Source organism: Oncorhynchus kisutch, linkage group LG3, assembly GCF_002021735.2.
Source record: "Oncorhynchus kisutch isolate 150728-3 linkage group LG3, Okis_V2, whole genome shotgun sequence".
NCBI classification, from domain to species: Eukaryota; Metazoa; Chordata; class Actinopteri; order Salmoniformes; family Salmonidae; genus Oncorhynchus; species Oncorhynchus kisutch.
The window spans coordinates 22423078-22476398 of NC_034176.2; the positions used below are offsets into that span (position 1 = coordinate 22423078).

At 44.1% G+C, this 53321-nt stretch overlaps 1 protein-coding gene across 1 annotated transcript; it reads left to right on the forward strand.

The window, feature by feature from the left end:
• The first annotated feature begins 1033 nt into the window (after positions 1-1033).
• On the forward strand, positions 1034-19478 carry LOC109877847 (olfactomedin-like protein 2A). Its single transcript, XM_020470079.2, has 8 exons — positions 1034-1347; positions 11381-11644; positions 12579-12686; positions 13133-13309; positions 13451-13706; positions 15619-15933; positions 16188-16373; positions 17717-19478. Exons 1-8 carry the CDS (start codon positions 1279-1281, stop codon positions 18319-18321), a joined length of 1980 nt encoding a protein of 659 aa, XP_020325668.1. The 5' UTR covers positions 1034-1278; the 3' UTR covers positions 18322-19478.
• The last annotated feature ends 33843 nt before the right edge of the window (positions 19479-53321 follow it).

Sequence of the window (53321 nt, forward strand, 5' to 3'; positions counted from 1 at the left end):
TCAGAGTTTAAAGGGCAATTCCGACACTTTTCAACCTCATATTCCTTATCTTCAGCACCAAACCACTTTCTACACATGTGAAAACGACATATTTCTACTTTTTGTAGAAAACACATATAACATGAAACATTTATAACGATGACTTCATCAAAAGTTTAAAAACGGTGATTTTCAAACACTAGGAGATTCGTGGTGATATGGGGAGCAAGAAAAAGACCTCCCTCTGGCTAGAAACTCATTGCAGGTTTTGAAATGTTTCTTTATCTTTTTAACCACAGAACAAAGAAACGTGCTGTTTCCTCCGGCTTGTCGCTGGAGATAATGAATATGAGATTGAAAAGTGGCGGAGTTGCCCTTTAAATGGTTTGTGCCTTGTCATCTAACTCTAAACCTAAAGCTACTAATGGAGCCAAAAAAATAAAAACGTTTTCGGTTTTCTTTTGTGAACTCTCAGGCTTATAGTATCCTTTATACCCAAACCCGTGTGCTTTGATCATAGAGAGAAAAAATCGAACATTCGTCTGTAATGGGGGTTTGATTGAATTGAGCCCCCTGGTACAAGACGACCCCAAGGAACACTACTGTGACTGTAAACTTTACAAATAACCAGGAGATGGTGCTGCAACCCTTTGACATTCCACTGTACGTGTCCTATCTCCCCTGATCATGTCTTGTCGCGAGCAGGCGGAGCAGCAGTCTGACAACTCTGAACCTTGGGCACAGGCCTACATTTAATATGTGCCAATAAAATATCAAATGGAATGCTAAAATGTTATAGAATAAATGTAGCTTTTACGCGTAATTCATATCAACTGTGCGCCATGCGTAAATGATAATTGTCAGATTTGTCGCAATAAAGGTTTAAAAAGTGTTATTGAATATTAGAAAACTATTGAAACATGTCTCACGTCTGAAATGACTCTAATGCTAAGATTATATTTATTATCCAATGTTAAAGTTGATGTCAAATGTGTGTGTAAATTGCCCCTCCCATGTGTGGAGAAGAGAAGATGGGTGGATGATGTTTACTTTTACCGCTGATGCGCGGAGCCAAGGACTAGAGTGCAGACAGCGCCTGATCAACTTGTAAAACTGCTTCCTGCGCATATTACGGCAACAATTTACACGACGTGGGTCTATGACAATGGAGCCCTAATATCTCGTGCGAATGTCTTACCTCATGGATTGAATAATACAGTAACCGATATTCTTGTCATTCCGACATAAAAGGTTGTTATTGGAGGGATCATTTATCTGTCACCAGGCACCTGGGAGAAAATGTGGAGATTTACGCATTTATTAGCTTGCCTACTGGTGGTGTGTAAAGATGTCACTGCGCAGAGTAAGGTAAGTTATAGGCATGACTTAGTAATGGACTGATAACACCTGTTTGATGCTGCAATGGCAAAGGTAAGGAACTCCACCATGCGTTATGGTACTGGGATTCATTGTGATAAAATCTGAATAAAAATGTGTAAATCCTGTCCTACAGTTCTGCTACTGTAGGAGATATTGATTATTGCTGTTCAGATTATATCTGAAAGGCAATGATTTATGCATTCTTAAAATAAAATAAAAACATATTATCTCACTGAAAAATCAACATACATTATTTCCATTAAAGTATTGCACAATTTGCATTGTTCAATTCAAAATAGTTATTTCGTTCACGTGGGTGTGAAGGCCCAATGGTCTTGTAGCATGAGGTTGTTGAAAGGGAGGAGCAGTTTGCATGAGGAACAGTAGGCCTACACATCCATGTTATCCCAATAATCCATATGATTTCTAAATTAGAATGCCCATTCCCAATATCAACCATTGCTTCATATGGCCAGGTGTCCAGTCAGAGATTAATCATTTTGCCTCTTCATGGACACCAATGAGAAATGGCAGTCCTGACTCTCTCTCTCTCTACTTTCAATCTTGTGGGGACTGGGCATCATGCTTCAACACACCAGCCTTCTAATGTAATTCCGCACATTTGTTGCTATGATGAATAGATGTTATTAATGTAAAATTACATCAGCCAGCTTGGTTTGTAAATCTAGGCTTTGAATCACCTTATTGCATGTCATCAAACTAAGTAACCATTACATTAGGTTTTCCCCGTGAGCCTTCATGTGTAGGGCCTGATGCCAGATTAAATGTAGGAAGAGATGGCAGTGGCACCCAGTCGGGTAACAGTAATATCTGCCCTGCCTTGTTTGAACAGCTGCTGGACTTCCATAACCCCTCTCATAGAACTGCAATGCTTTGAGGATAGTCTAATCCCTACTCCCCCATGGTTCTGTGTGGATGACTACTTCCCCCTTGGTCTAGAAAACAACATGGGTACAAGACAAGAGGCACACAAGCCCATGAAGGCTGTCTAGCAGATTTTCTTCTACTTTGTAAGTGAGAGGAACAGTGTGTGTGGAACAGTTAGAACAATGAGCACAGGTGTCATGTGTTCACATCATGGTATTAGTCATGTGTTCACATCATGTATTAGTCATGTGTTCACATCATGGTATTAGTCATGTGTTCACATCATGGTATTAGTTTTCTCTCAAGAACAGTGGAATGTAGTGTAAAATTGCATTAGCAGGACTCTGAAAAGGATAATCCCTTATTATTACCCTGATCATCAAATTTATTGATGGTGACCTGGAGGAAAGCCCAGTAGGATCACAAACTTGTGATTGATTTTAATATGGTTCTCTCTGTTCTCTGTGAGATGTCTCATGTGCCTGTCTTGTCTGCAGCCTGGCTGCCCTCTTCCTCATTCCGTCCCATTGGACACATCCTGCCCAGCCTACAGTTTCATGGCCCACTGGTGGCACTGAGATGATTGCGAGACAAAGCCAGCTCAGAGGAGGACACAGAGGGTACGGTGCAATGGCATGGGAACAGGCGTGTGCACCTGCCCCTTGTTTTGGTTGTAAACAAGGCCAGGAATACTGCCGAGAGGTCAATGAGAGGGCGGAGAGAGAGAGACGGAGAGAGATAAATGTAGGGAGGAGACAGGACGCCCCCCTGTCACAGTAATGAACTAACAAGCCTCAGTGTGTCCCTGGGACTTAATGAATAAATGAGACTCAATGTGTTAGACGGTCTGTCTGAAGGTCTCAGGGGCCGTGGCCTCACTGCAGCTGGAAGAGGGCTTTGATTCTGAACAGCAGGAAATGAAGGAGGCAGTGACACAGACCGTAACAGCAAACAAAAAGCAATCTTCCTTTTCCTCTGAGCGATGTGATGTAAGAGAAAACTAACACACATTTATAGCTGAAAGCTTAATTATTAGTTATATTTGTCTGAGCCCTTTATCTAAGGATGCTCCATATAGAAAATGGCTGCCAAAGGACCACATAGTCAAAGGGAAGTATGTTTCACCCATCCTCTACACCACCTGCCTTCCACCTGCTTTTCCAGTGTGCATTACTGTATGTCTCCTTGTGCCTGACTGCTATGATGTGAATCTGTGCCCAGTGTGGAGCCAGCAGGGTCTTGCTGTTAGTTCCACAACGGAGAGAGAGGATGTCTCTTTCAGCTGGCAATTTCTCCCAAGCAGCATCCATCACACCATCACTATGGTGGGAAAAAAACGTCCAAATTAATTAATGGAAGGTTTGATGCAATTGTACAATCATGTGGAATATTAGACAATGATCTATGGTTTTTCCTAAAAGCAATCAGTTCCATCTATATATCTATCCAGTAGGTAGTCATCTGTATACGTATCCCTTTCAAACACCTGGCTCCCAAAACAACAGCATCTGGGGAGGAAAGCAATGACAACCAGCTAATTCCATTCATGACTTTGGTTCCAGACTTGCCCTGATAATACAAAGATAACTGTTTCTCTCTTTCTCCTCTCATCTGGATCATTCAGTAGTAGCCACTGAATATAACCAAAAGGTTCATGGTGTGCTTGGTCGTACACATAAACAGCTCTGATGGAATGTGGATGTGTAACCCCAAAAAAAACAAGTGCTCAGTAATCTTGTGTCCAGCTAATTAGCGTGCTAGTGCTAATGCCAGTTTCTGTTCAGGTTAGGGACAGCAATCTCATGGTTCATCTCCAGGCTGACGGCTTACGTTTCCCCCTGTAGCCCAGGTTCAGATTTACAGTGGCACAGTAAGACTGTTTATCATAGTCACCACTAATTAGATTAGGAATCCGGTGGACTTTCTGGACAAGAATTTGGACTCCAGTTTGGTCTGTAATGTTTAGACTGGAGAACAAGGTGATAAGTCAAATCATTTAAAGGGACAGTTCAAGGGTCTTCATGGGTGAAAAATGATCTTAAAGTAAAGCTGAGTCAATATTCTACTAGCTGTTGTAAAGACCCTAATGGATGCATTAGGGTAATACAATTCCATCTTATTAGATGGTGATTTTGGGGTGAACTTCTTTTTAACCTTTTTCCTAACCTGAAATATCATCGCTTTGATTTAGTAAACAGAAAAACCCTATCCAGACATGTAAATACTGTGTGGAAGCATTTCGCTACACCCGCAATAACATCTGCTAAATATGTGCATGTGACCAATAACATTTGAGTTGACATGGATTGGATTCAGCCCTGTCACTCTAACAGTCCTACATCTACTAATGGAGGAGTTTTATCTATCAGCTTACCTCAGAAACAGCTTACTGAGTTGAGAGTCTTTGAGATGGACAACTGACCTGCATCAGCGACTGTTCTTGATCTATTTACAGTCAGGTCCAGAATTATTGTCACCCTTGATAAATAAGAGCAAAATACAGTGTATAAATAATCATTTGAGATCATTTTTAAAAACTTGCTAAACAAAATCTCTAAATCTGAGCAATTGTATTAGTATAAAATAATATAATTTCCCCTTTTTTTGCAAACAATATAGCTCAGTATTTCTATTATTTATTTTCTACAGTCTTTTTTTCTCATCTTAATCAAGGGTGACAAACATTCTGGACCTGACTGTATATTAATACAAGTTTATGGAAAGTAGCCTACATAAATGATCTTGTGTGTTAAAGCTACAGAGCCCTTGTTAAGTCCACAAGCCGTAGGCCTAGTAACAACATGCAGCTGGCCTGAACAATTAGACAAAATCTACGGTCTGAAACGGACATCCTTGTTTATACGGACCAAGGTTAGTGTTACAGTAACAGTGTCAAGGCCATCATAGAATAACATTGGTTTTCTGTGTTTAAAGATAAGACTAACAAGCTCCTGGAATGTGCCAGCCATTGTGTGTAATGAATCTTGTTTTTTAACAATTGTGGACACAATTGAGGTTTCACTTAGTCATTGTCACTGTAAGAGTGGCCGTAGCCTTCAGTGAGTTAGTGATCTAGTCATGTACTGTGGTCTATGGAATGTGTGTGAATGTGAAGCCATGCAGTTGGGTCCCTTCCCCCTATTGTACAGACAAGAGTTTGTCTTTGGGTCCTATTCTTTTGACCTGAAACTTGACTGCTCTCAGAGGTCAAAGGCTCCAAACTCAAAGCATGCGTTGAGCTTTTAGCAGTCTTAATTATGAATTATCTGAGGTCTGTTGTCTGCTTTCATGCTGGAAGTTCTCTTGGCATGGGATGCTAAATGAACAGAGCGAGCACAATAATGGTTCGCATGGACAATATAATTTAGCTTTCTTTATAATTAGGATAGTGGACGCCCATCTTGCTCCAGTCTGTGTGTACAGTTGGCAGGGTTGAGAGGGAGGAGCCTATAAATGAATGTTCTAACTCTTCCCTCTTAATCAATACACAAAATAACAAACACAGGGGCCTTGGAGGCAACCCAGTCAAGCTGGAAGAAATTTCACCAGGTTTGTCATAGTACTTAGTACTTGAAGCATCTTAAGCTCATGTTTCTAAGAAGCAGCCTGGGTTTGGCTCACCTGCGTCTTGGGTGGAACAATAAGGCTCAGTGGGGCTGTGGGCACAACCCCTCCAAGGGAACTTGAATCTGCTAATCCACTCTGTTTTCATGTGGTTGTATCATTTGTCAACCCAACCCACTGCCTTTTTCACTTGACATGGGTCAGGAATGGCCGGCCACTACGCACACAGGGGTCTTGCCCAATAATCAAAGACCCCTCTGAGTGTAAGTCTGGAGTAATGGAGGGTACTGCCCCCCAACCCACTCATGTCACTCAGGCTGCATTCCTCCACTAATGAGCCCACCCCCTCCTCTCCCTACCCTCACCAGCCTGCAGGGTCTGGCCTCCATAAACATTATCACTCTCAGAGAACCCTCAGTAACTGGACATGTACGCACTGTTACTTAGGGTTGATGCTCTAAGCTAGGGTTTAGGTTGCTCTTTACTGACATAGACAAGCAGACTTGCTCTCCACAGATATCTGCCCAGATCTACAGTTGACTTGCCCAGTGCAGGTTTGGTGTAGGAGGAAGCAGACAATTCTCCCCTAAATACCTTGTTTGAGTGCACAGTTGAGACGTTTATCCTGTCTCGATACAACGTGGCAGAGTAAGGGCACAGACAGACAGAATAACTGTAATGCTGCATTCTTGTGCTGCTGTAAGTGGTACCACATGTGGGTCTGCCTGCCCCAGGGTTTATAGAGATTCATGTGGGTCTGCCTTCCCCAGGGTTTATAGAGATTCACGTGGGTCTGCCTGCCCCAGGATTTATAGAGATTCATGTGGGTCTGCCTTCCCCAGGGTTTATAGAGATTCATGTGGGTCTTCCTGCCCCAGGGTTTATAGAGATTCATGTGGGTCTGCCTTCCCCAGGGTTTATAGAGATTCATGTGGGTCTTCCTGCCCCAGGGTTAATAGAGATTCATGTGGGTCTGCCTGCCCCAGGGTTAATAGAGATTCATGTGGGTCTGCCTGCCCCAGGATTTATAGAGATTCATGTGGGTCTACCTGCCCCAGGGTTAATAGAGATTCATGTGGGTCTGCCTGCCCCAGGGTTAATAGAGATTCATGTGGGTCTGCCTGCCCCAGGGTTAATAGAGATTCATGTGGGTCTGCCTGCCCCAGGATTTATAGAGATTCATGTGGGTCTGCCTGCCCCAGGGTTAATATAGATTCATGTGGGTCTGCCTGCCCCAGGGTTAATAGAGATTCATGTGGGTCTGCCTGCCCCAGGGTTAATAGAGATTCATGTGGGTCTGCCTGCCCCAGGATTTATAGAGATTCATGTGGGTCTGCCTGCCCCAGGGTTTATAGCGATTCATGTGGGTCTGCCTGCCCAGGGTTTATAGAGATTCATGTGGGTCTGCCTGCCCAGGGTTTATAGTTTCATGTGGGTCTGCCTGCCCAGGGTTAATAGAGATTCATGTGGGTCTGCCTGCCCCAGGGTTAATAGAGATTCATGTGGGTCTGCCTGCCCCAGGGTTAATAGAGATTCATGTGGGTCTGCCTGCCCCAGGATTTATAGAGATTCATGTGGGTCTGCCTGCCCCAGGGTTTATAGCGATTCATGTGGGTCTGCCTGCCCAGGGTTTATAGAGAGTCATGTGGGTCTGCCTGCCCAGGGTTTATAGTTTCATGTGGGTCTGCCTGCCCAGGGTTAATAGAGATTCATGTGGGTCTGCCTGCCCCAGGGTTAATAGAGATTCATGTGGGTCTGCCTGCCCCAGGATTTATAGAGATTCATGTGGGTCTGCCTGCCCCAGGGTTAATAGAGATTCATGTGGGTCTGCCTGCCCCAGGGTTAATAGAGATTCATGTGGGTCTGCCGGCCCCAGGATTTATAGAGATTCATGTGGGTCTGCCTGCCCCAGGGTTAATAGAGATTCATGTGGGTCTGCCTGCCCCAGGGTTAATAGAGATTCATGTGGGTCTGCCTGCCCCAGGGTTAATAGAGATTCATGTGGGTCTGCCTGCCCAGGGTTTATAGTTTCATGTGGGTCTGCCTGCCCAGGGTTTATAGAGATTCATGTGGGTCTGCCTGCCCCAGGGTTTATAGAGATTCATGTGGGTCTGCCTGCCCCAGGGTTTATAGAGATGCATGTGGGTCAGCCTGCCCCAGGGTTTATAGAGATGCATGTGGGTCTGCCTGCCCCAGGGTTTATAGAGATGCATGTGGGTCTGCCTGCCCCAGGGTTAATAGAGATTCATGTGGGTCTGCCTGCCCCAGGGTTTATACAGATTCATGTGGGTCTGCCTGCCCCAGGATTTATAGAGATTCATGTGGGTCTGCCTGCCCCAGGGTTTATAGAGATTCATGTGGGTCAGCCTGCCCCAGGGTTTATAGAGATGCATGTGGGTCTGCCTGCCCCAGGGTTTATAGAGATGCATGTGGGTCTGCCTGCCCCAGGGTTAATAGAGATTCATGTGGGTCTGCCTGCCCCAGGGTTTATACAGATTCATGTGGGTCTGCCTGCCCCAGGATTTATAGAGATTCATGTGGGTCTGCCTGCCCCAGGGTTTATAGAGATTCATGTGGGTCTGCCTTCCCAGGGTTTATAGAGATGAATGTGGGTCTGCCTTCCAAGGGTTTATAGAGATGCATGCGGGTCTGCCTTCCCGGGGTTTATAGAGATGCATGTGGGTCTGCCTGCCCCAGGATTTATAGAGATGCATGTGGGTCTGCCTGCCCCAGGGTTTATAGAGATTCATGTGGGTCTGCCTTCCCAGGGTTTATAGAGATGAATGTGGGTCTGCCTTCCCAGGGTTTATAGAGATGCATGCGGGTCTGCCTTCCCAGGGTTTATAGAGATGCATGTGGGTCTGCCTTCCCCAGGGTTTATAGAGGTGCATGTTGGTCTGCCTGCCCCAGGGTTTATAGAGATGCATGCGGGTCTGCCTTCCCAGGGTTTATAGAGATGCATGTGGGTCTGCCTTCCCCAGGGTTTATAGAGGTGCATGTGGGTCTGCCTGCCCAGGGTTTATAGAGATGCATGTGGGTCTGCTTGACCAGGGTTTATAGAGATTCATGTGGGTCTGCCTTCCCAGGGTTTATAGAGATCAAATCAAATCAAATCAAATGTATTTATATAGCCCTTCGTACATCAGCTGATATCTCAAAGTGCTGTACAGAAACCCAGCCTAAAACCCCAAACAGCAAGCAATGCAGGTGTAGAAGCACGGTGGCTAGGAAAAACTCCCTAGAAAGGCCAAAACCTAGGAAGAAACCTAGAGAGGAACCAGGCTATGAGGGGTGGCCAGTGCCGGGTGGAGATTATAACAGAACATGGCCAAGATGTTCAAATGTTCATAAATGACCAGCATGGTCGAATAATAATAAGGCAGAACAGTTGAAACTGGAGCAGCAGCACAGTCAGGTGGAAGTTGAAACTGGAGCAGCAGCATAGCCAGGTGGACTGGGGACAGCATGGAGTCATCATGTCAGGTAGTCCTGGGGCATGGTCCTAGGGCTCAGGTCAGTTAAAACTGGAACAGCAGCATGGCCAGGTGGACTGGGGACAGCAAGGAGTCATCATGTCAGGTAGTCCTGGGGCATGGTCCTAGGGCTCAGGTCCTCCGAGAGAGAGAAAAAAAGAGAGAAGGAGAGAATTAGAGAACGCACACTTAGATTCACACAGGACACCGAATAGGACAGGAGAAGTACTCCAGATATAACAAACTGACCCCAGCCCCCCGACACATAAACTACTGCAGCATAAATACTGGAGGCTGAGACAGGAGGGGTCAGGAGACACTGTGGCCCCATCCGAGGACACCCCCGGACAGGGCCAAACAGGAAGGATATAACCCCACCCACTTTGCCAAAGCACAGCCCCCACACCACATCACACCACACCAGATGCATGTGGGTCTGCCTGCCCAGGGTTTATAGAGATGCATATGGGTCTGCCTGCCCAGGTTTAATAGAGATTCATGTGGGTCTGCCTGACCAGGGTTTATAGAGATTCATGTGGGTCTGCCTGCCCCAGGTTTTATAGAGATGCATGTGGGTCTGCCTTCCCAGGGTTTATAGAGATTCATGTGGGTCTGCCTGCCCCAGGGTTTATAGAGATGCATGTGGGTCTGCCTGCCCCAGGGTTTATAGAGATGCATGTGGGTCTGCCTGCCCCAGGGTTTATAGAGATGCATGTGGGTCTGCCTGCCCCAGGGTTTATAGAGATGCATGTGGGTCTGCCTGCCCCAGGGTTTATAGAGATGCATGTGGGTCTGCCTGCCCAGGGTTTATAGAGATGCATGTGGGTCTGTCTGCCCCAGGGGTTATAGAGATGCATGTGGGTCTGTCTGCCCCAGGGTTTATAGAGATGCATGTGGGTCTGCCTTCCCAGGGTTTATAGAGATGCATGTGGGTCTGCCTGCCCAAGGGTTTATAGAGATGCATGTGGGTCTGCCTTCCCCAGGGTTTATAGAGATGCATGTGGGTCTGCCTCCCCAGGGTTTATAGAGATTCATGTGGATCTGGGAGCTGGGCCCCAGAAGGTGCTGGAAGATGAGATTAGCATCAATACAGTGCAGCAACCCCCTGGCCTCTACATGGGGAGATGACCAGAGAGAGCACTGCCAGTCACAGACACCGGCAGAGAGACAGACAGAGAGAAAGACACTTGAGAACTACTATGACATCTTAAGTTCTCTGTGAAATGAAGGTTTTGCTCGTCATCGACCTGTCAACAACAAACAAACGTTAAATCAGATTTGCAATAAATGTATGGTATACAAATGTCAAATTTATGACTGAGCCTAAATATGAAACCCATAAACACTTCACTTTGATGACTGTCTATAATAAAATATGTATTGTTTATTCAATGTTTGTTTTTTGTTATTTATCTGGAGTGATTCTGAGGATGATGTCAGTAAGCATGAGCTTGCACATGGTCGGCCAGAGTTCTCTCATTTTACACCATGTGTAGGGAGTGCTAGCGTCTGACACAGCTGGGGATAAGAGTTGATATTAATGGCATTGCGTTGGTCTCAATGGCTTTCATGTGCTTCATGACGGCTAGTGTTCAAAGAAGAGGAAGCATGTGGTTAATGTCCCAAGATCAATTTCATTCCCATGCTTTTTTTTCCCTCCTAAGAAAATGTATGTTTTATTCATAGAATGTCCACCTGGGAGGGAGTCATTCAGAACATTGGAACAGCTCTCCATAGACTGCTGTGAGAAGAAAACCCAAGCTCAGCGTATATTTGAATGAATCATAATGTTCACGGGGTGAATTGATATAAAGTTCAACCCTGACCATTGATCACTATGAGTTGCATTCTCAGAATGTCTGTCAGGATTTGTGACAACTGATCAGGCTCCAGACTCGCCCTTTTACATTCAACCCCGCGCTGTGACATCATCCCAGGCTGTGACATCATCCCAGGCTGTGATTGACTCCTGTCGCTGAAGGACAGGAACCATGTCCAGCTCATTACACGTCAAGAATGCTTTTTTTCAATCAGTGCTAAACAATATTTCAAATCAGTCCATTTCATCCACTCTCTTCAACTCTGCCTCCTGTCAGATCTTCGGGGAGACGGAGCCGGTGCGGATGACGTCCGAGGGCTCAGACTGTCGCTGTAAGTGCATCATGAGGCCACTGAGCAAGGATGCATGCCAGCGTCTGCGGAGTGGCAGCGTGCGTGTGGAGGACTTTTACACGGTGGAGACCGTCAGCTCTGGATCGGACTGCAAGTGTTCCTGCACTGCCCCCCCCTCCTCCCTCAACCCCTGTGAGAACGAGTGGAAGATGGAGAAGCTGAAGAAACAGGCCCCTGAACTGCTCAAGGTGTGTTCCAGCAGTAACAGACCCAACTTAGTGGTAAAATAACATTAGAACTCTAAATGTTGGTAGTAAAATCACTTAATTGACTATGTAAAGACCGTGACAGAGACCCTGATTGCATGTGTGTGGTTTGGTCCTGAAGATATACTGTACATAATCATGGGAGAAGCAGAAATAGGATATCCTTATAATTGTTCAAATTAAAGGCGAAAGGATAGCCTAGTGGTTAGAGCATTGGACTAATAACTGGAAGGTTTCAAGTTCAAACCCCTGAGCTGACAAGGTACAAATCTGTCATTCTGCCCCTGAACATGCAGTTAACCCACTGTTCCTAGGCTGTCATTGAAAATAAGAATATGTTCTTAACTGACTTGCCTTGTTAAATAAAGAGCTTTAAAGTATACCAGGTTGTTGCACAGACAGGTTTCCATGAGCTCACTGGGTTCTCTATCTGTCGATAACATCTCAGCACCTCTCAGGATGTATGTATCTGAAGCACACATACATTTTTCACTGGGAGTGAGAGGAGAGGAGATGAGGCATGCTATGCGCCACATGAAGGGAAGAACCAGAACCAGATGTGTGATCTGACTGGGTTTAGACATAGCCATGTCTTATAAGGAATACATTGAATTGCATTACAAAGGAAAGGCTCAAAATAACTTTTGGGGAGGGCTTTTAATGCAATATGAAAGCCAAATTGCTGAAACAGTGGATTTGTAGTTGGCAGGTGTCTGATTCAGGACTGAGAGATGAGAGAAGCAGCACCCATTGTTAAGTCAATACTTTTAAATGAAAATAGGCGTGGGTGTTTTTAGGTGTTATTGAATTCACATACTCAATTAAATGTCAAATGTAAAACCTGTCAACATATTTTCCCGCTTCTTTATTATGTTTGGTGCTAATACTCTCCTCTGTGCTGTGTGTGGGTGTACAGCTGCATTCCATGGTGGACCTACTGGAGGGGACGCTGTACAGTCTGGACCTCATGAAGGTTCACTCCTACATCAACAAGGTGGTCTCCCAGATGAACACACTAGAGGAGGTAAGCCCCCAAAAAACAACGTCCTCATAGAGTACAACAAGTAGAACAATAACAAGGACATAAAACAAGAACCAGGGAATACCAGGTTTGCATGCCTTCCTATATACTGTATGTGAATGTATTTGGGTTCTTGCCGTTCTAGCTGTATATGGTCCTTATGCAGACAGAGAGCTGATGAAATGGTTTGTGATTAGATACCAGTAATTCCCCACCTAAACGGCATGGTTACAGTATCCACAGAGATTTCTTTAACCCCCACAGCTATTCACTAGTCAAACAGGAGAAGATGAACTAGAGGGCGGAGAGAGAGATTTGTGTGACTGGTTCTCCCAGGTTTTGTGTTTGTAATGTTTTCACAAAAGGGGTCTGTTTTCGTTAACAAAGTTATTTACATTTGGTTGGTACAATGGACTGGCCGGATTCTTAGAACACGTCTGTTTCCACAGACAATCAAGACCAACCTGACTCGGGACAATGAGTTTGTAAGGGACAGCATGATCACACTGACTAACCAGTTTAAGAGGTATGAGAACTACTCCAACATCATGATGAGCATCAAGAAGCAGATCTCCAGTCTGGGCCTGCAGCTACTGCAGAAAGACCAAACAGAGACCAAAGCTCAGGTAAGTGTGTCTCTCAAACACACACACACCCACCACACAAAAGCTTGCTCACAAATTACACATCAAACACACAAATCAATGTTCACATGCCTGCTGACACACCATAAATGACAGGCTTGAATTGAATGTCAATGTTTACAGAACACCAATGATGAGAAAACCAAGGACACCGTAAAAAACCCTAACAAAAAGCCCCCTTCATCCAAGCCCCCTCCCAAGCCGCCCAAGGAAAAGGTCGTAAAACCTAAGAAAGAGAGCACCAAGCCTGGGAAACCTGTCAAGCCTGACCCCACAGCCAAGGCCAAGGTGGCAGGGCACCAGCCGGGGGTAGTGAGGGGCATCACCTACTACAAAGCAGCCAAGGTGGATGGGGACGAGCACGGCACAGGTGGTAAAGGTGAGAGAACAAGGGCCGATACAAGATGGTACCGATAGACATGGTCTCCCTGTTCATTGCTCCTAAGAAACTTTGCATTTCCCTACACCCACAATAACATCTGCTAAATATGTGTATGCGGCCAATACAATATGATTTGGATTTGATAAGGGGGGGAGTTGGACCACTCTCTCTCCCAGCCCAGTATGAGCATGTGTATGGAGCCCACTAACCCCTAAAGTCAACATTGGGCTGTTACTTCAGCTGAGTTAGCAGCACTCAACCAGCCTGTATGAGATCATCTATGTGCTGTTCTAATGTTCTCAGACCTTATTGTGATTGTTCTAAACAAAACCAATTCAAATAACTAAATTGTACTCTTGGATCTACATTACATTATGCTGGATCAGCATTACACCAGACTGTATTTCAGATTCCCAACTGAAACGGATGTTGTACGTCTCCATCGCATATTTTCTTTTTTTGTGTAGAGCAAGCCCTTCAAGTTTGTGTAGAGCAAGCCCTTCAAGTTTGTGTAGAGCAAGCCTTTCAAGTTTGTGTAGAGCAAGCCCTTCAAGTTTGTGTAGAGCAAGCCCTACAAGTTTGTGTAGAGCAAGGACTTCAAATTTGAATGAAATATGTTGTTCTTACACACGTGTGATAAAGGAGTGTAAATCTTAGTACTACTCTTGGCATCTTGGAAACAGTAAAACAGTGAATCCTTCACTGTAGATCACCAGATCCACAGTACAAGATTTATCCTGCTGTTATTTCCAACCAAGCAGGGCTTGGGCCATCAGAGGATCGAATTGCATGCGTGCATTCAGCAAGCATTAAATAATACATAGAGCTAATGGAATGTCGTTTCAATGGAACATAGCCACATCCACTACACGCCTCAGCTTCACTCCTCATACACAATGTGTTGTGGGCCCTCATCACTGTGCCGATGAAAGCTGACAAAACATTTCCTGACTCCTCACAATCCTTATTGAATAGATACTGTAGGTATGCTAGGTTTGCTCAGGGCGCAAATGCACATATGTTGTCAGGTCATGTGTTCTGCTATGCCAAGCTGTTCAGCCATACTTTGGTTAGTGCAGCCACCCATGTCAACCCAGTGAATTGATTCAGCTTCATTTCCATAATCTCTCACAAAGAGTAGTTTGCCTTTATTCAAAGGTGAATGTTAACCAGAAGCCTTGCATCTATTAGATAAAGGACGATGTGGCTTTTGAAGTATCAAGCAACACTGTTTCTCTTTCACAACATACTTTAGAGACCTACAGCACATTCTCCTATCTATGCTGCCTGACTGACTCCTAAGCTGTCCCTGACTCCTTATCTTGTTAGGCCTTCAGTAGATACATGTGGTCAAGTAGTGTGCACGGCTAGCACCCTGAGGTTCAGAGTGCGCGTGTGGTGCAGATGTGCTGCTTATGTAGCAGGCAGAGACGTTTTGTCTCACGCATCTGTCTGGCAGCTAAGGAAGTGAGAGTATGAGTAACAGAGGGGATCAGCCTCAGGCTGGCCCAGTCCTCCTGACACTGTCCTCCGTTCTGCTATTCTCTCTCCATGGCCAGGGATAAGAAAATGCCATGTGAGGGCTGTGGAATTCTGAATCCAAACAGGCAGAGGTTAGCGGGACAGACTTGGTTACAGAGGAGGGGACAGAGACAGCGAGAGGAAGTTGGCATACTCTGTGTGCTATATAACTAATGCATTCCCCTTTGATGTGTCCCCTGGAAATTTGTGGTACTGTACAGTGTCTGTCTCTCCGACAGAGGTCTCAAAAGCAGCCCATACAGGGCCTTTTTGATTAATTAAGCCAACTAATTCTAATAAACTAGTGAAGACAAGGATCCTCCAGACTTTGAATTTGAGTCTAACTAAATCCCATGGCCTATTTTCCAATGCTTGTCTTTATCCTCAGACAATGCTGCCAAGACTCACACTGTCCACCACGTCAAAGAGACACACTCTGAGGACGGAGGTGCTGAAATTGTCCTGGAAACCATTGAGGGAACCACAGCTGAGCCAACAACTACCAAAGAAACTGCAACCACTACCACCACCACTACCACGAGCACGGCAACAACGACAGCAACAACAGCCAGTACTACAATGCCATCCACTACCACCACCACCATTGTACCAAGAGTTGAAAGGCTAGACAGACCAGCCCCCACCATCATGCTGTTCCTAGACAACTCTGACAACAACAGCCGGCCAATCCTACACAGAGCAGGTAGCCTGACCTACACAATTACCTAGTGTAGTGTACATTACACTACACCATATAACAACTAAGTGTGCTCATTGACAGCAATAGAGACAGTCAGTGCTATGACTCTGTCCAATTCAGTAACGGATAAACATGTAATGTTTAGCTGCCAGAATATGTGTAACTGTGAAATTGAATGATTGAAAACTCATGCAGGCCATTCTTTATCCAGTTTTCTGGTAGTTTCTGTGTTGACTGTATTGTACTGTACTTGGCAGGTAAAATCCTGGACTGTGAGGGGACTCTGGCCTCTATTGAGCTCCCAGAGAAGCAGCACAGCTATGGGCGGAACGAAGGAGCCTGGATGAAGGATCCCCTGGCCAAGGACTCAAAGATCTACGTCACCAACTATTACTATGGCAACAACCTGGTGGAGTTCCGAAACCTGGACAACTTCAAACAAGGTGGGCATGACATAGAAATTGAATACTGTTATATCATTATAATTGTTAATTATTTTCTATTATTTTCAATTTCTATGGAGCATGGGGTTTCAACTGTACATCTATGGAATGAGATCAGTGTAACAGTATTATAGTCTCTAATGATCTGTAGTTACCCATGAAATGCAGTGAGTAGAAAGTGACCCATGAAATGTAGTTAGTAGAAAGTGACCCATGAAATGCAGTGAGTAGAAAGTGACCCATGAAATGCAGTGAGTAGAAAGTGACCAAATGCAGTGAGTAGAAAGTGACCAATGAAATGTAGTGAATAGAAAGTGACCCATGAAATGCAGTGAGTAGAAAGTGACCAAATGCAGTGAGTAGAAAGTGACCCATGAAATGCAGTGAGTAGAAAGTGACCCATGAAATGTAGTTAGTAGAAAGTGACCCATGAAATGCAGTGAGTAGAAAGTGACCCATGAAATGCAGTGAGTAGAAAGTGACCCATGAAATGCAGTGAGTAGAAAGTGACCCATGAAATGCAGTGAGTAGAAAGTGACCCATGAAATGCAGTGAGTAGAAAGTGACCCATGGAATGCAGTGAGTATACACTACAGTAGCTTGAGACTCAAACATGCAGGTTTAGTTGTAATACTGTTCATATAATTTCACACACAAAGTCCCCCCCTCCCCCCTCCTTCTTGCACTAGTACTTGGCGAGAGAAATAGGATTACTCCTCTTAACTGACTGGGTAAAATGATCTATCCCACTGGACTAGCCTGGTTGATTTAGAGGTGTTTGGACAGAAGCTTTTTTTAACTCACATCTTACAAAGCGTGAAGAGATTTTGCTCTGGTATCCAGTAGGGTGGTGAGTTCACAGCAGTGTGCGGATGACTAGGTATCTCTGTGAGTGGCTGTGATCCCTGCCTAGGCTGACATGTGCCTCCCCTTTGAACTGGCCAGAGCTGAGAGGGATTACAGACGCATGGGCTGGGGCGGGGGTGGTTCTGCACTAACGGGTTGTTTTTGTCCTTCACTGCAGCTTCATTCATTATCTAAATCACACTTCCTGAGGTGGAACTGTTAGAGAGCGATGTGACCAGATATGATCATGACACTAATAACAGGACATCTGTGTGGACAGTGGGAGTGGGACAGTCAAACAGAAACTAACCAGTCTCTCATGTGAAACCAATTATATATACGTTTATGGTATAACTATTAAACACCTCAGTGGCGCCCACAATGACTTGACTGTACATGTGTATATATAAGATGGCATGATGTTAGCATACTGTATGGGGGGTAACATGATATGCAATTAGTTTCTCAGTAAACATCCCTGTATATGGTCCTGTTAGGTCGCTGGAGCAACCTCTTCAAACTGCCTTACAACTGGATCGGCACGGGCCACGTGGTGTACAACGGAGCCTTCTACTACAACCGAGCTTTCACCAAGAACATCATCAAGTATGACCTGAGGATGCGCTACGTGGCCGCCTGGACCCTCCTGCATGATGTGGTTTATGAGGACACTACCCCCTGGAAGTGGAGGGGTCACTCAGACATTGACTTTGCCGTGGACGAGAGTGGGCTGTGGGTGATCTACCCTTCCATGGACTATGACTACTCCCAGCAGGAGGTGATTGTCATCAGTAAGCTGGACCCTGGGGATCTGTCCATGAAGAAGGAGACCACCTGGAGGACGGGCCTGAAGAGGAACTCCTATGGGAACTGCTTCATCATCTGTGGGGTGCTGTACGCTGTGGACGTCTATAACCAGAAGGAAGGGGAGGTGAACTATGCCTACGACACCCACACCAACTCAGAGGCTATCCCTCGCCTGCCCTTCACCAACGAGTACACCTACACTACCCAGATAGACTACAACCCCAAGGAGAAGGTCCTGTATGCCTGGGACAATGGACACCAACTCACATATAACATACACTTTGTTGACCAATGAGCACAGGCGTTTTATGCTCTGGTAAAGTATCATCAGCACCATGACAGGATCGCCATCCCCCATAGAGATAAGAGATATGGTCAGTAATGGACAGTCCAGCAGAACCCATATTGGATTCAGCAGCCAACATTCCTCTTTCAATGCATGCTAACCAAGACACTTGACAGCATACCATGCGTCCCATACACAACAATACTCCTCGTCAATGTGGACACTGTGTTGGTATGTTATTGGAAATCACAAACTGCTCATTTATCCCTCCCATTTGATCTTTATGGCCCATCAAGCTCCATCCTACCACCTAGCCACTTTGATCATCTGTCATTGTCATTTCAGGCCTATTGATGCTTTTGTTTTTGAACATGTATACATGATGTTGGGTACTGTAGTGTTAACTGTTGAAATTGTTTATTTTAGTGAGGATGAGGGATACTTTGAAAATATATGAGCTGACAAACACAATATACATGAGTTTCTAAATGTAAGATTTTGTATTCGTTTGTAATTTACCAGAAATGTATGCTTTATATTTACATTGTTGTTGCTTTACATACATTTTGTGTAATGTAATATGTTCATTTTTGTTTTAATGAAGAGATACAATTGTTGCTGCTTGTAACATTTACACGTTCACGACATGTTCTAATCATTTTGGCCTATTTATAAACCACTACCCTTTAGGAAATGAACTGTCATGGAGGTCAATTGTGTAAATGCATACAGATGTACAGTATTGTCTTAAAGGAAATATAATCCATGAACCTCTATGACAGTTTCAGCTTCACGGTAAGTCAGAAATGATTAGACCTGTATTTAGTGCATGTACTGCCGTAATGAAGACCACTAATTCAAGTAAAGCTTTGCCTAAAAATCTTTTGAGCATTTTATTATCATATTTGTCCTATTTTTGGGGCAGAAAAAAACAACACTTCAATTGCATACTTATTCTGAATCTATTTGGAAAGTTTTGTTAGTAAGTGTACACAGAAATGTGCACGGCTAATTACAGCACTGCAATGTATTCATTTGTAATGTTGTGGTGTTTGATACACAATTTCTGACAAAGGATTTTAAGTGGAAATATTATACCACACACACAACCCGTTGTGCTTGTCTCTGTGCTATGGATGAAATAAACAATTCCATTTTTAAATATCTGTTGTGAGAAGTCCAAATCCATGTGCACAGTTCCAGTGGAAGCCATGGGGAGCAGGACTTCCATGCCCAGTGTTATGTGTTGACAGGATGCAGAATGACTCAATGATTCCTCTTGAGTTTTTTGTGTGTGCTTAACTCTCTCCCTGACTTGTGTTTTGTTCCAGTACAAAGGTCACTCCGCACTGCTTGATTGGGAGTGCACTAAAGGAGCCGGCCTGTCCTGAGGTCATGGTAACAAGGGCAGGGCAGGATGAATGGCTGGCTCGGGATGTGAAACTGTTTAGCTCTAAGCTACAAGCCAGGCAATGCTGGAGGGAGGTGTGGAAATGTAGCATAAGATGAATGTATATTGGGTGTGGTCCTCTCATGTGGTCCTCATTTGGGAACACAACCACCACCCCCTCAACAACGCTTTTTAAAGTACAGCTTTGCACACGTTAGAGTTTTCATCATCTAATACAGCCAATACTTCCATTGCATGCACACATTTGAGTGTAATGAATGCTGTTTTATGTTTTTGTTATTGTCTGATTGCCAATGAACTCCACCAGTACAGTGAGATGCTAACATGTTGCTGTCATGCAACATGGGACAATGATGGCCACCAGGGCCAGCTCTATCCTTCTATGGGGCCCAACCTCACGGCAAAATATTTTAGTGGCCCCTCTCTTGACTGTGGAGAAAATGTATTTTGTTTTAAATTTCATTCACTCGGACCCACATTTTGCCATGGGCCCCAGTGCAGTCAAACGCATAATGTTTCTGTGTTATATATATTTCCACTCTACGTGGTTGGAATAATACTTTGAAATTGTGAACATGATGAAATTGCCTTTTTAGTGTAAGAGCTGTTTGCAAAGTGTCACGTTCTGACCTTTATTTCCTTTGTTTTGTCGTTATTTAGTATGGTCAGGGCGTGAGTTGGGGTGGGCAGTCTATGTTTGTTTTTCTATGATTTTGGGATTGCTATGTTTTTGCCTAGAATGGTTCTCAATCAGAGGCAGGTGTCAATCTCTGATTGAGAATCATACTTAGGTAGCCTGGGTTTCACTGTTTGTTTGTTTTTCACCACAGGGTACTGTTTCGGTTTTGTGATTTCACGTATTCGTTTATTGTTTTTGTATTTCATAGTGTTCAATGTTTTTGTTATTAAAAACGATATGGACACTTACCACGCCGCATCTTGGTCCGATCCATGCTACACCTCCTCTTCAGACGAAGAGGAGGAAAACCTTTACACAAAGACTGACTGAAAACGCCTGTTTCGGTGGGATGAAGTTTTGTCCTTCCATGGTGACATCACCATGTGGTAAATGAGTTAATAGACCAATAAAAAAGAGAGTTCCAAACCTCTCTGCCAATAACAGCTCATTTTCTGTTTTCTCCTCCCCACTCAGACCACTCCCAGACAGTCCTAGTTAAATTCTTGCTTGAGAAATTGCTATTTGCTAAGAAGCTATTTTTGTTTATTTTTGACCATTTTAATTGAAATAATCACAGGCAGGTACTTAATTGTTAACCAGAAATTATTTGCTATTGAAATAAAAATGGCTGCATTGGACCTTTAATGTACGCTTTCTGAAATTATACGCATTTTGCCATGGGGCGGAGAGAAATTTTTGCAATTAATATCACAGATTTCCTGCAATTCTACCAATATTTGCCATGGGGTGGAAAGATATTTTTGCCGTTTTAAAGCACATTTCCTGCAATTCTACACATTTTGTAATGACATGCCATTTAGTATGATATCTGAGTGAGAATGACTAACAAAATTAATTGGGGCCCCCTGGAGGTCAGGACGCCTGGTCACGTGCCCTGTGTGCCCGGTCGGTATTCTACCAAGATTACTACATCTAACTCAAAGGTTCTCCTGTTAGTCAAAGTGATCCTGTTCACATCTACTGTACAGGGCCTCCTGCTCCGATGATGACCCTGTTCACGATCTCACTCCTGTTCACGATCTCACTCCTGTTCACGATCTCACTCCAATTTGACCATGTTAAATTAGGCTCAAATATGCAGATCACTGTATCCTTAGTGTCACAGAACTGGAGATCTGTTGATAAAAGCAGCGGATGTGTAGCTATATGGATTGGATTAATGTTGAGCAAGCTTGTCCTCCAAGACCCTCTACAAGGCCTTTTCCAACTATGATGTCATGCACAACTGCTGTAGAGACCTTTGCATGTTTTACCCACATCTCCAGCGCCACACCCTGCTCCAAACGACTACACTGAGACCTGTCAGTATATTAGCCTCACTGTGGACATAAAGGAAAAGCACAGAAAACCCCAGGATCACTGAGCTCTGAAACATGAGAACAGACATTTCATGATGATTGACGGGCCAGATATTTTGTGATCTGTTGCAAATCATAAGGCCAGAGACTTTTCTGGCATATAAACTTGAAGTGAGGTTGACAAGAACAATTCATATGTCGTTCAAAAACATCAGTTGGGAGAGTGAAGCAACGATTGACAATTGAGTCTGAGGCTGAGCTCATCCAATAGAGCTCACCAACTTGTAGTCCTAAAAAACAGAAATGAGGTACCTCTGGTTTGTTCAGCTATTCCTCTGGGGAAAATTAACTGGAAAGTAATAGGGTTTTGGGATAAATGGTGAAAACAAGGCCTGAGGTTAACACAGGCTTTGGAGATCTTATACAATACATGACCAAAAGTATGTGGACATCTTCTCGTCAATCATGTCATTTCAAAATCAAGGGCATTAATATGGAATTGGTCCCCCCTTTGCTGCTATAACAGCCTCCACTTTTCTGGGAAGGCTTTTCAATAGATGTTGGAACATTGCGGCGGGTACTTGCTTCCATTCAGCCACAAGATCATTAGTGAGGTTTGGCACCGACGCTTGGCATTGCACATGGTGATCTTAGGCTTGTGTGCGGCTGATCGACCATGGAAACCCATTTCACGAAGCTCGCGACGAACAGTTCTTGTGCTCACGTGGCTTCCAGAGGCAGTTTGGAACTCGGTAGTGAGTGTTGCAACCGAGGACAGCATAATTTTGGCCATGTCGTGTATGTTTTGTTCTATGAGATAATATCAGTCAGTTACCATGACCTTTATGAATTATGAAGCCTTTATGTGCTTCATGTGCTTTTTTTGATGACATAAATGCTTCAGAATTCACAAAAAGTGACGCTAGCTTATGAAGATTATCTCATGGAACAAAACGTATAAGATCTCATAAGCCTGTGTTTACCACAGCCATTATTTCTGCGTTTGAATTCCTACTGACAGCGTATTGCTAACACATTCCGCCAGTACTGACTAAATGAAACGTGCTGAGGAAACTTGAGTTCATGGAAGCTAATGCTAGGCTAGAGCAATACGTGCAGCCTCAGAATGACTTTAATGAATATCCTGTAGGCTATTTCCTGCAGCCAGCCAGTCAGTCACTTGAAAAGGAGTTGATTGAGCAGGATGTAGGGAGCAGAACTAGGACAATGAACTAACTATGAGCGCAGAGCAAAGCCGTTCATAATCAGGAAGGTGAATGGCACTTGTGATTAGCTGTCTTGTTGTCAAACCTGTAGGCTTTATAAACTCTAATGTGCAAGACATGGCCAAGGGGTCTCATACTCAATATTTACCCAATTAAAGGTATAAAGTGCATTCCCCTATGCTTGTCTGTGGGAGTTGTCACACATTCAATTATGTCGCATGCTTGTTATAGAAGGGGGATTTCCTGCAGTCTAGCCTAGTGATCTGAAGTGAGGACTAAGGAAAGCCTTTGTATCAGACACAATTGACTCTTTGGAGATTATCAAGGAGGAGTGGCTGTGTTTGGACATCGGCTACAGTTTGGTCACAGTTTGAAGAGGGGGATGACCGCAGCTGCTCTCCAATCTTTGGGAATCTCAGACGACACGAAAGAGAGGTTGAACAGGCTAGTAATAGGGGTTGCAACAATTTCGGCAAATCATTTTAGAAAGAAAGGGTCCAGATTGTCTAGCCCGGCTGATTTGTAGGGGTCCAGATTTTGCAGCTCTTTCAGAACATCAGCTGACTGGATTTGGGAGAAGGAGAAATGGGGAAGGCTTGGGCGAGTTGCTGTGGGGGGTACAGTGCAGTTGACAGGGGCAGGGGTAGCCAGGTGGAAAGGATGGCTAGCTGTGGATTTATCGGTGGTGGCAGAGTTTCCTATCCTCAGTACAGTGGGCAGCTGTGAGGAGGTGTTCTTATTCTCCATGGACTTTACAGTGTTCCAGGACTTTTTGGAGTTTGTGTTGCAGGAAGCACATTTCTTGAAAAAGCTAGCCTTGGCTTTTCTAACTGCCTGTGTATATTGGTTTCTAACTTCCCTGAAAAGTTGCATATCACAGGGGCTGTTCGATGCTAATGCAGAACGCCATAGGATGCTTTTGTGTTGGTTAAGGGCAGTCAGGTCTGGAGATAGACCGATAGACCAAACTGCTACAGACCTATATCTATCCTACCCTGCCTTTCTAAGGTCTTCGAAAGCCAAGTCCACCTCTACGCAGACGACACCCTTCTGTATACTTCTGGCCCGTCTTTGGACACTGTGTTAACAACCCTCTAGATGAGCTTCAATGCCATACAACTCTCCTTCCGTGGCCTCCAACTGCTCTTAAATAAAAGTAAAACTAAATGCATGCTCTTCAAACGATCGCTGCCTGCACCTGCCTGCCCGTCCAGCATCACAACTCTGGACGATTCTGACTTAGAATATGTGGACAACTACAAATACCTAGGTGTCTGATTAGACTGTAAACTCTCCTTCCAGACTCACATCAAACATCTCCAATCCAAAGTTAAATCTAGAATTGGCTTCCTATTTCGCAACAAAGCATCCTTCACTCATGCTGCCAAACATACCCTCGTAAAACTGACCATTCTACCGATCCTTGACTTAGGCGATGTCATTTACAAAATAGCTTCCAATACCCTACTCAATAAATTGGATGCAGTCTATCACAGTGCCATCCGTTTTGTCACCAAAGCCCCATATACTACCCACCACTGCGACCTGTACGCTCTCGTTGGCTGGCCCTCGCTTCATACTCGTCGCCAAACCCACTGGCTCCAGGTCTACAAGACCCTGCTAGGTAAAGTCCCCCCTTCTCTCAGCTCGCTGGTCAACATAGCAGCACCCACCTGTAGCACGCGCTCCAGCAGGTATAACTCTCTGGTCACCCCCAAAACCAATTCTTCCTTTGGCAGCCTCTCCTTTCAGTTCTCTGCTGCCAATGACTGGAACAAATTACAAAAATCTCTGAAACTGGATACACTTATCTCCCTCACTAGCTTTAAGCACCAGCTGTCAGAGCAGCTCACATTACTGCACCTGTACATAGCCCATCTATAATTTAGCCCAAACAACTACCACTTCCCCTACTGGATTTAATTATTTATTTTGCTCCTTTGCACCCCATTATTTTTATTTCTACTTTGCACATTCTTTCACTGCAAATCTACCATTCTAGTGTTTTACTTGCTATATTGTATTTACTTCGCCACCATGGCCTTTTTTTGCCTTTACCTCCCTTATCTCACCTCATTTGCTCACATCGTATATAGACGTATTTTTCTACTATATTATTGACTGTATGTTTGTTTTACTCCATGTGTAACTCTGTGTTGTTGTATGTGTCGAACTGCTTTGCTTTATCTTTGTAACGATCTTCTTCATCTGATGAGGAGTATTCCCCGTCTCCCCGAATAGACAGGAGACTCTGACAGCGGGCCCCAGACAGGCGGGAGACTCTGACAGCGGGCCCCGGACAGACGGGAGACTCTGACAGCGGGCCTCGGACAGGCGGGAGACTCTGGCAGCGCCGGACAGGCGGGAGACTCTGGCAGCGCCGGACAGGCGGGAGACTCTGGCAGCGCCGGACAGGCGGGAGACTCTGGCAGCGCCGGACAGGTGGGAGACTCTGGCAGCACCGGAGTGAAGGGCTACTCTGGCAGCGGCAGAGTGAAGGGCGACTCTGGCAGCTCCAGAGTGAATGGCGGCTCTGGCAGCTCCGGAGTGAATGGCGGGAGAATGGCGAAAGGCGGGAGAACCTGGAGGGAGGAGAAGGAGAGAGAGCATGGTGTGTGTGGCTGCCACAGGACCCACCAGGCTGGGGAGACCTACAGGAGGCCTGGATGGACCGGGCAGTGGGGGAGCACTGGAGCTCTGGTGAGCAGCCTTGGCACCACTCCTCCAGGCTGGATGATCACTTTAGCCCGGACCCTCCAGAGTGCAGGCACAGGTTGAACCGGGCTGTGGGGGAGCACTGGAGATCTGATGCATACCACTCGCACCTCTCCCTTAGGCTCAATGCCCACATTCGCCCAGCACGGTCGGAGCACAGGCATAGGGCGAACTGCACCCTCTTAGCGCCCCGGAGACACAGCACGCAGCGCCGGCGCAGGATACCCTGGGCCAAAACGGCGTACCGGAGGCCAAACACGCTGAGCTGGCACAACACGCCCTGGCTGGATGCCCACTCTCGCCTGGCACTTGTGGGGGGCTGGCCTATAGCACTCCGGGCTATGAGCGCGTACTGGCGACACTGTGCGCTTGACCGCATAACACGGTGCCTGACCAGTACTACACTTCTTCCGGTAAGCACGGGGACTTGGCTCAGGTCTATCGCCTGACTCCGTCAATCTCCGTGTAACCCCCCCCCCCAAAAAAAAATTGGAGGGCTGCCTCTCGTGCCTGTTGCACTGCCTTACCTCATATCTCCGCCGCTCAGCTTTCACTGCCTGTGCCCAGGGTCCCTTACCGTCTAGTATCTCCTCCCAAGTCCAGGAGTCCAGAACCCTCTGCTCCTTGTTACCACGCTGCTTGGTCCTTTTTTATTGGGTAGTTCTGTAACGATCTTCTTCATCTGATGAGTAGTATGAAAGATCGGACCAAAACGCAGCGTGGTAAGTGTCCATTTTAATGAAATATAACTGAACACTGAATACAAAATAACCAAAGTGAAACAATGAAAATCGAAACAGTTCTGTATGGTGAAACACAGACACAGAAAACAACTACCCCCAAACCATAGTGGGAAAACAGGCTAAGTATGGTTCTCAATCAGAGACAACGATTGACAGCTGCCTCTGATTGGGAACCATACCAGGCCAAACACATAGAACTATAACACATAGAACAAAAACATAGAATGCCCACCCCAACTCACGCCCTGACCAAACTAAAATAGAGACATAAAAAAGGAACTAAGGTCAGGACGTGACAATCTTGGCCAGGTCGCAATTGTAAATGAGAACTTGTTCTCAACTTGCCTACCTGGTTAAATAAAGGTGAAATAAAATAAATAAAAGTCAACATATTCTTTAAAGGGTTAGGGTTCCCACACAGCCATCTTTCCATGTTACAGCGCTTGTTTAAGGAAGACATAGGCACACCTGTGCTAATTAACTCCCCCAGAATTTTTTCCTGAAATTCTTCACTGTTTCTTAACTGGGGGAATCCATATTTATGAACAGAACTGTCACGACTTCTGCCGAAGTCGTTGCCTCTCCTTGTTCGGGCGGTGCTCGGCGTTCGACGTCACCGGTCTTCTAGCCATCATTGATCCTTTTTTCATTTTCCATTGGTTTTGTCTTGTCTTCCCACACACCTGTTTTCAATCCCATTCATTACCTGTTGTGTATTTAACCCTCTGTTTCCCCTCATGTCTTTGTCAGAGATTGTTTTATTGTCAGTGTAGTGTGATTGTTGTATAGGTGCGCGTCGGGTCCTCGTACCCATGGTTTGTGTTTATGTACATAGAGTGTTATGGAGCATACTCTGTGGACTTTATTAAAATACTCCATTTTACACTCCATTTGACTCTCCTGCGCCTGACTTCCCTGCCACCTATTACACCTAAGCATGACAAGAACACACCTATTATTCTTAGGTTTTACCACAATAAATAATACTGAAAAAGTGTTTGCGAACTCAACAAACTTTGTGACTCTCACAAATACCCTGCTCCTCCCCTGACAATCCCACCCACAGTGAACGATTGACAGGCCAAACTGTTAAGAATGTGGCCAGGATAACGCATGACAATGAGGCAATGAAATCGAAAATGGGTGGAATAATTGATTTACCCAATAAGGAATTGAATTATGTACCTGGTAGTTTTAGAAAAAGCATTGTTAAATTGCTAATTGTTTTCATCTTCTTTTTGTCACTAATAATGCGATCACAATAATCTAGTACCACTACACATGTGAACATTGATTTATCTTTATCTTTATTTGGTAGGGAATTGAACGAGAACTGTCAATTTGAAAATGCAAACTGCAGTTTTGCATTTAAATTTGATCATTGATTATGTTCACAGAAAAAATTATATTGCAAATGTTTTATTAATTTATTGGGCAGTTATATACACTATATATACACTATATACACAAAAGTATGTGGACACCCCTTCAAATTGGTGGATTAGGCTAATTCAGCCACAGCTGTTGCTGACAGGTGTATAACATCGAGCACACAGCCATGTAAAAATCGGACTCAGTGGAAACGCGTTCCCTGGAGTGATGAATCATGCTTCACCATCTGGACGAATCTGTGTTTGGCAGATGCCAAGAGAATTCTATCCGCCTGAATGCGTAGTGCCAATTGTAAAGTTTGGTGGAGGAGGAATAATGGTCTGGGGCAGTATTTCATGGTTCGGGCTAGGCCCCTTAGTTCCAGTGAAGGCAAATTTTAATGCTATGACATTCTAGACAATTCTGTGCTTCAAAGTTTTTAACAAGAATATGGAAAGGCCCTTTCCTGTTTCAGCATGACAATGCCCCCGTGCACAAAGCGAGGTCCATACAGAAATGGTTTGTCGAGTTCGGTGCGGAAGAACTTCACTGGCCTGCACAGAGCCCTGACCACAACCCCATCAAACACATTAGGGATAAATTGGAACGCCGACTGCAAGCCAGGCCTAATCCCCCAACATCAGTGCCAGACCTCACTAATGGTGTTGTGGCTGAATGGAAGCAAGTCCCAGCAACAATGTTCCAACATCTAGTGGAAAGCCTTCCCAGAAGAGTGGAGGCGGTTATGGCAGCACAGCAGGGACCAAATCCATTTTAATGCCCATGATTTTGGAATGAGATGTTCGATGAGCAGGTGTCATGTAGTGTATATATCCATAAATTGCATCCCTGAATCTGCAGTAGAAAGAAAAAATGTAGCTCCGGTTTTAGACTCTCAGACCATGAGAAACAAGATTCTCTGGTCTGATGAAACCAAGACTGAACTCTTTAGCCTGAATGCCAAGCGTCACATCTGGAACCTGGCACCATCCCTACAGTGAAGCGTGGTGGTGGCAGCATCACGCTGTGGGGATGTTTTTCAGCGGCAGGGATTTTGAGACTAGTCAGGATCGAGGGAAAGACGAGTATAGAGTATAGAGAGATCCTTGATGAAAACCTGCTCCAGAGCGCTCAGGACCTTAGACTGGGGGCGAAGGTTCACCTTCCAATAGGACAACAACCCTAAGCACACAGCCAAGACAACGCAGGAGTGGCTTCCGGACAAGTCTCTGAATGTCCTTGAGTGGCTCAGCCAGCCTGGACATGAACCAGATCAAACATCTCTGGAGAGACCTGAAAATAGCTGTGGAGCATTGCTCCCCATCCAACCTGACAGAGCTTGAGAGGATATGCAGAGGAGAATGAGATAAACTCCCCAAATACAGGTCTGCCAAGTTTGTAAAGTCATACCCAAGAAGACTCCATGCTGTAATTGCTGTCAAAGGTGCTTCAACAAAGTACTGAGTAAAGGGTCTGAATACTTTATGTTTTATAAATTAGCAACAATTTCTAAAAAACTGTTTTTCCTTGTCATTGTGGGCTATTGTGTGTAGATTGATGAGGAAAAACATGTATTTAATCAATTTTAGAATAAAGCTGTAGCATAACTAATAATTCAAGGGGTCGCATCGCCCAAAAGTTCCCACCCACTTCGCTTCTCTTCTTCCCTTCATTGAAAACTAACGGGACTCCGTTGTTTTATCACCCCCAACGTGCTAAATAGATTTCCGGTAACTGCAATGAACCAAAACAGTGGTAGGCAAGTGGTCAAAGCAATTAATCTTGAGGCGACGGAGGGGAGTGGATGCAAAATGCAATCTGTTAGTTATTAGATCATATATAAAATGGACATATCTATTTTAATATAGACTAGCTCAAAACATGACTATTAATTGAAAATTACAAATGACCCAATGGATCATGATCATTTTCTGGTAAAAAAGTGGTGCTCTGTTTGCTCCATTGCTCTAGCGACTATGCTCACAGATGATTAAGCATAGCTTATCCACTTTGCTCTCTTTGTGTTCTTTCCCTTATGGACTATACATTACAGCATTGTAGCAACATCTGAATAAAATAGCAATAGCGCCATTTAGAAACATAGATAGCAGGTCTTTAAAAAAAAAATATATATATATATATTTAACATAGATAGCAGGTAGGCCAAGAAAGGAAAAAGTAAGACCCTATTTGAAACACAATTTTTTTTTCAAATATATTTTCAGCACTTGGCAAAGATGTGGCACCATCTGGTCACTATGGTGACAGAGGATACATCTGTCAACAAACAGGCACAAAAGACATGTGGTGGTGTGATTGCTGATATGCCTCTCCAGACTTGGACCTTCCTGTTATCATCTGTAGTTGTCACATTACCTGATTATTACTGTTCTTTTCAGTGTATGTGTGGTAGACTAACATTTGTATGCTGTCAGTCATCCTAAAGTTTTCATTGCAAATGTTGCAGTTTTCTACGTTCTACTGCACTACAACATGTACTGTACACGCAATGTACACTGTATTGACTGTAACAAGATCAAACCGCATCAGTGTAATGACATCATCTCCTACAGTATTTCTCTGACCCTCCGTACTACTGACTGACTCCACTGAAGTCATACTGATCATCATGTTCCAACAGCAACCATCAGAGGAACCCTCAGAGAAACCCTCAGAAAAACAGAAAGATTGAGAGAAATCCCCAAGAAAAAAAATAACAAATTGTACAAATCACTTCCAGACTGCATTGACATTAGCAACACCCTCTTTTCTTAGTCTTGAGAAACAAAATAACAAATCATTTTTTAAACATTTATTTAACTCGGCAAGTCGGTTAAGAACAAATTATTATTTACAATGACAGCCTACCCCGGCCAAACCTGGACCAATTGTGCACCGCCCTACTGTAAGCATAGCTTATCAGCAACCGGCCGTGACTCCCAGTCACAGCCGGTTGTGATACAGCCTGGAATTGAATCAGGGTCTGTAGTGATGTCTCTAGCACTGAGATGCAGTGCTTTAGACTGCTGCGCCACTCGGAGCCCAAAATATCAGAATATTTATCTGGGCCCAGTTTGAGAGAGGTGAGCTGCATGTGAAGGGAAGGGGAATGCAGTGCTCTGCTGGGTGTAGGGGAGCGGAGCAGAGAGACTGACCCAATGGGTTGGGGCTGGGCCAAGAACAATGTACTGCAATGCTCAGAGAGTCACACCTCTAATGCAATCAGCCCAGGGTCCAGCACGATATCCCGACAGCTGGTCTGGCCTGGCACATTGGAATACCACCAAAAGGGCTAGGCTAGCTACCTCCCTCTGACTCAGCTATGCCATCAGTCAGACTGCTCCCTGCCTTAACATGTAGTGCCAGGCAAGTCATCAACACTAGCAGCTGTCAGACTGGAGGCAGGCATGCAGGTGGTGGAACATCGATGGGTTAGTTTAAAATGTCTCATATCATTGATGTATATCTATTGACATTGACATTTCATTTACTGATGGATGGCTTTTTAAGCTAAATCAATATTGAATTTATGATATGGGTGGGCAGGTCATTCTTTAAAAGCTTTTTGAGTTATGCAGCGTATTGTGAATACACATATCAGGGTGAAATACAAAATGTGCAGTTCATAATATATTGTTCTTTCACTGAAGAAATGCACGTCTTCATCAAAATAAAATATGTTTCTTAATGGTTTGAACAGTGTAACTAATTGCATTAATTGGAACGTGCACAGGGCCCATGTTAGTTTTACACAGTGCAGGGATTGAATTTCAGCCTCCATCTTCTTCCTTACAGTTGTGATCAAAAGTCATTTCTGATGGGTCCACAAAAATCCAAGAGGTCTCTGACATTCAGCACTAAGCCAATGGCTGCGCTGGCCTTTTGGCTGGAATGCTGGCTTGGCGACAGCAAACAGAATCTAAGCTAATGAAGAATGTGACCATTCAGATCCCCCTCTTCCATTTACCACATCACATGCAGCTGTTGTTCTCAGCTAATCTGAAGCTAAATGCTACGACACATCTTTCTACTTTCAGAGCCTCTCTATGGAATCCACTCACACAGACCTTATTTATAACATAAGACAATACAACAGGGGGCTTTGGAAATGGTCTGGCCAGCAGTTGAAACATTGTCAGGAGATCAGAGGTTTGTGGGATGATGAATTATGTTTTCTCTGAAGGTGCCTCAGTACTGGGGCTTCAGACGGTAGGTGTTCTGTCTAAACAGATGTGTTGCTTCCACTGGTCATGACCCCTGTCACCCCTTCACTAATCATCCACTTCCTCCTCCAGTTCTACATTGCTGTCTTATATCATCATGACAGCACCACTGGAGATCAACATATTTGCATTCTAATCGAGCTCATTTTGTGGATGCAGTCAGTCAGACACACCGTTTAATGGAGCACTTTCAGCCGATAAACCAGGCAGTAAACCAAGCCCTTCCTCCCCAGCCTGGCTCCCATTAGGGAGACACCAATATGAGGAGAGTCATGTGTCAGCTCCACCTCAGAACTAATCCCTATAGGAACCATAATCCACATTCCCATGAGCATGACCTGTGGATTTAACCAAGTACATAGCTGACACCATCAGTGAAGGTGGGGCTAAAATACTGCAGCCGTGGTTGACCCCATTACATAACAAATACTGTACAGTCGAGTGGCAATTAACAAATGTTACATCTCTCTACTGTATATAGAACTCCAATTGCGCTGTTCGACGTTGTAACTCAATCCAGTTCCTCCATAGGAGACAGACAAGCCAGTGTGCTTCTTCTCACCAGATGTGATGCATAGGGCCCAACTGCTGCTTAAATCAATTTCACATGGGTGAAGAGGAGGAAACTCCCATGTAATCTCCCCTGGCTTGCACACATTGTGACACTATGGCCGTAGATATTCAGTTTCGTGAGAGGATGTGTTGAGACTGGATGTTTTCTAATGCTACTGATGCCTAGTGTTCCATGGATGCATGCAGCATATTCATCATATAATACTGTGTGATATGAAGTCTCTCACAGATGTCAAATTATCACTCTGCAGAATGCAGCACTGAGAACAGGCAGGACACAGGACTGGTGACCAATGGTGTTGTGAAACAAGATAACACATTTCGACTGGACGTTGAATTTGCCTTTGTAATGTATTAGTATACGTTGACAGATAAAATTAACGTTAACAGTGTTTTTGTCTTGTTTTTAGAACGATCATATCTAGTTCCAAAAGTAAATGCTCTTTATACACCAATGATCTGCATCCAGTTTGATCGTCCAGATAGCGCACATGGCACATATGTCGCCCGTTCTTACAGAAAACCCATTTGTAAAAGTTTGATAGAAAAATACAATCTTGGAGGCTTACATAATGATGATCTAAGACAGGCATCCAGAATGGCCAGGATAATCGGTCAGACATGTTGTGAGGTCTCATATCCACCGAAGAGTTCATAAACACTAAATATCCCTTTAACTATATCTCCTGCTGAGCACAATAAAAATGGCTCCTCTCATAAACCAGGGGATAAAAAGTGAGCAGTAACTCTTCCAGTAAAGGAAAAGTGGGACTGGAACAGAGAAGCTGCAGACTTCCGGTGTAATGGTGATTTCACCCTTAAGGGTGGTCATGCCAAGGATATCAACCCAAAGAATCCAATATCTGTATCCTGTTGTCCTGAGAGTCCTGAGAGACGAGACGGGGTATGTGGTGCAGGCCAGCACTCCCAATGACAAAAAGTCAAATACAAAAGTGGATTTACAGGATTCTTGCTCTGGCCAGATGTTGGCAGACCTGCTCTTCATTTCACTTGTAAAACAGAGAAGGAACCAAGTGAGCATGAAAAGTATGAATAATTCCAACATTCTTTCTGAGGAATTGTCAGAGCGGTGTTGGGAAGAAAATGGAAAGATCTGTGAATACAGAGAGCACTCTGCAGAAGATGGAATCCTACTGATAAAGCGGACTATCACATCTCATCTCAGGTGCATGGTCGCAATTATCAGGCAAGAAATCATAAGACAAATATTGACCATTACATTTTTTTTAAATGTTTTACCCCTTTTTCTCCCCAATTTCAATTTCATGGTATCCAATTGTTTTTAGTAGCTCCTATCTTGTCTCATCGCTACAACCGTACGGGCTCGGGAGAGACGAAGGTTGAAAGTCATGCGTCCTCCGATACACAACCCCACCAAGCCGCACTGCTTCTTAACACAGCGCGCATCCAACCCGGAAGCCAGCCGCACCAATGTGTCGGAGGAAACACCGTGCACCTGGCAACCTTGGTTAGCATGCACTGCGCCCGGCCCGCCACAGGAGTCGCTGGTGTGCGATGAGACAAGGATATCCCTACCGGCCAAGCCCTCCCTAACCCGGACGACGCTAGGCCAATTGTGTGTTGCCCCACGGACCTCCCGGTTGCAGCCGGTTACGACAGAGCCTGGGCGCGAACACAGGGTTTCTGGTGGCACAGCTGGCACTGCAGTACAGCGCCCTTAACCTTGGTGCACCTGGCAACCTTGGTTAGCATGCACTGCGCCCGGCCCGCCACAGGAGTCGCTGGTGTGCGATGAGACAAGGATATCCCTACCGGCCAAGCCCTCCCTAACCCGGACGACGCTAGACCAATTGTGTGTTGCCCCACGGACCTCCCGGTTGCAGCCGGTTACGACAGAGCCTTGGTTAACAGGCCAACCACTGTGCCACCCAGGAGGCCCCCTACATTTGTATCTTACAAAGGATTTACAAAATGTTGGGGGTAGGACAAGTGGGATAGACCTTTATTCCCCCATACACAGTAAGACCTAATGTATATTTTATTTGGTCATTTTGGGCAAGCCAGTATCCAGTGGTGATGTTAATAGTGATACCCATAGAGTACATGTTCCAGGACAATGGAGTGGTTGGTATGCCAGAGGCTGAGCGAGAGAGAGAAAGAGAGAGAGAGATCTCACTTGGAGAGAATGTGTGGGACAGTTTGATGGGATAGCCAGACAGACTGACAGACTGACTGACGGAAAAGTCCCAGCGAACCAGAGTCTGGACAGCTGGGAGAACAAAATAGAACAGTGTCCAGCACACAATCACCACATGACACCAGATACTTTTCACTGATCAGTGAGGGGACTTTTTCTCATCATGAAAATTAAAGCTTGTAGGGAAAATGTCAAACCTGTTCTTTCCAAAGACGAGCTTTGGGAATCAAGCCCATGTCACTGTTCATTTTAACACTGGAGGCTCACTGGCTGAGAGACACCAGACACTTTTCACTGTTCAACACGGGAGACTAATTTATCTGGATTCTCTCTCAATGATACCAGGCATAATTAGGACCAAATGACCAGCTGGTCCAGACCCCCTTCCTCCTTCCCACTATCCTAGGGTTGTGTTAACGAGGAGACAGCCCCCTGCACCATCTCCCTCTAACAGTACGGCCAGTCACTAACATGAACTCTAACGCACACCAGCTGTTCACTGCTCTCTCTATGTCCATGTGGATTCAGGTTCAGTGTAAATCCCTCTCTTTCTTTTTTCTTTCTTTCTCTGTCTCTCTCTCTCTCTTCATATCTCTCTCTAACTCTATCCCTCTTACTCTCTCGTTCTATCTTTCTCTCCAGTCCTACACCTATCATGATAGGAATAAATACTGTACAGACCTAGGGAGCGGCAGTCAAGGTGAGGGGGAGAGAGCCAATGTTTATGTGTAATGTAAATAATCATGCATAAAACCTTTCCATGATGCGGACATTTACCCCATGTTTGATTACTTGACCTATCTGTCAGGAGACCATGAGTAGATTACTCCAGACATTCAAGTGCAATGAATAATTGTTTACAGTTCTGGCCGCATGCTAGAATATGTGTGGATGTTTGAAATGTACTCTAGTAAAATCGCTCTCTGGTTAATTAGCCAACAAATGAGTTAACAAATATCTGTGAATGGACCAGATGACCTCCATAAAGGGGTAAATGGGAGTCTATTTCACAGTCAACACCCCCAACTCTTTCTCACCCCTGTTGCCCTCCCACTAAACACAACACAGACACAGCCACAGCAGTCAACAGTGACATTTTTGGGGGAGTATTTTGATAGACTCGTTTCTTTGTAGAGGACAGGAGGTTAGAGGGGAGGATGAGTATTGCCTGTCACCTCTCTCCCTTTTTTCTCTTTAAAAGTGGAATTGTATCATACATGTGCAGCATATATATATTCCATAGTTTTGACTCGCTCAAAGCTGATTTTATTTTTGTATGTTTGTTTATTTTTTACTTACATAAGCAAAAGGATAAGTGTATGGCAAAGGACAGTGTGGTTGCAGGAGTAGGGAGATAGAACAGGACTAAGTCCGAAATGAGACGCTCAGGGATTTAAGCTTTTGCGCTGGGCAGCCAAGGTATCTAATATGGGGGGGGGGGGGTTTACTGTAGGCTGTTGACTACTAGCCTGACAACTCATACTAAATTCTTCCGCTGCTCTGTCGTTCACTACACAGTTAGGTCTGAGACTGACATAATTGTAGTAGTTTGTGGTGACGAGGGGCATGTGGGGTGTTGTACAAAACAAAGTAATCAGCCGATTGGATCGTCCCTAACCAATCATAGTACCAAAGCCAATGACACATTTTAAAACCACCACTTTACCCACGTGTGTTACAGCTCTGGCCCTACCCATCTGGCCCAACCAATCGGTTTCTGGACCAATCAGACTTCCCCGAATGTGTTCACATTCGGGTCCAGACTCAATGTTGGAGAAGAAACTAACGTCCATGGACACAGCGTAGCATTTGGCGAGAGCAAGCAGTCTGGGTAGCCAGGCAAGTTGACTACCAGGGTGGTCTACTACAGTATTCCCTGTTATGGCTGTGCTTGTACTGCTCAACTGTTGTTCTAGCCCTGTCTGTCAGTCCCCTAATTCTACAATCCCTTGCTCTATATTTAGGGTTGGAGAGGAAAATGATTCATTCAATGGGAACAATATTGTACGATTGGTTATTCAAACACATACAGTGCATTCAAAAAGTATTCAGTCCCATTCATTTTTTCCACATTTTGTTACGTTACAGCCTTTAAAAAATTATCATCAATCTAAACACAATACCCCATAATGACAAAGTGAAAACAGGTTCAAAAATAAATATATACCTTATTTACATCTATTCAGACCCTTTGCTGTTAGACTCGAAATAGAGCTCAAGTGCCTCGTGTTTCCATTGATCATCCTCGAGATGTTTCTATAACTTGATTGGAGTCCACCTGTGGTAAATTCAATTGATTGGACATGATTTGGAAAGGCACACACCTGTCAACGTAAGGCCCCACAGTTGACAGTGTAAAAAAACTAAAAGAACAAGCCATGAGGTCAAAGGAATTGTCCATGGAGCTCTGAGGCAGGATTGTGTCGAAGCGCAGTTCTGGGGAAAGGTACCAAAACCTTTCTGCAGCATTGAAGGCCCTGCAAGAACACAGTGGCCTCCATCATTCTTAAATGAAAGAAGTTTGGAACCAACAAAGACTCTTCCTAGATCTGGCCACACTGCCAAACTGAACAATCAGGAGATTGACCAAGAACCCGATGGTCACTCTGACAGAGCTCCAGAGTTCCTCTGTGGAGGTGGGAGAACATTCCCCCAACAGGAGTTGTGCGTTTGTTTATTCCATGTGTAACTCTGTGTTGTTTGTGTCACACTGCTTTGCTTTATCTTGGCCATGTCGCAGTTGTAAATGAGAACTTGTTCTCAACTGGCCTACCTGGTTAAATAAAGGTGAAATAAACATTTTTTAAATCAAATGAGGGAGGGGGGACAATTTAATCAATTTTAGAGTAAGGCTGTAACGTAACAAGATTTGGAAAAAGTGAAGGGGTCTGAATACTTTCTGAACGTACTGTATTTAACTCTGAATACGTTTTCGAGGAATCAGCCAGTTAAATAGTGAGAGCTATGCCCAGAATTGTAACACATTTGGTGAATGGCACCCTTCGAGGTAGACCAGAGGCGTGGCAAGCACGGGTGTGAAAGAGGGAAACTAACTGTGTGTGTGTGTTTGTATTTAATCTAGAGTAAAAACTGTCACATTTATTCATTTAGTGATGTAGTAATATAGGGGCATTTATGTTGGATTCCATGTATGGTATGTGTGTGCATGTCTGTGTACTGAATGTGTGTGTGTGTTTGTTTTAGTGCATTGAGTTCTGTGCAGAAACTGTCACACTTTTTTTTCTTGACACATTTTGTGGTTCAGTAGAGGAGCATTTATTTGTTTATATTGGATTCTGTTGAGGCCCCATGTCACAAGGATCTGTACACAACGCCTGCAAGCTGAAAATGTCCCAGTTCTTCCATGGCCTGCATACTCATCAGACATGTCACCCATTTAGTTTGTTTGGGATGCTCTGGATCGACGTGTACGACAGCATGTTCAAGTTCCCGCCAACATCCAGTCATTTCGCACAGCCATTGAAGACGAGTGGGACCTTTTTAAAAAGGTTTCTGTGTTTCTGTGTTTCTGTGACCAACAGATGGATATTTCCTCTATTATTCATCTATTTAGTTTTGCATCAAGAACCGTTCAGTCCCTTTTATTGTCACTTTAACTCATCAACATCTACCATTATTGTCAGTATCAGTGTGGCAGAAGCACAAGCACCACCAGTGTAATGATACAAGCTGTGGTGTTTGTTTGTCTGTGAGTCCTCAGTGTTAAAATAGCTGAATGTAGCTGAAATACTGTATGTTCAGAAGTGGACACAGAGATAACTATACTGAACCAAAATATAAATGCAACATGTAAAGTATTGGTCCCTTCATGAGCTGAAATAAAAGATCCCCAAAATGTCCATACGCACAAAAACATTATTTCTCTCAAATCCTGTGCACATATTTTTTACATCCCTGTTAGTGAGCATTTCTCATTTGCCAAGATAATCCATCCACCTGACAGGTGTGGCATATCAAGAAGCTGATTAAACAGCATGATCTTTACATACTGTAGGTGCACCTTGTGCAGGGGACAATAAAAAGGCACTCTAAAATGTGCAGTTTTGTCACACAACGTAATGCCATAGATGTCTCAAGTTGAGGGAGCAATTGGCATGCTGACTGAAGGAACTTCCACCAAAACTGTTGCCAGATAATTTAATGTTAATTTCTGTACCATAAGCCGCCTCCAGTGGCGTTTTAGAGATTTTGGCAGTGCATCTAACCGGCCTCACAACAGCAGACCACGTGTAACCACGCCAACCCAGGTTCACCACATCCGGCTTCTTCACCTGCGGGATCATCTGAGAGCAGCCACCCGGACAGCTGGGGGTTTGCACAACCAAAGAACTTCTGCACAAACTGTGTGTTTATGTTTTAGTGCATTCAAATCTGTGTAGAAACTGTCACATTTGTTTTGTTGACACATTTCATGGTTTAGTAGAGGAGCGTTTATTTGTTTGTATTGGATTCTGTTGAGGTTGAACTAAGATCTTCTCACCGTCCAAAACAAATTCCACTGGGGTCATCACCACTAGCCTCCGGACTCCAGTCAAACAACATGGCCTCTTGTCTCCCATCCCATTATAAGTGACCTTAATATGGGAAACAAACAAGGCTAAAAACAAATCTGGTTTTGGACATTTTCAACAGAATTAAAGGTTATTTTCTCAGGCCACACACTGCAGTATTTAAACATGTCTTAAGTGCATCCGGAAATCATTTCAATACATCGCCTGGAAATGTCTGTCCTGTCTGAATGTGTGTGTGTGTGTGTGTGTGTGTGTGTGTGTGTGTGTGTGTGTGTGTGTGTGTGTGTGTGTGTGTGTGTGTGTGTGTGTGTGTGTGTGTGTGTGTGTGTGTGTGTGTGTGTGTGTGTGTGTGTGTGTGTGTGTTATTGTATTTAATCTAGCGTAGAAATTGTCACATTTATTTAATAATATTGTAATATACACTGAACAAAAACATAAACGCAACATGTAAAGTGTTGGTCCTCTGTTTCATGAGCTGAAAAAAATATCCCAGAAATGTTTCATACGCAAAAAAACTTATTTATCGCAAATGTTTTGTTCACAAATTTGTTTACATCCCTGTTAGTGAGCATTCCTGCTTTGCCAAGGTAATCCATCCACCTGACAGGTGTGGCATATCAAGAAGCTGATTAAACAGAATGATCATTAGACAGATGCACCTTGTGCTTTGGAAAATAAAAGGCCACTCTAAAATGTGCAGTTTTGTCACACAACACAATGCCACAGATGTCTCAAGTTTTTAGGGAGCATGCAATTGGCATGCTGACTGCAGGCATGTCCAAGAGAGCTGTTTCCAGAGAATTTACCATAAGCCACCTCCAACATCGTTTTAGAGAATTTGGCAGTACGTCCAAACGGCCTCACAACGTTGTGTGGGCGAGCGGTTTACTGATGTCAATGTTTTGAACAGAGTGCACCATAGTGGCAGTGGAGTTATGGTATGGGCAGGCATAAGCTACGGACAACGATAAGCTACAGAAAACAAACACAATTGCATTTTATCGATGACAATTGAAATGCACAGAGATACTGTGATGAGATCCTGCAGCCCATTGTCGTGCCATTCATCCGCCGCCATCACCTCATGTTTCAGAATGATATTGCACGGCCCCATGTCGCAAGGATCTGTACACAATTCCTGGAAGCTGCATCGCAGTGCTTGAGACATCACTACAGACCCGGATTTGATCCCGAGCTGCGTCACAACCGGCTGCGACTAGAAGACCCATGAGGCGGCACACAATTGGACCAGCGTCGTCCGGGTCAGAGGAGGGTTTGGCCGGCCGGGATGTCCTTGTCCCATCGTGCTCTAGCGACTCCTGTGGCGGGTCAGGCGTGTGAACACTGATACTGTAGGGTTGTGTTTTGGAGGACGCATGGCTCTCGACCTTCAACTCTCCCGAATCTGTACAGGAGTTGCAGCGATGGGACAAGACTGTAACTACCAACTGGATATCATAAAAATAATAAATATATTGCCTGGAAATAAAGTTTTTCACCTAAATCTATCTGGATGACATCCTGAACTGCAATTACCACACACAAAGCATTTTATAGCTCTCTTTACTGGGAATGTACACAGACCATGGTGTGTTGAAATGCCCACCTGCTGATAAAATCTTCTCCCATCATCTCTCAGTGGAGCGGTAAGACCTGGATCAGTCCTGGATGATGAGAACAGATACCACAATGCTTGAACAGCCCCTCACATTCCCACACAACCTTCCCTCAACACCTCCTCCCCTCCTCCTCCCTCTCCTCCCCCATCCAGAGCATGTGCCCCTCATCTCACATGTGCTCAGCCTGCTCCACATGAACCATGCTTTAACTCTCTCTCATCACCGCCTGGCCTTCTAGGATCCCATGGGCTGTGTGCTGTTAATACATTCTCCTAACCCAGAGAGACTTCGGTCTCTTTGGGTGTAATAGTAAACTGATGTGAACGACAGTACAGGTCTCTCCCAACTGAAGCGGTTAAGGTTGGCTCTAGGTGAAATGGAACACCTCATCAGTACAGATGGAGAGATGGATCAGATGTATTACAGTTCTGGCCCAGTAAATATCATGTGCAGTTCATCACTGTACCCCCTACAGTGAGGCCCCAACCATTTGACAGTATAAAAAGGCCCAACCCAGACACCCTAAGCTATCAGGATGACATCATGGGGAAGGCCAGGAAACCCCCATAGTGGGACTAGTGAGGGGGGCAAGACCTCTTTCTAAATGTTGTGGAGTTAATGGGCATACAGACAAGGACAGGCAGTGTCGGGGACATGAGCACACTACTCCTATGTCCAACGGTTCATTTCCACATTCAGACATCCCATCTCTTATTATAGCACAGTATAAGGTTTGGGGACCAGGGACTGGGTGACTCGAATGGGTAACTAGGGAAGAACTGGTACAAGGAGGCCAAAGACTGAGATGAGGTCATTGGGGATTTATTGGGATTCAGTGACATCTGTTTCTTTACTGACATTGTTGCTCGAATAAAGAACAGAACAGTAAGCCCAAGTATGAATAATAGAGAACTATTAAAGAATGGTTTCAAACGTTTAGTGTCCTAAGCAATCAAATATATAACTGGGTTCTGGGATATATCTAGAGCCCAAGTTTAGGTTCATATCAGGTAAACAAGCTTTATGGGACCCAAAAAGAAACATAGTTGGTTATAACTTCCAACATATTTTCTCCCCTGCACAGGAAAGTGTACAGTACATGCAATGGTTTATTTTTGCTCCGCAGAGAATTAATGACTTATTTTACTCTCAACTGAGAAACTGTTCATAGACTATTAACCAGGATGTCTGTGAATCATATCCACTTGTTAGTATGTTTATTTTTTGTTACTATGACAATATTGACACCTCATCCAACCACAAACAAACCACAAACAAATCCCACCTGCAACTTAGCTCATTGTGCCCTAGGCAACAGTAAAGTGGATTTAATCGTCAGCCCTGTAAATCCCTAGGTGTGGACAAAGACTCAGACAAACCCTTTAGAAAATGTGCTGACAATCAGAACACCACAGAAACATTTCCTCAAGGTCTTGGGCGAGCAGGCAAGAATGGTTTGGAAAACGTTGTTGTGGTGGAAATGCTGAAAGGCTCTGTGTTACAGAGATTTTTTCCCAATGCACTAAAACAAAATATCATTACTGAATCCATTCCAGAATTACAAGCCTTGTATATTCATTATAATATATTGAGATAGAAGTTAGGTTACGAGAGAGCAGTTCAAGGGATTTGGGGATGAATTGTTCCCAGGTTAAACTGTAGCTCTTGCATTAAGATATTCCCATCTAGTTAGATCGACACCAGACCTCTAATCAAAGTGACAATCCAGTTCCATCCACTGTGATCCTCTAATCAGGGCCTGCTCTGTAAACTCAACTCACAGCTGGTTATGATCATCCCAGAAACCTTAGCCAAACATTTACCCTTCAGGTATTAGGCCTGATTTACTGCCCAACTCACAGCTGGTTATGATCACCACAGAAACCTTAGCCAAACATTTACCCTTCAGGTATTAGGCCTGATTACTGCCCAACTCACAGCTGGTTATGATCACCACAGAAACCTTAGCCAAACATTTACCCTTCAGGTATTAGGCCTGATTACTGCCCAACTCACAGCTGGTTATGATCACCACAGAAACCTTAGCCAAACATTTACCCTTCAGGTATTAGGCCTGATTACTGCCCAACTCACAGCTGGTTATGATCACCACAGAAACCTTAGCCAAACATTTACCCTTCAGGTATTAGGCCTGATTACTGCCCAACTCACAGCTGGTTATGATCACCACAGAAACCTTAGCCAAACATTTACCCTTCAGGTATTAGGCCTGATTACTGCCCAACTCACAGCTGGTTATGATCACCACAGAAACCTTAGCCAAACATTTACCCTTCAGGTATTAGGCCTGATTACTGCCCACTGCCACTCTCACAAACACAAAATAAAGCCAGACATAGTAGACCACAATGTATACAGTACTGCTTCCAGTGACAGGATCATGTTGTATGATTATACGTATATGCATATACATGTGTAAATCTATGATATATAAGTGTTGGATTGTTTCTATTATGATATTGCATTGATATATGTTTTTAATACCTTTGCAAAGCAAAAAAGCAAAACATATTCACTTTTCTTTTTTGAATGCACTCATACATGTTCTCATTGTGTCAGGCATTTTAACAAAATATTTTGTGTTAAAATATAGAAAATTATATGTCCCTAATTTGCATAATATACTGGGTGTATTTGCATATATGAATGAATTAACACAAAGGGGTTGAACATGGCTGCAACCACCAAACACTTGCTCTGTCTACCCTACCTGCTCTGTCTACCCTACCTGCTCTGTCTACCCTACCTGCTCTGTCTACCCTACCTGCTCTGTCTACCCTACCTGCACTCACCTGTGCGGTCTAGACTGCCTCATTAGTTACTGTTGTTGTCACATTATGTTGCATATTTCAACAAGTGCCATTGCAGGATACCCTTGGATTAAAAATCATAATCATAATTTTTTGTCACACGCGCCGAATAAAGTGAAATGCTTACATACAAGCCCTTAACCAACAATGCAGTTTTAAGAAAAATAAGTGTTAATTAAGGAAGTATTTACTAAACTAAAGTATGAGAAAAATGTAAAGAGCAGCAATAAAATAACAGTAGCGAGGCTATGTACAGGGGGTACTGGTACAGAGTCAATGTGAGGGGGCACCGGTTAGTCGAGGTAATTGAGGTAAAATGTACATGTAGGTAGAGGTAAAGTGGAGGGGGGGCACACAATGCAAATAGTTCGGGTAGCCATTTGATTAACTGTTCAGGAGTCTTATGGCTTGGGGGGTAGAAGCTGTTAGGAAGCTAATCTTGGTGCTCCGGTATCACTTGCCGTACAGTAGCAGAGAGAACAGTCCATGACTAAGGTGGCAGGAGTCTGGCATTTTGTAGGGACTTCCTCTGACACCGCCTGGTATAGAGGTCCTGGATGGCAGGGAGCTTGGCCCCAGTGATGTACTGGGCCGTACGCACTATCCTCTGTAGTGCCTTGCGGTCGGAGGCCGAGCAGTTGCCATACTAGGTGGTGATGCAACCAGATGCTCTCAATGGTGCAGCTGTATAACTTTTTGAGGATCTGAGAACCCATGCAAAATCTTTTCATTCTCCTGAGAGGTAATAGGCATTGTCGTGCCTTCACAGCTGTTTTGGGGAGTTTGGACCATTCTAGTTTTGTTGTTGATGTGGACACCAAGGAACTTTAAGCTCTCAACCTGCTCCACTACAGCACATCAATGAGAATGGGGGGCGTCCTCGGTCCTCCTTTTCCTGTATTTATACATACTTGACACTGTTTGCGAGATCTGACATAATATCGCTATAATCCTACTCAGTGGCGATTTTAGCATGTCAATCTTGGTGGGGCAAAAAATAAAATACAATTGGGATGCATGCCAGCAAAGCCAATACACAACACAACACTAAACAATACATTAATTCCACCATAACGTTGACAAACGGTGCCCACAAACTGTTAGGGCCTCCATAAAGCTGTCCCAACAGCAGAGTCCTAACATCTTACCACTGCTACACCTGGCTATCAGCGGAGCCTTGTCTGGCAGCGAAACAGTTCATTCAGCGTCTGCCTTTACTGCCTTTAAAAAAAACATAGCTGACATGGCTTAAACAAATGTGGTTTCTAATGACAATTGAGATGTACAAACTATGGCGTAAGTCAGGGGTGGGCATCTCCAGTCCTCGGACGCCTGATTGGTGTCACACTTTTCCTCCACCCCTAGCAACATCTCCATAGATACACGGTGTCCGTGTTCAGTCTGTGTATGTATCGATAGTGTTCTGACGGACATGTTCAAACATCACTATACTCAAACATCTGCATTTCCTATGTGTTTGCAGGCATGTGTGTGTAATGCTCCAGAAAGGATGTTTCATCTTCTTTTGCAAATGTTGTGTCCTTGGTGATTCAGGTTTAAGGATTGTGCTGCATCTACTGTATCACGAGTCACAGCCAGCTGCACTCAAACTGTATGCATTTGATTTTAATACTGATTTTTTATGAAATGAGCCAAAGAGAAAAGTTTAATATACTTCAGAGACCAAAGTCTGTTTCTATCAACAAATAGGTGGAACTCTGCATGGTTACCAAGGCCAACATCCTAGTTACAAAGACCAACATCCTGTTTCCAGAGGGGATCTCTCAGAGCAATACCTACACATCCGCAGCCACAAAATCAGAACACTGCATTCCTTCTGATTCAGTACTCACACAGGGGTGGGGTGGAAATTAGTTTTGTGCATTAAAGTAATATCAAAACTCTGTTGGTGTTAGTTTCATTGTAAGAGACTGTTCTACCTCTGCCTGTGTTCTCTCAGCCCAGGACTAGCGATGCACTCTGCAGCAGAGGCCCAGCAGCAGCAGAGCTAGGGTGACTCCCAGGAACAAAGCCAGCGAAGCGGGAGGGAGAGGGATGCCAGATAGCAGTTCTCTGGGTAAACTGGAAAACAGCCTGTTACTACACATGCGGGAAGAGGAGGGCGCAAAGGTCCAGGCCATGGAGCTGAAGTCAGGTACAGGACTAGTAAACACCCTCGCCTTAGTGGAAAATATTGAATATATTCCAACAGTCAAATTTTTGCTGACATGCAAATCATATGATCTTCTTCTATCAGGGCAATGAATTACAGGATGTGCAACTCTTTCTAGCATAGACCTGCCATGCCTCCTCTCCTCTTACCTCTGCACCAAAGTAAACATTGTTATCAGCTTCAGAACTATATCTCCTAATTTTTCATCTCCTGTTTCTATTCCGCTTGCTTACACAGTCCCTTAATCCACAAAGAAAACATGGAAGGCACGCCAGCTTTTTTGCGTGTAACAAATCAAACAATCTGAAGCCCAATTACTACTGTTTAAGTGGCTAACCTGACCCAGACTGCAGCATCTGCAGCTAATGTATAATCATCACTGCCATAATGGGCGACTGAGGCTGCTGTTTACCCTCGGTGCTAACCACTCAAAATGCCCTTTGATCAGAGGGCTGTCTTGAGAGTCAACACTAGAGCTAGACACACAGGCTTCCATCTGCCTCACAAACACCCATAAACATAACCAAACAATGAACGCTTTCCCTTTCTGACTTCAGTCAAAACAGCTGTGGTTCAGTTGTGGTTTCCCTAACAAATAATCAACCCATTTTATTACACTCACATGAAGTTGTCTGTGTGTGTGTTAGTTGTGCGGTGGTGTGGGTTTTTGAGCTGCAGCTTTTGTTAATGACCTTCGAAATCTTCTATCGGTAATGGTCACACTGTCTTAACACTGCTTCAGATGTATAGTCATGCTCAATCTCTTATACACTGACCATGCTAATTTCAAGATGTTGTATTTGGGACATTAGCCAGAAGTGAATTTCATCAAACATCTGCAGCTGTAGTTTCATAGAGTAGCTGTTGACATTCCAAAACCACATCCCTCACATTCAGACAGATTGACTTTGAAACACATTTCTTGTAAGAATGTCCCAGAGTGCCCTGCAACGCCAAACATGACAACACTCATGGACAGCAGCAGGACACGTGGTGTGGAGAAGGCCTTTCTCAACATCATTCACACTGCATCTGCATCTGTACTATGAGGATGAAGTGCAGGAGATGGAGATAGGGATGGAGTTGGAGAATAAGGAGGATGTGAGGTATGGTTTCAGTTATGAATGTTATATGGGTGTTATTTCACACATGCACATTATACGTAAGCATCTGACCATCTGCATTGCTATTATGGGTTGTTCCTCAGATAATATATTTCTCGTCATAGCTGTGCTTTTGCCCTCCTTACAGAAATAACAGCCCTGAAATAGATCTCATTAGTGATGTCACTGAGTGGGTGGGGAGACAAAAAAGCTTTTGATAGAAACATGCAGGGAACACCACATGAACAAGTTTGCCCATAGGCCCTCAACAGGAATTCATGAGAATGTGTCATATCTCCCGTGGTATCATGTGTAGAAATACGAAAACTACTGATCAAATTATAGCAGAGGAACACATATCGTGAGAAGTTTTGCACTACATGTTAACTTAGTGAGGCCAAATTAAACATTTGTCATCCATTTACATTCTAATCATTATCTGTTTACCACAGGCCTAGAGTAAAAAACAACAGCCTACAAGACACAACAGACATCATCAGAATGCTGACCACCTCAAGAGTTAACTATGCAGAACCCTAATAACAACAACAGTCTACAACCAGATCATACTGAAACCGTCCAAATACAGGAGGCCCCTACATTAAAGCCCAGTCTACAGGGCCCCTCAGAGGACATCATCAGGCCACAGGTCCCTACAGAAGACATCAGCTGTATGGATCCCACTGACAACCCAGGATAAGATAATATACTGCAGAACAGCTGGCGTTGTGGTCCCAAAGCAGAGGGCACATGGACAAGACATGGAACAGGAACAGAAATGCATCCCTCTCCAAATAATGCCTGCAGCTGTTCATAAAGAGAGGGGCCCTACGTCTGTTAGGCAGCATGTGGTCAGACTCCCCAAAATAAAAACCACCAAGACCTTTTGTATGGTGCCTCTCTGGACCCCTGGAGATTATTATGTTCTGCAGAGCCATATTGGCAGATACTCAAATCCCTTGTCAATCCATATCTTAGGTTGGTATATCTTACCTGCAAGGGAGACCAAACAGATTCATTCCAACCATAAGAATTAGTCAGCTGAAAGGTTAGACCTTACATACAGAGGGAGCTGTGATTGCATAAAAACACAATCTCACATAACCTGACCAAAGGGAATGCCAGAGGCTAAAAAGATATTGTGATCTTACTTCCAGTTCAAGAAAAGGCAAATATTTGTATTCGTCTCTTTTTTGAGAGGAAGAGGGTGTAGGTTTCCTGATGAAAAAGCAAACATACATGTATGTAAACATACAGTGCATTCGGAAAGATATGACTTTTTCCAGACTTTGTTACATTACAGTCTTATTCTAAAATGGATCAAAATAAAAAACAATCCCTCATCAATACTTATCATCATCAATACTTATTTTCCACCATAATTTGCAAATAAAATTCATTAGAAATTCTACAATGTGATTTTCTGGATTTTTTCTTCTCATTTTGTCTGTCATAGTTGAAGTGTACCTATGATGAAAATTACAGGCCTCTCTCATCTTTTTAAGTGGGAGAACTTGCACAATTGCCCCACTGTATATAAGGTCCCACAGTTGACAGTGCATGTCAGAGCAAAAGTCAAGCCATGAGGTTGAAGGAATTGTCCGTAGAGCTTTGAGACAGGATTGTGTCGAAGCACAGATCTGGGGAAGGGTACCAAAACATTTCTGCAGCATTGAAGGTCCCCAAGAACACAGTGGCCTCCATCATTCTTAAATGGAAGAAGTTTGGAACCACCAAGACTCTTCCCAGAGCTGGCCCCCTGGCCAAACTGAAAAATCGTGTGAGAAGGGCTTTGGTCAGGGAGGTGACCAAGAACCAGATGGTCACTCTGACAGAGCTCCAGAGTCCCTCTGTGGAGACGGGAGAACATTCCAGAAGGACAATCATCTCTGCAGCACTCCACCAATCAGGCCTTTATGGTAAAGTGGCCAGACAGAAGCCACTCCTCAGTAAAAGGAACATGACAGCCCACTTTGAGTTTGCCAAAAGGCACCTAAAGGACTTTCAGACCATGAGAAACAAGATTCTCTGGTCTGATGAAACCAAGATTGAACTCTTTGACCTGAATTCCACGCGTCACATCTGTAGGAAACCTGGCACTATCCCTACGGTGAAGCATGGTGGTGGCAGCATTCCAACAGGACAACGACCCTAAGCACACAGCCAAGACAACGCTGGAGTGGCTTTGGGAAAAGTCTCGGAATGTCCTTGAGTAGCCCAGCCAGAGCCCGGACTTGAACCTGATCGAACATCTCTGGAGAGACCTGAAAATAGCTGTGCAGCGACGCTCCCCATCCAACCTGATAGAGCTTGAGAGGATCTGCAGAGAAGAATGGGAGAAACTCCCCAAATACAGGTGTGCCAAGCTTGTAGCGTCATACCCAAGAAGACGTATGTAAATGTGATATTTCAGATATTTATTATTTTACACTTGCAAAAACGACTAAAAAACATTTTTTGCTTTGTCATTACGGGGTATTGTGTGTAGATTAATGAGGGGGGGAAACTTTTTAATCAATTTTAGAATAATGCTGTAATGTAACAAAATGTGGAAAAAGGGGTCTGAAAACTTTTCGAATGCACTGTACATATATATTACACACTTAGCTCTGGGCTAACAGAGACCTGGCTCATCTTATCATATGAGATATCATGAAAGTATGCAAATAGATCACAAACAAAAGGGCACTGTGTCCATGTCATGACTGGGTTCTTAAATTGTCCAGATCCCTTCAGACATAATATAAACAACATTCAAATAATGGTGTAGCGAATACAGAACTGAAACAAGAGACACATGTATTCCATGGAAAACAGCAAATGGATGGGAATCACATAATATTTTGTTCAATCTCACTGTTTCTGTGTGCCATGGCCAGCAGCTGAGACTTTTCCCATCGCCGTATAAGCAGAGCAGTGGAAAATTCTGGCAAATCAAATTTCTTAAGCTACTGACTTAGTAATGCCTATTCCCGGAGCCCCTTATTTCAGCTTTCCTTATCCAAATGTCACACTGGCACAAATAACATTACTTACTACCTTACTTTGGTTGATACCTTACAGTGGTAGGCCCTATGGCCTAGTTACATCAAAGTATGTGTGGATACATTTTGCCCCCTTGTGGTGGACTATGTACATGCATCCTAGAGTAAATGTGGGATGCATGCCAGAAAAGCCACTACACAGCACAACACTAAACAATACATGAATGGCACTATAACGGTGACAAACGGTTCCCACAAACTGTTAGGGCCTACATAAAGCTGTCCCAACAGTAGAGTCCCAACACCTTTCCCCTGCTACACCTGGCTATCAGCGGAGCCGTGTTCGGCAGCGAAACAGTTCATTCAGCCTCATTTAATGCCTTTAAAAAAACATCGCTGATATGGCTGACTTGTAATAATTCTACGGCTGGCCATGCTTTCCACCTGGCTACCCCTACCCCGGTCAAGAGCCCTGCACCCCCCACAGCAACTCGCCCAAGCCTCCCCCATTTCTCCTTCTCCCAAATCCAGTGAGCTGATGTTCTGAAAGAGCTGCAAAATCTGGACCCTACAAATCAGCCAGGCTAGACAATCTGGACCCTTTCTTTCTAAAATGATTTGCCGAAATTGTTGCAACCCCTATTACTAGCCTGTTCAACCTCTCTTTCGTGTCGTCTGAGATTCCCAAAGATTGGAGAGCAGCTGCGGTCATCCCCCTCTTCAAAGGGGGGGACACTCTTGACCCAAACTGCTACAGGCCTACTGTATATGGATTTTGAGAACTATAGAAATATGTGTGTTTGTAAACTATAAACATCTAAATGATTGGTATGATATATAACCATACATAATGACTACTTGTTAATGCTAATTGATTTAACATAGTGTTAACCGCAATTGGTCACCATATAAAAGGTTGTGTGTGAAGGAAGAAATCAAAGAGCTCGTGGACAAGGGCCTCGTCAAAGAGGTGGGCATGGGCCCTGTCAAAGAGGTGGGCATGGGCCCCGTCAAAGAGGCGGGCATGGGCCCCGTCAAAGAGACGGGCATGGGCCCCGTCAAAGAGGTGGGCATGGGCCCCGTCAAAAAGGTGGACATCAGAGAGAGACAGGCAGACGGCAGGGAACTGTTGTCCGGGCCATCGTCGTTGACCATTTGGTAAACAGAGGACTTACCATGGCAGAGGCTGCCAGATTAGTTCACCCCAATCTGAAAAGATCACTGTCAATTCGATCATGAGAACATTTCACCAAGAAAACTGGTAAGTCTGCAGGATATGCGCTTTACACCTTTGCCAATGTGGCATCCATCAGCCTACCAACAATCACCTGCCTTTTGAAGAGGCACCAGATACCTATGAAACACATTTACCTAGTGCCTTTTGAGAGAAACAATGACCGGGTGAAGCATAGGCTCCTTCACAATATCATATTGGAACAATACTGTAAAAATAACTAACCAGAGGGTGGTGCTTGATGCTGCTGTGAACTATCACAAGTATATCTTTGTTGATGAAGCGGCCTTCAATATGGCCAAAACTCGACGCTGTGGGCAGAACCTCATCGGCCAACGGGCGACCGTCTAAGTGCCTGGGCAACGTGGGGAAACATCTCCATGTGCGCAGCTATCTCTGAAGATGGCGTGATAGGATATCGGCCATTACTTGGATCCTACAACGCTGCACACCTCATTGTGTTTCTCAATTAAATTGAGCAGGCCTGCCAAGGTGAAGGGGTGAAGGGGTCACCTATGTCATTATGTGGGACAATGTCAGGTTTCAGGCCCATCCCTGGTTCATGACACGAAACCCCCATACTCTCCTTTCTTCAACACTATTGAGACATTTTTTTCAGCATGGAGGTGGAAGGTGTACGATCACCATCCCCATGAGCGTTTCACCCTCCTTCTGGCCATGGATGATGCATGCGACGACGTCAATGCAGACCAATGTCAAGCTTGGATTTGCCATGCCAAAACATTTTCCCACAGTGCATGAACAATGAGGACATTCACTGTGATGTGGATGAGAATGTATGGCCAAATGCATTTAATTTCTTACATGTGATTACAGACAGTACACCAATGTTGCAATTATATCTGAAAAATACGATTTTTTTTGTATGAATGATTGTAGAGGATGTCTTCATTGATCACACCTTTGATTAAACATTGGAAAGATGTTATGGAAATGTTATGTGAATTTTGTTGGGTAATGTAAGTGCATTGCCTAATGTGAAAACTGTAATCTACTGTAATTTACTGTACTGTAGCATATTACCTTCAGCACTTCTAAGGACAATTTTAAACAAGTATCTTGCATTGCTTGCTATTGAATTAACTGGTTCAAACAACTCAATTGCAAAGATAGTGTAGTGCAGACTGGCTACATCAAATTTCAGCAACATCAGAGCTTGCAATGAACGTACATGGCCCATCCTCTCCCCAGCCATTATTCTGCACTTTGAGAGTTTAGGGAGTCTCGCAGTATCCATCAATTGAACCACTTTTGTAATAAAATTAGAAATATTTTACATTTCATAAATGGAAGAATTTAAAGATTTGAAGAAACATTTTTACCTCAGGTAAGGGCATCTTAAAAATGTGGAGGCCTTGCCACTAGCCTAATATGCCCTGTGTTAGCTAGCCCATCTCCCATTACAAACCAGTGCAATTAGGGTTAAGTACTGGTATGTTCCAAGTGAATTTGGCAATATGCTTAGAGATTTAAAATGTGTGGATCTGCAAACAAATGTTCTCCTGAACACATGAAATCAGTTGCGTGTTCCCAGAGCTGTCCAGATCCAGCTGTAATATCTGCTGTGTGGTCTTTATTGGACGACCGACAGGACACATTTCAAGAGACTTACCAAAGTCAAAATGGAAAACAGTGCACTATACAAGACAGGTGTGGGATGCATGTTGGCCTGTTTCCCCAACAACCTTCCTGGTCCCAAAAACAAAAAAAATTCTACCTACTTCAATATGAGTATTAGAAAGATATTGCTAATTAAAATACATAGATACATAAGACAGGAAGTATAGTACCATGCTTGTTCACATAGCCCTAGGATTCCTTTCATCATCACTTCGTACCTCAAGTACACAAACCAATATGCAGGGGCGCAACAGTCATTGAGGACACCCATTTTATAATTGGATTGTGAATCAAAACTAGGCAACGGCACACCTCCGAGTGGTTGGGTAGGCTGTTTGGAGTGTTCATCCAACCTGATTTTTTTTGTCCCCCACTTCTAAAACCAAAGTTGTGCCCTTGTCAATGAATACATGCCACAGGTCTTTGCAGTCCTATGAAATACAACATTCTTCA

What these genes read in the sequence shown, in the direction of transcription:
- LOC109877847 (XM_020470079.2), top strand. Translation starts at nt 1,279, where the DNA reads ATGTGGAGATTTACGCATTTATTAGCTTGCCTACTGGTGGTGTGTAAA. An exon ending in AGATGAACACACTAGAGGAG is followed by an intron (nt 12,687 to 13,132) that starts GTAAGCCCCCAA and finishes CTGTTTCCACAG; the next exon opens with ACAATCAAGACCAACCTGAC. An exon ending in GCCAATCCTACACAGAGCAG is followed by an intron (nt 15,934 to 16,187) that starts GTAGCCTGACCT and finishes TGTACTTGGCAG; the next exon opens with GTAAAATCCTGGACTGTGAG.